This window comes from Pyrus communis, chromosome 12 (genome assembly GCF_041283825.1).
Source record: "Pyrus communis isolate YQ-2024b chromosome 12, ASM4128382v1, whole genome shotgun sequence".
Taxonomy (NCBI): Eukaryota; Viridiplantae; Streptophyta; class Magnoliopsida; order Rosales; family Rosaceae; genus Pyrus; species Pyrus communis.
This window is the reverse complement of record NC_142576.1, coordinates 8,427,424-8,497,102: the sequence shown is the minus strand read 5'-3', so window position 1 is coordinate 8,497,102 and position 69,679 is coordinate 8,427,424. Positions and strand designations below refer to the sequence as shown.

Here is a 69,679-nt window from a genome sequence, read left to right as displayed (position 1 = left end):
GGTTGACCTGAAAAAAATTCTAACTACTATATATGGGTATATCAATGTTAAATTAAAGTCTGATTAGGCTGTACGTCAGACAAGCTTATAAAACTGGTCATAAAGGGACATAAGATACTCCAAGATAACAGCACAATAGGTCATTGCTATTTCGACCACATATGCTTTTTTTTTCTCTCATAAATTACAATTCTGGGCTTGGCTATGGGTCTAAGCCTTCACTAAAAATTCTAGATTTATGCTAATGTTATATAATTTACCAATCTGGAGAGAGATCCAAGGGTAGCACATGAATGGAGATTAAAACACATGCATATATGATAAGACATCCAATCCCTGCAGAAGACAAATGAATACAAAACATATTTGACTATTTAACATGACTATCATCAGACTTTTCTTACGATACTGTAAAACATCCAACTTCAGCCACAATCCTCTTTTCATAAACTTCATATAAAAAAGAAAAACCATGTGCTATTCTTATAAGCATGAATGCAGCAAAGTTCATAAACCCACAAGGTTTTTTAACTTAATCAGATTGAACTTCTTAACCATAAAGTGAAACCTATTGTGTTGAGTAACTTCCATTTTGAAATGGAAGTAAGATGATCCAAAACTGATTAATCTCAAAGGTAAGAGATCATGGAGATAAGGAAATATGAAAAGTGAAGAAACTATGTTACCTAAAATAGAAAAAGGATGACTCAACTGTTTCTCTTCCTTCTTCTTTCGCTGTAGCATTGATATTTTCTAACTTTAATGATACTCAAGCAGCAACTCAACTACATAAAATATTAAGCTAAATTAGCAGAATATAATAATCCGCATTTGGGCATTTTGCTTTAAGCCATACAGTACAAAAAATTATGCTAAAAGTACAAAACAATGAACCACCAAGTAAATCAGAAAGCAAAAAAACCCACATCTGAAAGTACCAAGAAGCTAAAATGATAGAAAGAATGAGAAGGGGTATTTATATGTACTTGTCATTGTTGCAATCCATTTTTTGAGCAGCAGCAGTAGTAGCAGCAGCAGCAACTCAATCGTCGCCGCCCAAATGCCAAACCCTTTTTGCCTTCTCTCTTTACACACAGACTCTCTGTCATGGGTGGAGAATTAAATTGAAAAACCCATCTGCCAAATTAAAGGAGGAGAGAGCAAGGAATTGACTCTTTGGATTCGAGAACATATATACGGAAAAAACTTTGAAAGATAGAGAGATAAACCAAAAAATCAAACATGAGAATTAAATGGCTTACCAACTGGGTAGGTTTTTAATTTCTTATGCAGTTATATGAGTAATCAATATCTGAGCTGTGCATTCAATTGCTCACCTCCACTCGCATTCTTGTCCATATTTTTTATGCAATTGCACATCAGCGCCGCTAACGAGGCAAATATGCTTGCAAAAAAAATCCCAATTCGCATACACAAATACAAAACCCTAGAAATCTAAAAAAATGCAGAAACAGAATTTGGGGTTCGGGTCAGACCTTGAAATATCCATGAACGATGTGAACTGGCTGCAAACAATTCCCTTTGTAGACCCATCCTTTTCAACCATGGATCTGATTTCTTCCATCTACAGCACAATTAATTGCAAAATCAATTAAATAAAATATGCAAATAATGAGATTGAATGTGCGAACCTGAAGAGGACATTGAAATTGATGACGGCGTGAGCTTGGCCGAGATGGAGGCGTGTGAAATTTTTTTTTGGATGAAGGCAGAAATAGAGAGAAATCGAGAGATGGTGTTGGGAATGAAAGACTGAGGGTTTGAGAGAGTGATTGAAGACCAAGAGAGAAAGGAAGCTCAAGGCTCAGGGCTCAGGCTGCTACGGGAGATGTGAAAGACCGAGTGAGAGAGGGAAAAGAGACGAAATTTGTACACTCCCATTTTGTCCAAATTTGAGAAGAAAAAAAAAACGCCTAATTTTTACTAAACTACCACCATATTTTTAACACATTGTGCAATGCATGTATTACGACGTTGCGCAAAGCGATTTTGCCCAACGACCCCATCTAGACGTTGCACAAGTTATATTTAAAAAAATATTATTATATAATTCTAAAAAACTAATTTCAACGATCCAACCGTCAAACTTGTTTGTATATGTTTCAAGATCACACACGCCAAAAATCGTAAAAAAAAAAAAAACATTCAGAGCTTAAGTAACGAGATAAAACATTTCAACAGTTATAAATGAAAAATCATGATTTAACGGTTATTTTAACTCTGATTTTGATGATTTTATACAATTACACTCCTTGACCCTATATGAATACAATGAATGAACTCGATCGTCAATTTAAAATATTACACTTGTAGATACCACAAAATATTATGTTATACATAATGAAAGTACAAAAAAACTCTTAAGTGTTAGTGAATCTATTATTTTGATGGAATACGCATTCCACAAAACTAATTTCAATGATCCAACTATCAAACTTGTTTGTACATAGTTCGAGATCACATACGCCAAAAATCGCAGAAAAAAACATACAAAGATCAAGTAACGAGACAAAACTTTTCGACGGTTATAAACGAAAAAGCACAATTTAATGGTAGTTTTAACTTCGATTTTGATTATTTTTTACAGCTACACTTCTGGATCCTATATGAATATAATGAACTAATTCAATCGTCAATTTAAAATATTTACACAAGTGGATACTACAAAATCTTATGTTATACTTAATAAAGGTATAAATAAACTCTAAGTGTTAGTGAATCTATCGTTTTGATGGGAAACACATTGTACGAAACTAGTTTCAATTAGGGCTGGGCACGGGCCGGGCCCAATTTTGAAGGGACCGGACCGGACCTAAGTTCAAAGGGAACGGGGCGGGCCGGGCCGGGGATTACATTTTTTAATATAAGAACCGGACATTACCCGGCCCGGTTGAAACGGGCCGGGTCCACGGGTCCCTTTTTTTTTTTTTTTTTTTTTTTGATTGTTTGAAAGAAAAAAAAATTGTACAGAACTACAGATTCACCAACACCAAGTGGTAAAGTCAGATCACGATCACGATCAGTAAGATATCCAACTTTAAGATATGGTAAAGGAAGCTGTGAAGATTAGAAATTATCATGTCAGCAAACCAATATAATCTCTCAACCAACGAGATTAAGCAGACATCAAGGTATGACCACTGAAAGAATTAGGAAAATTAAGTCTCTCTCACTGAAGGGATATCCTTTTCTCCATATAAATATCAAATCAAATTGGTTGAGAAAGAAAACTATGGGAACCTTACATTGTAATTTGGTTTCAAAGCATGAGCAGCTGCAATGTAGATAGCCGATTGACTATACAACTCATTAGGTGAAACTTCTTTGGGGTGTCCAGATCCCCCAGTTCTTAGTGTGTCCTCAGCCAATCCGTACTGCAAGTAAGAAAAAGACCAAGGTTTGGTAATTCAAGTTACGGGGGATTATTAGATAAGAGTAGTAATATCGCTTGTAATAACAAAAAGAAAAGAAAAAATATCGTATAACCTTTGACATGGAACATAATTATATGCCGAGAGAGAAGAAAAATAACCATCCAAATAACCAATCGTGTGCAGGCCAGTAACATGCAGCAACATGCATGCACTCACCATTCATGACATTTTACCAAAATGCTTTCTAATTGATAGCAAATAATCTACGCATTAAGTCTAATGCCCCGAGAATTCCACCCTTAAACAAAAAGTACAAGGTAAAATTGGACAGGCAGGCAGCAGCCGCAACACAATTAAACAGAGTGAACAAATATGGCAATGAAAATAATTTGAAACCTCTGTTGTATCAGTATGCTTCTCAGATCCTAATTTGAAACCTTTAACAAATATGGCAATGAAAATAAATTAAATGAGAACCTAAGTTAAGGATTTAAGTGTGAAAACCAATCGACAAGCTACTTATTGATGCTAGAGCACAACAAAGAGGACCAAAGGAGATGACCTAATACGGGAATGAAGTCATTCAAGTACCATTCAATCACGAACAATAACCTAAACAGTTGAACCTCTACGAGAAAATGATGCCACGAAAGGTAACCCTCTACTTGAAACAAAAAATTACAAATACGAGGAGAAATACTATAGCTGCTGATGCAGATCCATGAGTCACATCCTCCTGCCTAGACCGACAACTTACCAGAGACCAAAAATTATGTTACAGATTGACCAGTTTGCACAACATAATCAATAAGCAAAAACTAATCCCATATTCAAAATCAACAACGTGGTTCAAAATCCACGATTTCCTAAATCACGCTTCACCAAAATCAATCATCAAAAGTGATTAACTCGTAACTATACATCAAGAGAACATATATACATATGTCTGTGTGTGTGTATATAATGTATGTATATATAACTTTTGTTTTTACCTGTACATGAAAATGTCCAGTCCATGAAGCTGCTTCTTGCAAAGATAACAACAACTGAGAAAATCGGAAGCCCAAAACTCACTTCCCACTTCACCAATACTCTATGGAGAAGTAGAGAACACCCCAGGGGCCACCACCATACCAGCATTAGGATCATCCACAACCCAACTCAGCTTATCATCGAAATAAACCCGCTTCGATGTCAAATTGTTTCAGAAATGCGAAATCACACACGTATAGCTCTCAGACAATTCATCCACCACAGCCCCAGCCCTCTTCTCGCAAAACCCACCTCTGAAATTAGCTGCAGAGACTATGGGCGGAGAGGTCGAGGTCGAGGTGAGGTCGGACTTCAAAGACGGAGAGGTCGAGGAGAACAATCAAGAAGAAAGACTCTCACATCAGAGACGGACTTCAGAGTTCAGAGTTCAGAGACGGAGAGGTCGAGGTCGATCGAGAGACTGCAAAGACTCTCACATCTCACTGAATCAATTAGGGTAAAACCAACGGTCATGATTGGAAGGTATGTTTATTTTCAATATGGGCCGTCCATTTCAATTACAAACGGGCCGGTTCGGGGCCCCGTTTTTCTATAAATCTGGAACCGGCCCGACCCAATGCCATTACCTAGGCCCGCCCCGCCCCGTTTCCCCTATTTAAAAACAGGACCCGCCCCGTACCCGCCCCGACCCGCCTATACCCGCCCCTACCCGCGGGCCCATGACCCGTTTGCCCAACCCTAGTTTCAATGATCCAACCGTCAAACTTGTTTGTATATGCTTCGAGATCGCATACGCCAAAAATTGCAAAAATTGCAAAAAAAAAAAAAAAAAAAAAAAACATGCAGAGATCACGTAAAGGGACAAAACTTTTCTACGGTTATAAATGAAAATGGATGATTTAACAGTAGTTTTTATTCTGATTTTGATGATTTTTTTACAGCTATACTCTTGGATCCTATATGAATACAATGAACTAATTCGATCTTCAATTTAAAATATTTACATAAGTGGATACCACAAAATCTTATGTTATACTTAATGAAAGTATAAATATACTCTAAGTATTAGTGAATCTATCATTTTGATGGGAAATGCATTGGTATGAAACTAGTTTCAACGATCCAATCGTCAAACTTGTTTGTATATGCTTCGAGATCGCATACGCCAAAAATCGCAAAAAACAAACATGCAAAGATCAAGTACGGGACAAAACTTTTCGACGGTTACGAAAAAAACATGACTTAACGGTTATTTTAACTTCGATTATAATGATTTTTTACAGCTACACTCCTTGATCCTATATGAATACAGTGAACTAATACGATCGTCAATTTAAAACATTTACACAAGTGGATGCCACAAAATCTTATATTATACTTAATGAAAGTATAAATAAACTCCAAATGTTAGTGAATCTATTGTTTTGATGGGACACGCATTGTACAAAACTATTTTCAACGATCCGACCATCAAACTTGATTGTATATGTTTCGAGATCGCACACACCAAAAGTTGCAAAAAGAAAACATTCAGATATCAAGAAACGGGACAAACCTTTTCAACGGTTATAAATGAAAAATCACGATTTAACGGTCATTTTAACTCCGATTTTGATGATTTTTTACAGCTGTACTCCTTAACCCTATATGAATACAATGAACTAATTCGATCGTCAATTTCAAACATTTACACAATTGGATACCACAAACGAAAAAGGCAATGCAAGAACCCCAAAAGAAAAGGAAAAGGAAAAAAAAAAAAAAAACTATTTTGTGTGACGAAGGTTTACATTCGTCACACAAAGTTTTCCCCCCCCCCTTTGCTTATGAACTAATTTGATCATTGATTTAAAACATTTACACAAGTGGATACCACAGAATCTTATGTTATACTTAATGAAAACATAAATAAACTCCAAGTGTTAGTGAATCTATTGTTTTGATGGGATACACATTGTACAAAACTAGTTTCAATGATCCGACCGTCAAACTTGTTTGAATATGCTTCGAGATCGCATATGCCAAAAATCGCAAAAAACAAACATTTAGATATCAAGTAACGGGACAAACCTTTTCGACGGTTATAAATGAAAAATCACAATTTAACGGTTATTTTAACTCCGATTTTCATGATTTTTTACAACTACACTCCTTAACCCTATATGAATACAATTAACTAATTCGAACATCAATTTAAAATATTTACACAAGTGGATACCACAAAAGAAAAAGGCAATGCAAGAACCCCAAAAGAAAAGCAAAAGGAAAAGGAAAAAAAAACACTTTGTGTGACGTAGATGCACCTGCGTCGTGCAAAGCTAGGAAAACATTCTTGTTTTGGTGCCAAAATGTTGCGCGACGAAATTTACTATGTCATGCAAATAGGTTTTTGTACTAGTGATTTATTAAAATTTTGAAAATAAATTTTACAACAGAGAAAATATATAAAATGGTCGTTAAAGTTTTTGATGACGACATTCAAACAATTTTTCATCCCTTATAGGCTAATATATCCATTAAAATTCAACTTGAATACACTCAGAAACAAATTGAAATTTGTCCATGGGACCATGATAATATGGAATCCAAAGAAGTGACTTCACCAAATTCAGGTGCAACATGAAAGAAAAAAGAAATAAACTATTCAAAAAAAGAAAATAATTCAACTAAAAAAAATTATGCAAAGAACTAAACTTTCATTTGTACGAAACATAATAATTTGTTTTTTTCTTCAGTCTCATTATCTTTAGTAGAAGAAGAGAATAACACCTCGAGCACAAAAGAACATAAAATCTTCTTCTTTCTTCTTTTTCCAACTTTAATACGTCAACTTCCCTTTAACCAAGATCTATCTCACCCAACAAAAAAAAAAAAATTAAAACAAAAGAGATGGAGCTGAGAGAGATCAGAATTTAAATTCATTATGTATTATAGGTTACCATGAATAATATGGATGGACGAATATCGAACAATTTAATTAATCACTCTGATCGTCTGGCTTTCTTGATTTTGGCGCGCGCATCCGGGACGAGTAAAAAGTTGGAGAAAATATCATTCAGTTGTGCTTGAGTAAACTGAACCTTTCTGCGAGCAGCCGGCGGCGGAGGCGACGGCGACCGCCTTCTCTTTAGAAAGGGTTTTCGCGGCGCTGGCGGACATTCTGTCATCGGCGGGATTTTGTGCTCCAGAGACGTCGGCGTTTTGAACCCGTCGTCGTCCTCATCCATGACATCCTTGTCGTTCGTCGACGATTCATCTTCCCCCGGCAGCGGCGGCTTCTTGCGGTCTTGTTTTGCCGGGGTGTTAATGTGATCTGGTGTAATGTTCTGGGACTGCTTTGTTTGTTGTTTCTTGGACTGTTCTTGTTGTTGATGATCATGAGGCGCATGATCGTGATCCGACGGCGTGGATCGAAACTCCGACATGGGTTTCTCGCTCCGGTCTTGTTTGAGTGAATTCGAGACGTTGAGGACGGAGATCCGGTGGACTAGGTTTGACTCCATGAACGACGATCATGCAAAGACGAAGAAGACGGAAAGGAGATATCGGAATCAATGGTGGGTGGGAAGAAAGAAAGGAATTTAGAATATACGGGATGTATTGATCGATATATGTGTGACCAACTGATCGAATTCACATTGCTCTGGTATTCCTATTCCCAATCGGGTTGGGTTTTCTGGTATTTCTGTGAGAGCTTTGCTTATTTGGCTATGTGCACTTTTAGAGGTAGAGGAAAGAAGGGAAACTGTTTTAGCTACATAACCCTACGAAAGATTGAGTTTCTCGAAAGTCTTTCGACGATGGAGTAATTTTTCGGTGTAACCGGAAAGGCAGATGAGATGGGAGAGAGTTTGTGTGCATTGGATCCAACGCCGAGAGCGAGAGGGATTGAAATTGTAACTCTCACACTAATAAATCGAAATAACTCTCTCTCTCTAGGTTTTGGATATGGATCGGAAGGTGGAATAATATGACAATTTAGTACTGGAAAGAGAGGGTACAACGTAACATGTTTGTTTGAGTGCGCTAGGCTTTTCTTTTCTGATCTCATATGAACTTTTGATGTATCTATATGCACGTGGCTTGTCATGGGACCACATATATTATAATCTTTTTTTTTGTCAAATAATCTAATTTAACATCCCGTGATATTATGGAAGGTGCCTTGTTTATCATGCAAGCAAAGCATGGTTAAAATATAAATTTTAATAAACTGGGTAAACTTATGTTTAAAAATAAATAAATAAATTGGGTAAACTACATTTTATTTTTTTAGGTTTGCGTGCAACTACAATCTTATTCAACATCATTAAAACATTTCAATTTCATTCATTTAGTTATTATTTCATTTAAGTTTCGTACAACAGTTTGGAAATCTGTTAAGTTAGTAGTTAAGTGATGATGTGGTAACAATGGGTTCCATAATTGTGCTAATGTGGTTCCCAACTTGTGCCACATGGCCAAACAACTAATTAGCATATTTGAGTAAATTACATTTTCTACTCTCATATTTGTGTTTAGTTGTAACATCACACAACATCCTTAAAACATTTCAATCTCATACATTTACTTATTATTTCACTTCAATGTCATACATTGCTTAAGAAGACCCAAAAAAAGCTTGTGATTTACATGAAATGAGGAAAAAATAAATGGAAGAAGAAGAGAGAAGCTAGAAAAGCTTTTGTGTTCTCATCTCAAGAACACCACAACGATCCCAGTAAATTATGTTAATTAAATTTACCGAAATAGACGTCGGTGAAGGACTTGTCGAAAGGTTGCTGGAGAAGGAGAGGGTGGACCATTTATAATTAAAAATTACTTTATTTGTTTTTATTCATGTGACACAAATTATGTGGGGTTCGCGACGTGCACAACGAAGAAACTAACAGAAATTGGGACGATGTATGACATTGAAATGGAATAATAAGTAAGAGTATGATATTGAAATGTTTTAAAAATATTGTATGATGTTCCAATTGAACGCAAACTTAGATTGCAAAACGTAATTTATCCAAATATTTTTTATTAGTTGTTTGGTCATGTGGCACAAGCACAAATGTGGAACTCACTGTTATCACGTCATTACTTAATAGCTAACTTAATATATTTTCTAATGGTTACATGAAATTGAAATGAAATAGTAATTAAATATATGAGATTAAAATATTTAAACTGAACAAGTAAAATGTAATTTACCTCAAATTTTATTTTCTTTTTGGATTTATAAAATTTGTTTTAGTTTGAATGTCATGATTATAATTAATTTGTACCAAATAGTATCAAAGCGAGCTATAAACTGTCCTAATTTAAGACTTTCACGGATTAGTCTGTCCGATTTCGTTAGATAAAGTTGACATGGAAATGTGGATAATCAAACTATAAACAATTATAATTTAACTGGTTTTTAGCATGAAAACCCGTGAAAAAAAAATCTAAAATGCTGAACAATTCTAACTGTTGAATTACACATAAAAATAGAATGTCCATAACTTTAATAAATTTATGAACATCCTTATAGTTAAAAACCTATTCGCGGATACTAAAATTATTACAATTTTAGTCATATAAATATTTCTTATTACTAAAAAAAAAATACGTAAAACGAGCTATAAACTCAAACGTTTAATTAGGTACGTAAGCAAACACACCTAAATTTGACATGTATACTTTTGCATATGATTACACGTGATTTAAATTTGAAATATACAAGATAGTTCAAAAGTATGTTGGAAAATTTCATCATGATCCCAAAAATAAAAAATGTAAGGTAGATGGTAGTTTTCATGTAAAGGAATTCACCACAATAAGGGGGTGGTTGGAACAACCGACTAACAAAGTGGGTAACAATAAATAAACTTACCATCTAATAAAGTCCTACGCTACTACTTCTACCATGCATGCAGTTTCATTTATACTGCGACAAACCCACATAATGAAGAATTGCTACTCCATATCGACATTATGTACAGGCATATATATAACTAACTTTCTCCAATTAAGTCATGCATGGCACTACTGGACCTGGTTAGCATTTCACGAAGTTTGGGAAGGCAAGTATTAACTAACATGGTTGCAGCAATATCTCCCATCTAGCTTGTGATTAACTTGTGTGAAAGAGTTGTTGGCACGAGAAGTTTTTCAATGCGACGTGGTCATGTTACATACAAACCATATTGTTTAAGTGTTCTAAAACTCGTTTGACATTTTGCTTTTTAATAAGCACTTCTAGCTAGTTACAAGTGTTTTTATTAGAAACACGTTGAAGTTTTATTTATAACTTAAGTGCTTATGCAAAAAAAAAAAAAAAAAAAAAAAAAAAAAAAAACAACACTTGGGTGTGCATACTAAATAAGAACTAGAATATGCTTTTTTAGAAAGTGCTTTAAAGATTTAGAAAGACTTTTAAAACTCGTACGCATTTTTAAGTTTTTCTGTCCAACATAGTCAGAATCGTTTTTTGTAGTCATAAAAAACTTCTAGTCATTCCAAAAACAATTAGAAACAGACATTTGAAGCTAATCCCTTGATCTTCTATTTGCTCTACCTAAATTTGAATCAATTAAACTTGTCAACTACTCAAATTATAACGTGTAAATTAAAAGCTAAAGTACAGTTGAAATAGTCCCACCATAAATTATACATATTGGTTCTTAGTTTCTACTATCCATAACCATAAAGGGTAATTAGTATTTCTAAAGGAAAATAAATAGGGAGAGTGGGTCAACTCTCTCCATTGGCCTAACCGAATAAAATTTCAACCAAGTCATTGACTAAATGAGCAAATGGGTGGATCTTATCGACCATCCCGGAGCTAAAAAAATACAAGGTGATGCTGTTGTAGCTTAGGATTCCTTCCCAAAACTCATGAAAAATAGAGAGAGGTTAGGATTTGGTAACCTTCCATTCCAAATCCAATGAGTTGATATAAACGATATGATAAATTACAGGGGACCCTATAAAATTTACAATTCATGTTGCATACAATGTGAACGAGTCATGTGTCGAGTTTGGTCTTTACCTTCTAGATAGATATGCGCAGCCTAATCTCATTAATTAGACGAGTAAGACTTTCACGAAATGAGTTCTACTTATACACCTCCTAATTTACACTTCTTATATACATAAAACACGAGTAAGTCATGTGTCAATGATCATTTGGTTTAATGCATGGCACATACGGTTTGAATTTGAAGAAGATTGAGGTTCTACCATAAAATTAATTGGCAAAATGAGGAGTAGTTCAATTATTTATAACCACATGCAAGGTAACTTTTCTCGATGTGAGATTAATATTCTCAACACACCCCTTACGTGTGATAATTTTTAAGCCTAGCACATGGATAAGACAAATCTGGTGACGTAAAGCACGTGTAACCATTGGACTTTACACATGAGTCAACCTGCTCTTATACTATAGAGAAAGTTAAGGTTTCACCATAAAACCAACTGACAATATAAAGAGTAACCCAATTACTTATAAACATATGCAAACTACACTCTTTTCCCTATGTAAAATTAATACTTTTGACAGTTTTCGCTTTGTTAAAACAGATGCTCAGTTTAATCTCAAAGATGAGTCTTTCTTAGGAGATCTCAAAGATGAGTCTTAATCTCTCATAGAAGTATCGAAACCACCCACATATTATAGCATACTTTTAGGTCTAGTGGTAGAACACTTACTTATTCTACACCTTTGAAAAGATAATTATTCTGTATATAAGGTAGTTTTTTTGTTCATGAAACTGTCTATAGTAGTTTGACGAAGCCGTTATTTATAGTTCAGCTTGCTTAATCCTCTGTTTTATTTTCATTCCAGTTATTTTTCTTTATCTAGTTATTTTGTTTGTTTCATCAATAATAATAATAATATCGATTCTCAAAAAAAAAAAAAAAAAAAAAAAAAACCGCTTTGCAAAGTTAGTAGGAATAAGTACTCTCATTTCATTGGAAGTGTACCTCAAGAATTTGATCAAGTTCTTAAGTCTTAATAAGAATCACAAGTGTTTTTCAATGTTGTAATAATTGATATTCCTCTTTACTTATAGGTGAGAGGTCTTAGATTCGAATTTCATGAATGACGATTTTGATACCAAAATAGGATGTCTATTGTATAGCTTAGCTAAACATTCCGCTTCCCTTAATGTTAAATATATCATTATACAAAACAAAAACAAAAACAAAAAAACAAAAAAAATAAAAAATAAAAAATAAAAAAAAATAAAAAAGAGCCACAAGTGTTTTTTACTGTTGCAATTAATTAAGTAAACGTTACAGAATATGGTAAGAAAGATCATCTGCTTGTTTAGTAACGATGGGAGGTGAAGTCACGTACAAAACAAAATGGAGGCAGATTGTCTCTCCTTCCATCTCTTTTTATTTGTGCGGTTACGGTTAAACCATATTAACATTTTATATTTCTATTGCTTTTTGTCTTATTATTTCTATAAAAAAAATCAATATAAAATATTGACATGGCTTAACCGTGATCGCACAAAATAGAAAAGAATGGAAAGAGCATCCAAACAGAAGGGCAGAAAATTTGCCTCCAAACAAAATATAAACAAAACAGTGTACAGACTGCAGAAGGCACAAACTCGCATGGGGAATATTGTAAAGGGCTTATGCGTATTCTTCATCATGATTTTGGCCCCAATTGCCAGGTTGCCAACCATGATCACCTCTCATGCTCCAGATTGAACACCCTTCTCACTCACTCTCGAGTCTTAACCCCACGAATCTTCATTGGAATTTGGATTATTAATTGATATTTCTTATTAACAAGGCTGCCAATCACAACCCTACCCAGGATCCTAGCCTGGCTTGCTAGCTATATGACCCAACTTTTCTTGTTTTCTATTACAATATGGATGAGTCTCGATTTAGTTTATAAACTATATTTCAGTGAAAATTAGGTTATTGAATTATTTTTTCGGTAAAATAAATTCCTAATTAAAAATTACTAATTTCTTTCTTAATATTATATTCAAAGTTATTTTATCAAATTTTTTGTCAACTTAAGTCACTTGACACACTTTAGAGCGTAATATCGTCATTTTATCGCCTATAAGCCCTTGATCATATAGATTGTGAATCTAACATCTAATTTGCCGTCTAAAGTTAACTCCATACACTAGTTCTTTATAAAAATTTACCAATCTCGCCTACAATGTGTATCATGTACAATTAACGTAACTTAAATTGACAAAAAAAATTAAATATAGTACTTTCGAATCTAATATTAGGGATGTAATTAGGGGTGGGCAAACGGGTCCAGGACCCACGGGTTGGGGCGGTTCTTAAAATATGAGTGAACAGGCCTCCGGCCCGTTTCTAGCATGTATGAATCTGAGTCATTCATAATCATCTATCCATTTATTCAGTTTCCCTTTCCTTCAATCTCTCTTCCTGGCTCCTCTCCTTTCACTCAGACGTCGATATCTCCTCCGTCCGCCACCATCATCATCAGACGTCGATCTCTCCTCCTGACTCGATCCCACCGTTCTAGTTCCGTCCACCGCCATCATCATTAGATCTCGATCCATGGTCATTGAAATCCTCTTTCGTCTTTTTTCTTGTCAATTTATAGCGAATTCCTTCATTTTTTTTTGTGGCTTTAAATTATGAATGCATGCAAGAAATTGGGAATGGGAATGCAAAAGTGGTCAATGATCTGGTGCTCCTTGATTCTGCTGTGTCTCACTCACTCACACTCTCTAAATCAGTCTCTCTTTCTGTCAAACTTGAAGGGATTTTGTTGGGTTCTTGAATCTTGACCTCTGTTATATTCCAATTTCAAATTTATTGTTGAATTAAATTGAATTTGAATATATATGCATGTCTTGTGATAGTTCCAATTTATTTTTGTTTCTGTTCCTGGGGTTTGGCTGGGATTTGTCTTCAACAATTGCAGGGGGCTTGGTTCGTGGTCGGCGGAAAGGCTTTGGTGGCGGCGAACGATTTAGTCGGATAGGTTTCTGTGCATGTGTTTTTGTTTTGGGCTCAACTCTTGGGTTGGGCTCTTCTTTTGTTGGTGTTTTGGAGATTCTTAGTTGTAGTGTGGTTGTTGTAAATTTGGGCCTCCAGTTGTGTTTGTAAGTTTTGTGTTGGTAATAAAAGTTGAACCTTTTGACAAAAAAAAAAAAAAAAAAAAAAAACTATTCTAATTAAAAAAAAAAAAATTGTTATTAGAGCCGTGGACTCGACCCGAACTGACCCGTTTCAAACAGATCGGGTTAGGTCTGGTTCTAGATTCTGAAATTTCATTATTTGGCCCGGCCTGGCTCATTTCTTTTAAACTTGGGTTCGGTCTGGTCCCTTCAAAATTGGGCTCGACCCGACCTGTGCCCAGTCCTAGATGTAATTGGCAGATTTATATAATTCTTGGATTGATTTTTTTGAAAAAATAGTTTAGAGACCTAATTTTCACTTAGGTGATAATTCAAGGACTAAATTGGTAGTTCACCCTTACAATATTATTATGGCATGTACTCGTATTATTGTGAGATTCATAATGATGGTGTTATTCACACGCCCCTTTTTGCCTTCTATACACGTTTTTCAAATTTTGGCCGTTTGATTGAAGAATTGAAGAAGATCAAATGACATAAATTAACAAGGGGTGTATGAGAAGTAAAAATGAGTATATGAACAACACCATCCATTCACTAACATCAGCGGCTAATAGGCATCTATGTATGTGCGTGTGAGCGATTATTATTACAGTTGACAGTATTTGTGGAGCAAAAAATGATCAAGAAAATTACGGAGGTGACACGTGGACTATTGGCTAAAAAGGACAAAATTACCCTCGAAGCACACTGAGATTCCCATGCGCATGCAATGGACAATAACGGCTCAATCAAGGAATAGTCAAAGGTGATCAAAATGGTATTTATTCAAATCCCTTTCATCACTCCTCATCAAATCTTTATTCAAAAGGTAACTCCCAATTTTCCTATTTAATTTAGGATTAATTGTCTTGTTAATTGCAAGATATTATTTCACATAATACCTTGCAATTATTCACACAATTTCATCATATATGGCTGGTCACTATTCTCCAAATAGGGTCGGCCACACCATTATAAATAGCACTATTCTTCCACTAAAAAGCTAAGTCATTTGCTACCCATAAACTCCTAAATATATTATTTTTAGAATTTTAACTTTGGTATCGGAGATTCTTCGGCCAAAGCCCCCTCATTCATCATGGGTGTGTGAGGCTTTTGGCCTTAATCTTAGGTGTTATTATTTTGCAGGTGCATTTTCGTTAAAAGAGAAGACGACGGAAATTTACATCCACATTATTTATGTGTGTGTGTGTGTAAGCAACTAAAATAAATAGCTAACAGTCAATTACATGCATTTAAGTGACTAGCTAGATAGTTGACAATCACCTATATACATGTAACTACTAATTAACATGTGTGTCATATCCTATAACATGGATGGTACCATGTTAACAACCCTACAATTCCGAAGTCATCAAATCAAACAAAGTCTCAATTGGTAGGTAGATTGAATATGTAGATATTTCATTGCGTGTAAGTAACTAACATCAACAGTTGACACTTGCTTAAGTGTATGTAAGCGACAAACATTAACATATGCACACATTCATTTATATGTGCGTGTAAGCGACTTAATACTTATATGCATGTGTGTTGTATAATACTATAACATAATACCAACAACTCTAGAATTCCAAAGTCATCAAATCAAACAAAGTGGTAGGTAGGATATATAGAGATTTGACTGAGAGTTAGGAACATTGAGCTCTATATAAAATTACTTTTCAAGGATTAATCAATAGAAAAACTAACGAAAAGTTTAAAAAAATTTTAGGTTTAATGAAAAATGACAAATAAAGGTGTAGTGAATAGTACAAAGAAAAGGTACAAATGTGGTTTTTCATTCAAAGTGAATAATACTGGGAGTATTTCGTTAAAACTCCCTTATCAATTGATCATGAACCTCACTACTTGTTAATTCTTATCAATAATTAACAAACTACTTTGACAAAAGAATAATAATTAACAAGTTAAACTGCCTAACTGATCCTCCATGAAGGTTCTCACATAGCTCGATCTCTCCATGCTCAATTGCCTATTTTGTGGACGATCAATACATGAAAGCATGCATGCACGTGTTATGTGGCGAATGGAGATTTGGGACCATTGCCCACTATCTTGTGTTGCTCGTTTAGTCATGACTCCTGTCAGGAAATAAGATCCAAGCCAGCCCAACACATCTTCCATAATCATGACTTTATGTACCTTGTTCTCCATATCAAGATCTACTCCAGAAAAACCCTAGCTGTACTTTGCAATTGATATTAGGCCTGGTTTGGTATTGAGGTGATTCTTAAAAAAGCTAATATCAAAAAATGCTGGGAGTTGTTTTTGTGTTTGGTAAATATTCAGCTTCAGCTTTTTTTTTCATAGTTTTGGGTGAAAAAAATCCAAAAACAAGAAGCTGCAAAACTCAGCTTTGAAAAACCGGTTTTTTTCACATCTGTTTTACATAAAAGTTTACCAAATACTATAATACTGTTTTTTTTTTTTTTTTTTTTCAAAAGCACTTTTACCAAAAAGTTTACCAAACACTCTGCTGCTTTATTTCACAGCTGCTTATTCTCACAGCACATCAGAAGCTGCTTTTTTTCAAAGCACAACAATACCAAACCAGCCCTTAGTAGTTCTTGGAATCTTACAACTGGTATTCTAAAGGCTAGTTCTAATCATGACCTCCTAAAAATTTGTATTAGAGTCTAGTTTCATCACGCAATTAAGTTTAGACTCTTCATAATGTGCAACCTATAAACTGGAAGGCGAGTGAAGTAGCTATAGAGGGAAAGAGCTAGCTGCCGCTGAATTAATGTCGATAGAGGGGGCCAACGAAAGGACTTCGGTTACGAAAGCGTGCTTTTGGCACCCTTTCCATACAAGTTCTACATTCATGGCCTCTTAACATTCACTAAGTTGTGATTGAAATTCTTTCTATAAGACTTAACTTATCAAAAACATAACCCAACAGATTAAGCTCATGATCCACAAATCATACAAGTATGAAAACTACAATTTGATAAACACAAGAACCAAACTAACATGTAAAAGCAGTCGAAGAGAAATTATAAAAGACATCAAAATAGCCCATGCCACCAATCTTCTATACCAAACCTTCCCCTCTCTTACAAAACCATAATGCTTGCACTAATGATAGGTCTTAGTCCAAAATCAAGTGTGCGTTTTGCGAGAGTAGAGACCTATGCCAAACCTTCTCCTCTCTTACAAAACCATAATGCTTGCACTAATGATAGGTCTTAGTCCAAAATCAAGTGTGCGTTTAGGGAGAGCAGAGGCCTACTATATACACACGTTCAATTCACTTGTCTCTCCTATTAGAATTCAAGTGGAACACTGATAAGAAATCCTTGTCTAACAATGAGTGCACAAAACTATGATCTTATAACGTCTAGAGCAATTCAACACCAAATATATTGTGGAGTATAACATACGTTCTCATCCTTATATTCTAACAGTTTCGCCATACCAGTATTATAATCAGAGTAGTTGAATTTCTCATTTGATATTTGATTGACATTTTGTGAATAAAGTGAGTAGTTTACTGTGACAATAATTACAATTGGGTGAATAGGAGGTATCCAAATGTGCCCAATTGTCCTAGTGAAAATTTCCAAATGGACCTTAATATGCGCTTTATTAATCTTAACCATCTTTCACATGAGAGGGTCATATTGCAAATTGAAATAAATATGAAACAACCACCACCACTATGTCAAAAATTTGTATCTGGATCCATAACAGGCCCGATGATCCCTCCAAATTTCGCCCTCCATTACTTTCTTGTTTTGGGGGTGGGAGAGATAAGGGCACTTCAGCTGTAACAACATCCTAAAAGGGTAAGAAATATGGAAAATTAGGTCATTACTTGTACCATTTTTTGTATGCAGGTAATCATGTTAATTAACCCTGACGTTAAATGAGTTTAGCACTTTATCCGAACCTTTCTTTGCTCCACCACCAACCATGGGATCTTTTCATATATGATCTAGCAAGGTATACCACGTAAATTGCAGTTGTGTCGTGCCATATGCATTTTTGGGGTGAGCATTTAAATCGAAAAAAACTCGAGAATTAGACTAGAGACTAAACCGATTCAAAGAAATTAGACTCGAGTTGATTCGATTCAAGTCTACCGGTTACCTTATATTTATTTTTCACATGTCTCTCTGAGTGAATGATTCTATGCTTGTTGCACAAAATTAATTTTGAAATTCTTGCACAAGTTCTTTTATCGTTTCCAAGTTTTAACCAAGGTGTTTGCTTTTAGTTGTTTTAATTTTGAGAAAATTTTGACTTTTTAGGATTTTGAATCTGAAACCTCTCTAAATGAGCATGAACCCAAATCGAGATAGCCTAACTAAATCAAACCAAACTAACAAAACTGGATCATTCTTGAAATTCTTTGATTTAGTTTTGTTGATCATCAAAGTAAAAGTAAAATTAAACTATTCATCTTCACTTATAAATAAAAGGTTCTAGGTTCGATTCCTGTCAAAAACAAATTTGAACCACGTTATTGCTAGATTATTGTGAGCCATAATTCATTGTGAACATTAGCTCACTCCTCCACTTTCTTAGATAAATAATATCATTTATTAAAAAAAATTAAAAAAAACAAAAAACAAAACATAACCGAATCAAACCGAAATATGTCAAAAATCCGGGCCTGTAACATATCATTAGAAGAATGCATTTGAGATTCCGTATACAAATCAGGGGTAAAACAGATAATCAACACAAAAGAACGGAAGACAGGGCCACCACTAAAAGCGGATGCCGCAGAACAACTGGATCCACAAGAGGCCCAGATCAGAGTGACGCGTCACGTGGACCGTAGATCCAGTCCCTTCCTACAAAAGAACGAACGGTGGGGATTCGGTCGGGACCGAATTTGCAGTGCATTTGAGTCGCATTTACTTTCAGGGCGGAGTTGAAATTTCATTTCGCTGGGCAAATTTGTGGATTTCCAATTTTTGTTTTATCCGCTCGGGTTTTCGTGTCCGCCAGTCACGTCCGTGCCTTTATTGTTTTTTGTTTCCATTTCGAACCAACACCAAAGGCCCTCAAGGCGGGCACGACCAGCACCAGCAGCAGCTCATCCGAACCTCAAATCCCAAAACTCGCATTTTCTAGGGTTTCAAAGAACAGGTGACTCTCTCTCTCTCTCTCTCTACATTTTGATCCGGTTGTAATCTCAACATTTTCAGGATTTTGGTTCCATTTTGGGTTTTCCCCGTTCGGGTGGTCCATTTTTGCTGCATTTGGTTTTGGGTTGTGATGTTTGTTCGGTCTGTGTACAATTTGGTAGATTTGTGCCTTGATCTGTTTGTTTGTAGGTGATGGGGGGTTTGCATTGCTGATTTTTAATTTATTTTTGAAAAAAATATAAAAAAATTTGCCTAGTTTTCGTAGAGCCGAGAAATGTTTATGAATTATGTTTGGATTATTATTTTTTAAATAAACTGGCATTATATTTATGCTTTTTTTGTTTTGATTTTCTTATTTGGGAATTGGGTTGGAGTCGATTTGGTGTTATCTGTTTATATTTGTTAACTTCAATCTCCGTTGTATGTGCACCAATGGAGATCAATGTTGATTTCTATGCAGCCTTCTGTTTGTCTGAGACAAGTGATAATTCCATTCAATGTGATGCATATTGTTTTAATTTTTGGGTTGTGGATAATTTGGGCTTTTAAATTTTGTGTTGTGGGTAATTTGGGTTTTACAATTCGATGCTGTTTATTTGCTTGCAGAAAGTAGAAGATGGCGGACAGCGAGGACATTCAGCCTCTTGTCTGTGATAATGGAACGGGAATGGTTAAGGTATGCGAAACAGATTTCCATCCCAGCCTTTAGAATGTATAATAGAATATCAATCTGTATGTATTTTAACTGGTATGAATCTAAGATGTTAGAAAGTGGATTTAGTTTGATTGAATCATCGTTGTATAGGCTGGATTTGCTGGAGATGATGCTCCAAGAGCCGTGTTCCCTAGCATTGTTGGCCGCCCACGTCACACTGGTGTTATGGTTGGAATGGGTCAGAAAGATGCATATGTTGGGGATGAGGCTCAGTCCAAGCGTGGTATCTTAACCCTGAAGTACCCAATTGAGCACGGAATTGTGAGCAATTGGGATGATATGGAGAAGATTTGGCATCATACCTTCTATAATGAACTTCGTGTTGCACCCGAAGAGCACCCAATTCTCCTCACTGAAGCACCTCTCAACCCTAAAGCAAATCGTGAGAAGATGACCCAGATCATGTTTGAGACCTTCAATGCTCCAGCTATGTATGTAGCCATCCAGGCCGTGCTTTCCCTCTATGCCAGTGGTCGTACTACTGGTAAGCTATTCAATCAGATTAGATATTGCAATAACTCATTTTACTTTATGAAATTGTTTTTATGTTGCATAAATTGTTTTGGCCTTGTTGATAAACAAGCATTTTACGGTTCAACCTAAAATTATCGAAAGAAAAAAAGGTATGATAGGCAACTACCTTTAAATGGGTTCACAGTAGATAAGATGGGCGTATGCAGTTTGGAATATATTATGAGTGATTTTGAAATATAGTTTTATCCATGAGAATGATATTGGGTAAAAAGATCATTTTGGGTTTGCTTAGATCAGCAAATGCTTATGGTAACATTATTATATTTTGGGTTTGCGTTTGAATGAAAGTCCAGGTTGCTAGTGCAGAAGCCATTTCAACTGTGATTCATGTTTTCTATGTGCTTGTGTGCAGGTATCGTTCTTGACTCTGGAGATGGTGTCAGCCACACGGTCCCTATTTATGAGGGGTATGCTCTTCCACACGCCATCTTGAGGCTTGACCTTGCAGGTCGTGATCTGACTGATGCCTTGATGAAAATCTTGACCGAGCGTGGCTATTCATTCACCACCACAGCAGAGCGTGAAATTGTGAGGGACATGAAGGAAAAGTTGGCATACATTGCTCTTGACTATGAACAGGAATTGGAAACTTCTAAAACCAGCTCTTCTGTTGAGAAGAGCTATGAGCTACCTGATGGTCAGGTGATCACTATTGGGGCAGAGCGTTTCCGATGCCCAGAAGTCCTTTTCCAACCATCCATGATTGGAATGGAGGCTGCTGGTATTCATGAGACCACTTACAATTCCATAATGAAATGCGATGTCGATATCAGGAAGGATTTGTATGGCAACATTGTTCTTAGTGGTGGTTCGACCATGTTCCCTGGAATTGCTGACCGAATGAGCAAGGAAATTACTGCATTGGCCCCAAGCAGCATGAAGATCAAGGTGGTTGCCCCACCAGAGAGAAAGTACAGTGTCTGGATCGGAGGATCTATCTTAGCTTCCCTCAGCACCTTCCAGCAGGTTTGTTTCTTAATACATTCACTTAGTTTTCTTGTGCAAACTACTCGTCAAAGAGATTCTTATCGGAAATCTGCTGTTTGAGTGCAGATGTGGATTGCCAAAGCTGAGTACGATGAATCCGGTCCCTCAATCGTGCACAGGAAATGCTTCTGAGAACAATCAATGATAGGCGGAGTGATGATAATGGAAAGAAAATGCTGCTTGCATTCTTGCTCTCTGGTTTTGTTGTCCGTTTTTATTTCGCTTTATATTACTTAAATGTCTGGACGATGACTTTGTAGGTTTACCGCTGGATTATCTGTAATTTTGCTGAATATGTTTGTATTCACAGTGATCATTGACTAATCCCTCTGCAAGTCTTTTGGTAGAATGTTGGTTCTGTTTCATCTCATTTTTTCTTGCTTATGAAATTTCTCATGTGCTAATGATGGGAATTATTTGTCGACCATTTGGTCCCTTGCTTCTTTCTTTTATTCAAGGAAACTTTAACGAAAAGTTTTCGGTACTGTTCATTTTAACGAAAAATCACATTTTTACATTAAAAAAATCAATCGTGGTACTATTTATTTTACCTTTTATTTTGTCCTTATAGTTAAAACTCAGTTTTAAAACCTTTTTTTATTAGTTTCCTTTTATTCAATTGGGATACTGAAGAAGAATGGCTCACTGATAGCAAACCCGGATTACGTTTGTATAGGGTTCGACTTATTCCGTTGTAACCGGAAAGAGACTGAGGGTAAGAGTTTCCTGGTTGGACGAATGGAAAAAAATTAGGGCCCTATTTGGTATTTTATTTTATTTATTTATTTATTTTTATAAATCTTGAAAACTTGGATGAACTACTCAAAAAACCCATTTTGTATTTAACTTGGAAACTATTTCAAATCTTAAGGGACGTGAGCTAGACAACCCAATAATTTGTTTGTACAAAAGCATCAGGTGGCGGTGGTTGAGGGAGGAGATTGGGATTGGGATGAGAATTTTCATGAAAAGGGTTGGGCTAAGTTTATTTTAGTTAAAGAACATACTATAACTTTATTCAAAGACAAAAACTTAAATTTTAATGAAAAACTCTTAAACTTTAATAAAAATGACAAAAAAAAACTTAAATTTTAATGAAAAAAAACATAATTTTAATATTAAAAAGAATTTTTAAAAAGAAATTAACGCGCCGTACTACATTGTTTATGAAATTTACTAATCGTTTATTAAATTTACTACACCGTTTATGAAACTTACTACATTGTTTATGAAACTTAACGATATTACTTTGTTTATGAAACTTAACGGTACTGCACTATTTATGAAACTTAACGGTAGTACACTGTCTATGAAACTTAACAATACTACACTATGTATATATGTATATTATTTCTTTTGCCTTAAGTAGGTATGCGTGAAATCTACGTATATCACTTATATATATATATATATATATATATATATATATATATTATTTATCATACATATGAAAACACATCTTACGAGATTATAGTATTAGACGTGTGTTTGTGTTATCTTGCTTTGTCAAAGGCCTAAAAATAGGTGTCATCGTTGTTACAATAATACAATACTAATGTGTATTTTCATGTACTTTTTCTGATTTAGTTATATTTGGGAGGGAGGAGGGAAGGGAGGTATATTCTCTGCTCTCCCACTTCTCGTGCCCTCCCGTGCCCTTCTGTTTGTGTGGTCACGGTTAAGCCACGTCAACATTTTACATTACTATTCTTTTTTGTCTAATTATCTCTATAAAAGAAACAATATAAAATATTGACGTGACTTAACCGTGATCACACAAAATAGGAGGGCACGGGAAGTGGGAGGGTAGAGAATCTACCTCTGGAGGGAAGGGGGACAAGCTGGGTACACATGTTTATATTTGATGTGTTTTTTTCCTTATCATTAAATAAAGTTATTAGATGATTTTTAGTTAAAATACAAAATTTTGAAACTATTATTATTATTATTATCATTATTTTTTAATACAAGCAACAGTTTATTCTAAACTCGTCAAATTACGAGAAAAATAATTCGATATATTATTCTAACCAATCTAGTTCAGTTAAGAAAAGTTAGGTTTGTTTAAAAGAAACAAAAACAAATAAAGTTAGGTAAATATGCTCACAATTGTTAGTCAGATTGATTTTTTATTTATTTATCAAATGTCAATATGCCCCAAATTTACAATAAGGGCTTTGGAGGGGAGGACAAATCAAAATTGGAGTCTCAGAACAGGAGTTGCAGTCATAAGCATGTGGTTGAGAGTTTGAAGGAAGGACTCGCCTAACTAGATTTGCTTCCGACGAGCAGCGAAAAGGAAGTTGAAGTTCGAAATTGGTATTCTCAGCTCGAAATGTTGGGTTACATTTTTCACCGCGGAATCCATGGAACCAAACAGACCCTTTGGATTTGATTCTGAACAGCAGAGAAACATGGGTAGGATTGCCGTAGCCGCGATTGTGAGCCTGTGGGTAATTCCCATCTCCATCCTCGTCAGTCACATTGTTCCCGAACCCTACATGGTAAAACCCTAATCCCACCCAAGACACCAACTTCCATCCATTCAATTCAATGTGATTTTTGTTGTATTTTTGATTTTTGGGTTGTATGATTTTTTTTTTTTTTTGTTTTTTTGTTTGAGGAGTTGGTAAATAAATTTATGATATGCAGGATGAGATATTCCATGTGCCTCAAGCACAACAGTACTGCAATGGCAATTTCAGAAGCTGGGATCCCATGATCACCACTCCTCCTGGCCTGTATGTTCTCTACCATTTCTTAATTTTCTACTCTTTTGTTGTTGTTAAGTTCTTTTGAACTTTGTACCCCACCAGCTGATTTGTAATTGCGAAAAACGGGTTTTAATTACTTTTAACAAATTAAATGGCTTTGATATGTTTTGCTGGAGAGCTTAAGAATCATGTTGTATTGCAGTATTTAGTATTTAGCAAAGAATTTAACATGGGCAATGCTTGAATTTTGCAGGTACTATCTTTCACTAGCTCATGTTGCGTATTTGTTTCCAGGCATGTCAGTCGTAAAAGCAGCCACGTCGTTTTCTGAAGGCTGCTCCACAGCCATTCTTCGCTCTTTCAATGGTGTTTTGGCGGTATTTTGCAGCGTTGTTGTGTATGAGATAATCATTCACTTGAGACCCGCTCTTGATGAAAGAAAAGCAACACTTTATGCGGTGGTGCTAACCATTTACCCGCTTCATTGGTTCTTCAGTTTTCTCTATTATACAGATGTTGCGTCACTTGCTGCAGTGCTTGCTATGCATCTTGCGTGTTTGAAGAAGAAGTACTGGTTTAGTGCATTGGTAAAAGCTTAAATCTCTTCCATAAGTCATTGTATGGTTTTGATGCAAGCACACGTATGCTATGCCTAAATGTTTTGTCTGTTCAAGTGGTAACTTGGTTTGATGTTGGTAATGCAGCTTGGTTCCGTGGCAGTTGTTATTCGGCAAACAAATATTATATGGATGCTTTTTGTTTGTTGCAGTGAGGTTATAAATATTACAATGGCTGACCATAAAGATAAGATATATGTAGACAACACAATTAGGATAAAAGGTCAGCCAACTCCTTCAAACAGTGTTACTTTAGGCTCAAACTTGAGAAAGCGGAAGGCAACCACTGTAGTGGATACTGGAAGACATTTAATCTCGACTAGAAAAGTTTCTTTTCAAACTTGCAAATTAGGTTTGTCCTCACGTAGCTTGCCAACTTGGTTGCTCATACCCTGCATTGGATTTTTTATTCTCAATAGCACATGGTATTCTTTTGCAGGTTTTCTTGATGAAATTGAGGCAATCTTTCCAAAATTATGGCACATGAAGTTGGAACTTTTGGTTTCTTTCAGCCCTTTTATTCTAGTATTAGCAGCCTTTATTGCCTTTGTTCGGTGGAATGGGAGTGTGGTTCTAGGTACGACAACTCCTTTTATTGCTTGGGTTTTTTGGCTACAAATTGTGGGCAATGAATTGGCCTTGATCGCTGTTGTCTCATACTGTGTCCAATTGTTGTAGGTGCAAAAGATGCTCATGCAGTTTCTCCACATTTTGCACAGATCATGTATTTTGGTCTGTTTTCTGCCCTTGCTATGGCTCCTATGCTCTTTAGCCCGAGTCAAACTGTAGATTTATTCCAGTCAATGTGGAAGAACAAGTTCCTTACCTTCATTCAGATATCTTTGGCACTTGGTGCTGGCTTCATCGCAGTCCATTTTTTCAGGTGAGGGTTATTTGGCATATGCGCTCAATGCTTTTATAATTATAGTTGCATTCAATTTAGCATATGTCAGCTGATATGAAGGTCAATTTTTAAGTGATATTTGAGAAAAGCAACTTTTCAAGTGTTGTTTTAACGTTTTCTCCAATTTCAAGGACGGTGAATGTTTCCTCTGCTGTTTTCACATCCAAATGCAGCATCGATACTCATTCATAACTTTTATGTAACAAATCATCATGTAGTTTCTTGACTGTTGCAGCATAGCTCATCCCTATCTTCTGGCTGACAATCGGCATTATCCTTTTTATCTTTGGCGGAAGATCATCAAAGCTCATTGGTCAATGAAGTACCTTCTAGTCCCACCTTATGTTTATTCATGGCTTTCCATCGTCACTAGATTGGGTTGGTATACAGATCTATACCTTTCAATTTTCCTCATGTTTCTTCCCTAAGACTTGTTTTTATTTCCCTCTGGCAGGGAAGTTTCAGAGGAAGATCTGGGTGCTGGCATTTTTCTTGGCTACTGCTGCAGTTTTGGTTCCCGCACCGCTGATTGAGTTTAGATATTATACCATTCCATTCTTTTTCTTGATCCTACATTCGCATACTGATGATTATCGAACTTGGCTCGTCATGGGGGTGCTGTACATAACTGTCAACGTCTTCACAATGATGATGTTCTTGTATCGACCATTCCATTGGTCCCATGAACCAGGGACCCAGCGGTTTATATGGTAGCTACTGGCTAGATTCACCGATAGATTCCCAAAAAGTTGTTCAGGCCCATAGAAATTCAAAACTTTCATAGTAATCAGATTCCGGCATGGCGATGTCGATGTAGCGCACATGTGATCCATGCTTTCTTTTCCTTTTTGTCGTTGAAACTGTATTGAGATTCTGTTGCAGCACTGTATTAGGTGAATTCATTTATAGAAATAAATGAAAAGTTTTGTTTTTCCTTACGCATATGAATTTGAATCATATTTTTCATTGCTCCATAGTTTTAAAGTTTGAAACAATAATGATACTTAGACATACAAAACTGATCACATAGCCGACAATCTCTGATAGAGGTGGGTCTTATCATTACATGTAAGACTCTCCAGTACCAACAATGCATCTAAATAGCGTTATTCCATTCAAAACCCAAATTTTATTTTTGAACTCGGTGCAAAAATGAAAATACACTACCTTGGATCAACTGGTCTATTACACGTTCACCTAAAATTGATTTAGCTTGAAGATGAAAAGAGGGTATTATGTGTTTGGTTGACCATGGTCAACACTCAACAGTGATATTCCGTTGTTCACAGGCCACGAGCTAGCAAGGTCTCAAGTTGAAAGCCACGGAAACCGGAGGTAGCTTGATATGCAAGCCATGGAATTCGGTTCTCTCTGCAGCCTCGAACCTCAAACACTGACGAGCCATGGTGGTGAAGAAGTCGGGTCAAATTCTGTGGCGAATGTTTCTGGGCTTTTTTTCTTAAAGCATCCTCTATGCTCTTACTAGTGATCACATAGCTACTTTCTGTTGTACATTTCAGGGAAGATGCTCTCCACAGTACTACCAAGAGATCTTTCTTTCGTGATGTTTGTCAAGCTTCATGTTACGCTCTGATATTTACGATACTAGCTTATATAATCTCTTCCTTGGTGAACCTTATCCTTGTTTTTGGGTATAACTTAGGTTATAGGTGATACTGTTGGGTTATCGGGTTTGACGGATGGAATGAATATGAGGTGTACAACAGGAGTCAATAGAATTTTCAATCTTTAACATGGTACATCTGCTAATTCTTGTTTTAGACTCTGGCATGTCATACTTATTTTTGCATTCACGCTGTATCAGGGGTTAGCGAAAAGTTTGGAGGAGGATTGTGTTGCGAGAATGGAACCAGAAAGGATAGATTTTGTTCATTGCCAGACATGGATGGCTGAGACATGGCATTCGCGGAAATCTTTAAGGATAAACAATAAGGTGAGGAAAGTTGTATCTTTTGTATTCAAATGCTGAGATCATGTGGAGATTTCTTGTTAAGTCGAATAAGGTGACGGAAATTCTATCATCGCAGCCGTATACTTCTCTGTGACAGAGATGAAAGCTTATATACGATAAGCTTAGCTGCTTGGGGTTATCAAATCAAAATCTGTTTTTGTTTCATTTATTTATCGGTTTTCTGTCAGTTTCTTAACTAAGCTCGCTATCTGACTGTTTTGAGCTTTGCTATTCCTGATAGACAATCGCAGAGTCTGGGGAAGCTAACAGATTGCCGTTTCTATGCAATCCGGCCTGCTACCATTTGAACTCGAGGTTGATTGAACTCAAGCGCTTTCTACTTTTTTGGGATACTCGCAACTCGAACCTCACTACCTCAGTATACCTGGTGGAAAATTCACCCTTCTTGTGCAGACTCAGCATTTGATCTGTAGATGTCGAAATGAGGGTGTGTAGAGAAAAAAAAGAACAGTTTATAGTTGCTCTCGCTTCTTTCTACATGGAGGAGTAAAAGGGCCTCAGTTTTCAATGTAACTGTGTAACGTAGACAACAATTTGGTTGGATTGTGCGATCTTTTTTCAAACTGTCAATAACATTTCTCTTGTTTTTTAGAGTCGTTACTTCACTATTTACATGCATTAATGGCTGATAGTCGCTCACGTGTAGATGATGTAGCAATTTTTTATAATTTTGCAAAGCGTTGTTTCCTTCAAAATAATGCTACCTTTCTTTTTGGTCTGAAAATAATGCGTTACCTTCTCTTTTTTGTTTATAAATGATAATAATGCCCTACCTCATTCTATGGATTTATAAAATAAAACATTGTTTCTTGCAAGAAAAGTAAAAAAATAAAAAAATAAAAAATAAAAAACAAAAACAAAATAAAAGCTTCTTGTCATGTTGAAAACTGGCAGTTTACTTTTTCAGTGTCCATTTGACTGGCAGTTAATTTTTCAGTCAGCTAATTGATGGTGGGGTCAATGGCGAATCCCAGGCTTCGCAGCCTGCCATGGTGGCGAAGGTGGACCAAAAAGGACTGGGCAATCGCCGCCGTCGGATTTACCGTTATCGCCTTCGCTCTCACTCTCCTCTCCAGCTCTAGGCGCGACAAGCTAGACTCCGGAATCTCCAGCCCGTTTCTTCCCAACGCCGCCGCCTCCGACTTGGTCGAGTTGACCTTGCTCAAAAACGCCAAGGATAGAGGCGCCCGTACTTAATCCCAACCCTCTGCCTTCCAATCTCTCTCTCTCTCTCTCTCTCTCTTCCCTCAATTGTTTGGATATTGATTTTGCAGTTTGCTTCGATGGGACTGCCCCTGGCTACCATTTCAGGAAGGGTTTCGGATCCGGCGCCAACAATTGGTTGCTTCACATTGAGGTCAAAATTCAATCCCTACGCATTTTTTTTACATGTCTGTCAATTTGTTTCATTTAATTTCAGTGTATTTGCATATGCTAGTAGATTTTTGTGTTTAGAAAGGAGAATTGCGTAATGGGTTTAGGTCAAAAATCGAAAATGTAGGGTGGAGGTTGGTGCAATTCGACTGAATCGTGTTCTTGGCGCAAAGGTACTCCATTAGGGTCTTCTAATTACATGGATCGTCGAGTTTCCTTTTCCGGGATTTTGAGCTCTCATCCATCGCAAAATCCTGGTAAGCTTGATTTTACTCGGCTGCTATTTGTATTCCGTAATGCTTCGTTTTGTAGTTTTAGCTCAATCTTAAGTTGTGGACCATATAATTGATGTGATTCAATTCATTGTTGGAGCATTCTCTAGAGTTCTTTAACTGGAATAAAGTCAGGATCCGATACTGTGATGGGGCGTCCTTGGCTGGCCACCCGGAAAATGAGTCTAAGGTGCATTGTGTTTGGAGATTTGCTGCCTTGTCTAATTTTATAATGGAAGAAAGGAAGTTGTTAGTTTAACAGTGGCTGTTTTTCTATTTCACAGAATGGATCGGAACTTTTCTTTAGGGGCCAACTCATCTGGGAAGCAGTTATCGATGAACTCTTGTCAATTGGCATGTCAAAAGTGAAACAGGTATATTACTTCGGTTAAGCTCTAATTTTGAACAATATGAACTACAGTTCACAGCTTTTAAACATCGGTGAATTTCTATGCATGTATCGATTACTATGACTATTTTTTTTTGAGAAGAAACTATAACAGTTTATTAAAAAAAGAAAAGTGTAATACACAGAAGTGGATAAGAAATCCACCAAGAACAGAACAAGAAAATCTCTCCAGAGGATCAGATTACAAGTAGGACAACCTCAACCAAAATCATTTTACAACTGCTAACATATCCCACAGTATGTGAGAAAGAGAGTAATTCTTAAATTCATTTGAAACTGAAGCCCAGAAGGATTACTATGACTATACAAGTTGTCCTTTTCACTCTCGTTCTAAGAGCTGGTTTTATTAGTATTATAATGATATGATTGGTCCAGCAATTGTAATAACATTGTCCGCAAAAATGTATTGTTTTCCAATTTAAAGCTGCTCATCCAAATTTTAACATTGAGTGGTCTCTTTCTGCTAATATGTATGAGTGGCGCTCCTGCAGGCCCTTCTTTCAGGATGCTCTGCTGGTGGGTTAGCAACTCTTATACATTGTGATGACTTTCGAGGTCTTCTGCCTAAAGATGCAACTGTCAAATGTCTTGCTGATGGAGGTTTTTTCCTTGATGAGTATGTTTTTTGTGTATTAGTGCCTTTGGCACCTACATCTTTCAGTGAACCTGTTCAAGATGAAATCTTTCTAGGATTATACAAGGATTGTATTTTTTTGTGGACGCTTCCAGAATCATATTTTCTTTTCAATCTATTTTCTCCTAAATCATAAATTTCATTTGCCTGATTCTACTATTTGATCTTCATACATCAGGATACGAGACCTATCAAAATGGAATACCAACGTTACCGTATCTTTTCTGACATGACTGAAAGTCTTCCTATCAAGTTACATTAGAATTTTTTTTTTTGATACTTTTCCCTTTTTTCTTCTCTAGTGCATCCTCTGAGCTCAGGATAGTGAATTCATAAAGAAATACGAGAGGAAGATAGAGAAGGAGGGAAAGTTTTAAGCCATTTTCTGTTTCCTACATTTCAGGAAAGATATTCTCCAGCATCGGACTATGAGGTCTTTATATAACGATGTTGCCATCCTTCAGGTTAGCTCTTATGCAATCTTTAGCTTTTTCATCACCCTATTTTTTTTGTAGAAATTGAATTACTACCAGATGCTGATACAGGCACGTTTGACGTTAGTCATTAGATGTAAAAACTAGTGAATATGTTTTTGAATTTTATATAGGTCCATCTGCTTGTTCTTTTTTGGGAGTTTGACGCATCATATATGAGAAAGCGTTTCATTCATCTTGAGTTTATCTATATCAATTATTTGAAAATTAACTGTTTTGTCATTTGAGGCTATTTAAATTACCAAACGGTACCTTCACTGACACTAAGGTCTAGGTCTAGCAGGAAGCTACATGTTTAGGACATTATTAGTCATTAAAAAGTACCTTCATTACTTTCTCTTGCTTATTTTTCTGTCACGCTGTCAGGGTTTAGCAAAAAGTTTGCACAAGGATTGTATTTCGAAGATGGAACCAGCTAAGGTAGTTGTTCTTTTCCTCTATATGATGCCAAATGGTCAGATTTTATAGGTTCTTATTTTTCTGCTCAGTTATGAATTATAACACAAATCCCCCATTATTTGTTGTGAACTTCTACACCAGTGTCTTTTTCCTGAAGAAATTATTAAACACAGTAACACCCCAGTGTTCCTTGTCAACTCAGCTTACGATTTTTGGCAGGCAAGTTTCTTCAGAACCCAAGCTTCATTTACTTGTCATCAGAATTCGATTCGCATTCTTTTCTCAATTCCTAATCGTATAACCATTAGGTACAACATGTCTTGATACCTGAAGCAGCAGATCCACATGGCTACTGGAAAAAGTGCAAACTGAACATTCACAATTGCAATTCCAACCAGCTTGAAATTCTACAAGGTAATTTGACGTGCATCCGGTGACCCAAAAGAGAGTCCATAGATCGGTCCTTGCAATTGGTTCTATAATGAAGTGTAATTGTAAACGGAATATTGTGGCAGATTAACCTATCAACTTATTTCATACAGGTTTCCGTGGTTCTATGCTGAAAGCGCTGAATGAATTCCAAAAAAATACGGAGGGAGGAATGTTCATAAATTCCTGTTATATTCATTGCCAGACGGATATAACTGAGACATGGCATTCACCCACTTCTCCACGAATAAACAATAAGGTGAGGAAAGTTTAATTATCTCATTTATCGGAAAACAAATGGTTTTCTGTCATTTTTTTAAAACTAGTTTGGTTTCTGACTGATTTGAACTTTCATAGACAATTGCGGAGTCTGTGGGTGATTGGTACTTTAGTCGGAATGTGGTAAAGCAAATTGACTGCCCATTTCCATGCAATCCCACCTGCTATGATATGAATCTCACTGCTCTCTCACCGTTTTGATTGAACTCAAGAAAACTTCCAACATTCTAGTGGATTATTCCCAACTTTCGATCTTTACTTCCTGGCGGAAATCTTGCCTTTCTTGTTTAATGTTCAGAGCGTGCTCCTATTCCTGTAGACATTGAGAAGGAAGGTATTGATCAGACCCGGAAAGAAAATAGAGACAAGGTGTCGAGAAACAGGAAAAACAGTTTATACTTGTCATCGTGTTACAAGTTCGATGTTCTCTTGTAAACATGTGGAGTCCATATTAACCTGATGAAAGGCATCGTGCTTTCAAAGTGGTGATTGTTCTTTGTGATGTCAAACTCTACGCTGTGGATATTTTTTGTGCTTAGCTTTCCCGATAAAGAAATTTTAGCAATGAAATATGGAGACTGGAGACCTGTTATATGTGAATTCCTCATGGCTACATTTCAGCAAAAAATTGAACCTCGATGTGCCACGTCATCAAATTTAACGAATATGTTATGAACTTGAAGGTGGAGGGCAAAATGAGACGCAAGAATCGAATTCAAAGAGGTAATTAAGTCGTTTGAAAATGACTTTTAAGGTGCAAATTAGTATTTGGAACATCTCTAGGTAAGCCACGGTACGTATTTTTATCACTCGAAATCATATGTGCCACATCATCAAATTTAATGGATTTTGGGATTTGATGATGGATGGAAAAATGTAATGCAAACATGTATCGGAAAACATAGTAGTAGTTACTTGGTTTTAGGATTGGTGCAATATGACTGAGGGCTGATTTGAGGTTGCTTAAATTTAAAAAAATAAAATAAAAAAAAATCTTCTTAAAAGAGTTAGGGCTTTTATTGCATTTGGTAAAAAAAAAAGTGTTTTTTTTTTTCTTTTCAAAATCACGGGTTCAAAACAGCAGAAAATAGTAGGAGCTCTACAAATGCTTCTCAAAAAGCATTTTTTTCATTGGAGGCAGGTGAACGATACCAATTTCTGAAAGGGTTTTGAAGAGTTTGGGCATCCAACTCTTTATTTTGATCTAACTTTAGAAACACAAACCGGTGCAATATGCGATCTCCATGCTTCACACAATTCCTCAGGGAAACTAGTCTGATCTTGTCCAAAATGTCTTTCCCATGTGACAAAATTGTGTTATCATCAACACCCTTCTCACCTCAAAATTTGTCCGGAAATATCGTTCCTGATGAAAACCCTCAGTATCCTCAAGCACATACGGTCTTGATCATGAGCGTTTTCATTGTTACGATACGCCTTACATCATTTCAAATTCGCCGAGTGCCGATGGCATCATTTTCTCAAATGGGAAAGACATTTGGGAAAAGATCCACACTGGGAGAGAGGACTATATGCATAGAGTAGAAAGGCTAATAGAAAATTGCAGACGGATATTGAGAAGAAAGTACACTGGCTAGATTTTATAGTAGAAACAACATGTTGCTTAGACGTAACGTATATTGAGCAAAAAATGATATGTACGGGAAAATAATAAAATGAGATTTCTTTTTTTTTTTTTTGGGGCAAAATTTGAGATTTCATATGGTTACCAATTATAAAAAATAACAAAAATGTTTGACATCTCACTCTTAATTTATTTTCTTTTTCAAATTGGATTATCTACATAATGTGCGTCCGCATCCAATGTCCCAAATCCAATCAGATAATTTTTTTTCAGTCATCCAAATGTATGGAATAAATCGACAGTATGAATACTAAGTAACATATTCATGATTTTAAAAATTAAATTATATTTAATTTTCAGATAATTTATTTCTCATGATTTTTTAGTATTTTTGTGGTGGTTTGAATTACAAAACTGTTTCTTCTGTTCAATGCTTATTTTGTAGGACCTTTTGTAAATTTATTAGGAACTTACTACTTTTTCATAGGAACTTTTCTGAGTTACTAAGCCTTATAATGAGATTGTCGTAATAATGTTGTTCAATTTTGTCTTTGGCGAAAATCGAACCTAAGACCTCTCACTTACAAATGAAGAAGAATATTACTAAATCGTAATACTAAGTGGCTGAAGGCATACCATGTTGAATGTACATTTCATTCTAGTGATCCACCTTCTTCCACGGTTTCGCGTTATGCGTGCATCTGCATATCTACAGAAGACTCCAAGGGGGAACATATAGAATCTCTACCCTCCTCTCCCATTGTACCGAATACCGTTTGCTATCTCATCAATGTCTCTCCATATATAACTCATATCCAATTATTATTTTTTTATATACAGTCATATCTCAAACTTAGGATAATGCACCGTATATCATATTATAATTTGAACAAACAATGGTGATAAAATAAACAAAGGGCACGAATGGATTGACACCTTATATATCCATGAAAAGGCGAAACCTATTTTTTAGTGTCTTCTTAAGTATATATACAACGAAACGGGAGGGTGATTAGACTAGGCGACATAATAGATCAGCTATTAACTATGTATTGAACTCAAAGTTCATATAAAAATACGTCATCATTATCTATGTGAGATAAACCGGACAAATTTCTTTAATGAATATGATCAACAACTTGCAGAAATGTTATACAATTTTCACCAGCCAGCAAGTTATATACCTTCAACATTCGTGCTTTAAACTTTGAAATTACTGCAATGTTTATTTTGTATTATTTTTATGGGGTTTTAATAACTTTTTATTGTAGTTTATTTATGCAATTTTCACAAACATGAACAACGAGTATACCGAAAAGTAACAAAAGGATGGAGAAAGAATTGACGACTAACTGGTGCGGGTTCGATCCTCACCGATTCTTCTCTTTCTAACAACTAATTATTTAACCGACTAACGCTATCGCTGCACACAAAAGGGGATGGAGAAAGAATTTACAAAGAGCAGATATATTTTGTGTTAAAAGGAGCATATTGCTTTTGGATCTGAATTCATATACAAGTATGTTTGTCTAGTCTGTACAAAATTGGATCCTACTGAATGGCAAGATATTTTTTATGCCTAATGGTTGAATATGTTGAGAAGAGCGACTCTGGCTTTGATTAAACGCCTAAATAGTCCCTCGATTCCTTCTTCGATATCTTGAATTTTTGCCTCCAATTCTTGAAGCAAACATTGAACATTCTCGAGTTCGAGTGCGTAATCAAATTTCCTTGACTTGTCACTAATAAGAGAGTTCAATGCATCATCCACCTTCTCAAGTTCATTTGTACCCACAACTTCCTCGCAAGCTACTCTTTTGGGCTGCACCAGCTTGGAGAACCAATGGTTGGACATTGATTTCAATACAGCAATAAATGACAACAAGGATTCAAACACAGCTATGGAGACTGCATTTGATTCTTTCAACATGTTGACCATTGCTGGAGTAATCTCGTTGTTTTTGTCTGTGGACCTGCTTTCCTTGACCTTCAAGGCCTTGTTCATTGCCTTCTTGACATCCTTTCTAGAGGCAAGGTATTTCTTAACCTCAGTCATGAAGCTCATGTCCTCTCCTCGTCTTCTGCGCATAATCGACTGAAGTTCATGTGTGCGTTCTTTTGTTTGCGACAAAGCATCCTTAATGATTCCACACACATCCAAGAGCCTCAAAGATCCATCTAGCAGTTCATTAATCCATTTGTCTCCACACTCCTGGGCCAATGCTTGCTGACAGAGTGGCAAAAGAAGAAACCTTTTGATGCACTCGAGCAAATCTTGAAGCCCATTAAGTCTGTGGCTTATGGATGATGATGGTGAAGCCTTTAATCTGCATAACTGCTCATTGAATTCTGTAACGAAAGGGTGCGATTGTGAAGGCAAGCTGTTTGAGCGAGAGTGGTGGGCAGCCATTTTGTTATGCTGGAAAAGACAAGGCCTTTTACTTTGGAAGTTTAATGTTCAATTGGGGCTTCAGTTTGCTTTCCTTACCTTTGGCATCTGCTCAATATATATTACAAACTTTAGAAGACAAGCAACGCGTCCTATCCACAGCTGACCTGACTGAGCAGCAATGTGATTTCGATCTGGATCCAAAAACTATATGAGTGATGTTTATCGATGTCTCCCCACCACGAGAGAGTGATGTTTATCGATGTCTCCCCACCACGAGATCAGCAACCTATCACCAACTATACTTGTCCACCGCTTATTTTGTGGATCGCTCTGCAATATAAAATGTGGAAGAACAGATTAAACAAATGGGTGGTGAGTTGGAGATTTGGTTCTAGGGAAACACAGCAAGGACATAACTGAGGTATAATAAGGAAGAGATTCTTCATGTCTCCTACTATGATATTTGAGTAGTCAGTCATCATCCTGTTGTATATATGAAGCAGATGCCATGCAACGAACGTAAATCACTAGCTAGACTGAATTGTACATTCAACTGCAAAACCTTTTCTTCTCCAAATAGAAAAAAATGGCTGCAATGAAACCGAGTTGCCATGCGCGCTCAAACAACTTTCCCTCTACAAAACACGCTTTGGTTTCACAGTTTGATGAGCAGTTGTGTAGACTGATAGGACTTTTGAAACCGCCTCTTCGTCATCCACATCAATAAGCCAGAAACCAAATGGCCTTAAGGGTTTGGATAACTGAGACATGGCATAGCCGAGGATATCTTGATCCAAACAAAAGAATGCACAACAGAGATTTATTAATCATCCGTAGAATACAAGGAGGCAAAATTGAGATTGGAAGTGAGACTAAAAAATTCTTGACAATGAAGAAGGTGATGAAAAAGGCAATAAACCACGAAGCCTTAGGAAATTTGAAATTTGAAGGTTGTTTCTCCCTTAAACAAAGAGCATGAATATGTGGCTATGTTTAGCGTGTTGAAAGAGGTGGAAGCAGTTACTCAGACGGTGTTCAAATCCACTTTCTCTTTTATCTCAGGTCCCAAGACACAATCAAAGCCGAGGGGATGGTCAGCATGCAAAGAAGAAGAAACGAATGCAAATGAATTTGAAAATTGTCTCACACTCATTTGTTTATCATAAGACAAAAGAATCTGATAAATTTATTGACAATGCACAAAACCTACTGAAAAATTTGGAATCCTGCATACAAGATCTAGAAGACTTACACGAACACCTTTCACGGCAATTGATCAAAACCAGAATTTTCTTCTCAACATCTTTGCTAGATTAGAAAATTTGATTAGTACCGGATTGGTCATCCAAAGGTCTTTAGGCTCACACTTGTACATGTATTATATACTTTTGTATATTTTCTTCACAATTTACTTCAGATACAATATTTTTTTCATACATCAAGTTTTCAGAAGAATTCAAATGGATGTCAAACCTAACCCTATCTCTACTTATCTCCAGGAGAATATTAGAAAACGAATTAAAATAACAAATCTATTGGGACTAAATTTTTAATGATCGATGCTTGCATGGCAGACTCCGATTATTGTGCTAGTTTTCGTTCTGCTTAGGGAACACTCTGATTCATCGAGTCTGCGACATAACATTATTTTACAATATGCCAGCATAATGCATGGTCATAAATAATAGCTATTGCAGACTTGCCTGCTCATCCTCTTGCAACCATGAAAATAAGATGAATATTGTAATCATATACATTGATCAGAATATTATAATTTGTTGCCGCTGAGAAGGATGGTGCAAATGCATGGTTTTTGCCTCTCCACGTGTTCGTAGACACATGGACAACGCCAATATTGCAATGGCATGTATTTTAATTTGTAATTATTCAATTATTGTTCAATTTTAATAGTGTAATCTGAGGTTAAATATGAAGTATGATTCAGCTCATGAGTTGGTATGCTGGTGTGGGGAGAGACATTGCTTAGACATTGCCCGGGGAACAGCATATAGATCCAAATCGAAATCATGTTACGTCTCGCTGGTGATTGAGGTGGATGAGATTCCATGTCCCCTTCCCTCAACCAACACTATATATCAAGCGGATGCAGATGGAAAGGAACACATCAATCTCAATTGTTCATTAACCAAAACTTTCTTTGTTCTCACAACAAACAAAGAAGAAATGGCTTTCCACACTCGATCTAACAGCTTCCCCTCTAGGACACACCCCATCATTCAAGAAATTGACGAACATTTGTGTAGATTGAGGTCTTCCGAGAACACCTCCACATCATCCTCATCAATCAGCCACAAACTAAGAGGCCTCCAAGACTTGCATGATAGTGTGGAGAAGTTGCTTCAGTTGCCCCTCACCCAACAAGCCTTGGCACAAGAGCAGAACGAGAAATGCGCTAATGAACTTTTAGATGGCTCTCTCAAACTATTAGATATTTGTGGCACTATCAAGGATGCCCTGTCACAAACCAAGGAATGTGTTCAGGATCTTCAATCGATCATAAGAAGGCGAGGAGGTGAATCTGGAGCACTCACAGGTGAGGTCAGGAAATACTTGAGCTCCAGGAAGATGGTGAAAAAGGCAATCCAAAAGGCGATGAAGAATCTCAAGGGTTCATCCCTCAACAAGGACAATAAGGCCATTGCCATTGTTAGCAAGTTGAGAGATGTCGAGGCGATCACTTTCACATCTTTTGAATCACTGTTGTCCTTCATCGCAGGGCCAAAATCCCAGCCACGAAGCTGGTCATTGGTCCCAAAAATGATGCAGTCAAAAAAAGTTGCATGTGAGGAAGAAACAGAAGCCAATGAATTTGCTATAGTGGATGCTGCACTACACCGAAGTGCAGATAACTCGCAGAGCCAGCTTGAGAAGCTGGAGTCATGCATTCAAGATCAGGAAGAAGGACTTGAGTGCCTATTTAGGCAACTCATCAAAACAAGAGTCTCCCTCCTCAACATCTTGAATCACTAGATGTTTAGGTTTTTTCGATTTTGTACCTGAAAAACATACATACTTGTATACAATCAAAATATACAAAATGATATACTCTTCCGCTCAAATTTCCACTTCTCCTTTTGCCTATCTCAATAGTTCTCTTTTCATAATATCCATTCGAAATTAGTGCAAAAAAGAACTTTTTTGTTCAATTACAAGATAAAAAGAATTAACTGAGAGGTAACTAATTTCACAGGAGTTACGAAAATGAATGATTGAGGGCACTTGGGATTCCACATTATCTCACGGAGGATAATAATTAACAGGTAATGGTTTAGAAATATTTATTTGGAAAATCTTCAAAATACATTTAAGTACTTAACTCATAAGCACCGTCTTGGTTAGGTTAATCTGGATTCACCGCCTCAATTTTGGATTACTTTCCTAGTGGTGCATTACTTTCTGGAAAGTAAACCTAGGTCGGCTTCAAGGAGATACATAAGAAGCATTGAAGGAGCTGAAGAACAAGGGACACTCAAATTATTCAACAACCATACTGCAAGCTTTCAAACAAAAGCTCTGCCTTTACTTGTTTCATCCCTTTTGCCTTACCAAAAGATCACTTAAAACCAAGACCTTAGAACTCTAGGATTATCTCCTTAGACGCTAAGAACAATTAGAATTTGCTTTGCTACCATCCTTTGCGTAGTATCGATTTACCAACCTTAAGATAAGTTAGTCTCTTTGGTTGAAACTCTTTACAAGGAAGCATCTTTAACCCAATCTGACTCCTTTGAAACCAATCTGATAAGAGTTTTATCGATTGTTTTAAGTTCATTTGTATATGTACTTTACTTGTTTTGTGATATTCAATATTATTAATATCAATTTCAGTTTCATACTTACTACTTTTAATTCGTAGTCTCTATACTTTTTTGTTGTGAATGACTAAAGTTGTGTGCTTAATGGTCTTCTTCTTACTTTGCTTGTTTGCTCACTTCCCTTGAGGATTTCGACATATATATATAGTAGTGATAGTTCTTAGACAAGTTTGTGCTGTTACTATGTTTCTATTGCTTTAATTCCAGATTCTCACGCTTGCAATCCTAGTAACTTTCTTTTTCTCGTCCCAATTGTATGATTTTATCCTTGATGTACTCTGTCATAATAATTGTTTTTCTGTGTCTCTGGTGATGGGGAACCAAATGTTTTAATCTGCATTTGCCTGTGAGGAAGATGCCTAACTTTACAAGGGAAATATTGGAGTATCTGTTGATTGAATTCCTTGTGGCTATATTTCACCAAAAAAGTGAACCTCAACGTGCCACGTCATCAAATTTAACGAATCTGTTACGGGCTTGGAGGTCGAGGGTGAAGGGACACAAGAATTGAATTTTAAGGGGTAATTAAGTCATCTCAAAATGACTTTTAAATAGCAAATTGGTATTTAGAACGCTTCTAGGCAAGCATAGCGGTAGGTATTTTGATCTCGCGGAAAGTGAATATCACATGTGCCACGTCATCAAATTTAATAGATTTTAGGATTTGACGTGGTTGGAAAGTGTAATGCAAACATGATCAAAAAACATAATTGTAGTTAAAAAAGCCAACGAATCGGGGATAACATTCTCTCCCTTGGGAGACTTTCTCTCTGCTTGAGGGTGTTTCTCACTGTTTGTGTGAGTGATTACAATTTCCTTCAATTCCAGCGGCAGCGACCTTAGTTTCAACCGGGGTCGGTGGTCGTTCTCTCCTTTCTCTATTAGAGAAATGATACAAATGATGGTACAATTACGTAGTAAGTGTAGCATTACTATGCAATTTTAACAAACATGAACCATGAGTATACTGAAAAAAAAAGGATAGAGAAAGAACTGACGACTAACTAGTGCGGGTTTGATCCCCACCGATTCTCCACCCTCTAACAACTAACTATTTAACCCACTAACGCTATCACTGTACACAAAAGGGATGGAGAAAGAATTGAAAAAGAGCATTTATATTTTGTGTTGCTTTTGGATCTGAATTCATATACAAGTATGTTTAATCTCTACACAATTGGATCCTACTGTACTACACCATATTTTTCATGCCTAATGGTTGAATATGTTGAGAAGAGAGACTCTGGTTTTGATTAAATGCCTAAATAGTCCCTTGATTCCTTCTTCGATATATCTTGAATTTTTGCCTCCAATTCTTCGAGCAAACATTGAACTTTCTCGAGTTCATTTGTATCCGCAACTTCCTTGCAAGCTACTATTTTAGGCTGCACCAGCTTGGAGAACCAATGGCTTGACTTTGATTTCGATCCAGCAATAGACGACAAGAAAGATTCGAACTCAGCTACAGAAACTGCATCTGATTCTTTTAACATGTTGACAGCTACTGGGATATTCTCGTTGCTTTTGTCTCTGGTTTTGCTTTCCAGAGGCAAGGTATTTCCTAACCACAGCCATGAAGCTCATGTCATCTCCTCGTCTTCCATGCATAATCGACTGAAGTTCATGTTTGCGTTCTTTTGTTTGCGACAAGGCATCCTTAATGATTCTACACACATCCAAGAGCCCCAAAAGATGCATCTAGCAGTTCATTAATCTATTTGTCTCCACAATCCTGGGCCAAGCCTTGTTGAGAATGTGGCAAAACAAGAAACCTTTCGACGCACTTGTGCAAATCTTGAAGCCCACTGAGTCTATGGCTTATGGATGATGATGGTGAAGCCTTTAATCTGCATAACTGCTCATTGAATTCTGTAACGAAAGGGAGTGATCATGAAGACAGCGTGAGCAAGTGTGGTAGGCAGCCATTTTGTTATGTAGGAAAAGACAAGGCCTTTAATTTGAAGTTTAACGTTCAATGGGGGCTTTGAGTTCGCTTTCCTTACCTTCGGCTCTACTCAATATATATTACAAAGTTTAGGAGACGGGCAAGGCGTCCTGTCTATAGCTGACCCGACTGAGTAGCAACGTGATTTCGATCTGGATCCTAAAACTATATGACCGATGTTTATGCGATGTCTCCCCATCACCAGATCAGCAACCATACTTGTCCACCGCATATTTTGTGGATCACTCTGCGATATAAAATGTGGAACAACTGATTAAACAAATGGGTGGTGGGTTGGAGAATTGGTTGTAGGGAAACACAGCAAGGACATAACTGAGATCTAATAAGGAAGAGATTCTTCCTGTCTCCTACTATCCACATGATATTTGAATAGTCAGTCATCATCCTCTTTTATATATTAAGCAGATGCTATGCAACAAAGGTAATCACTAGACTGAATTGTACATTCAACAAGAAAAAATGGCTGCGATGAAACCAAGTGGCCATGCGCGCTCAAATAGCTTTCCCTCTACAAAACACGCTTTGGTTTCACAGTTTGATGAGCAGTTGTAGAGACTGATAGGACTTTTGAAACCGCCTCTTCGTCGTCCACATAAATAAGCCAGAAACTAAATGGCCTTAAGGATTTCGATAACTGAGACATGGCATACCCAAGGATACCTTGATCCAAACAAAAGAATGCACAACAAAAATTTTATTGATCATTTGTAGAAGACGAGGAGGCAAAATTCGGTTTCACAGTTTGATGAGCAGTTGTAGAGACTGATAGGACTTTTGAAACCGCCTCTTCGTCGTCCACATAAATAAGCCAGAAACTAAATGGCCTTAAGGATTTCGATAACTGAGACATGGCATACCCAAGGATACCTTGATCCAAACAAAAGAATGCACAACAAAAATTTTATTGATCATTTGTAGAAGACGAGGAGGCAAAATTCAGATCGCAAGTGAGACTAAAAAATTCTTGACAATCAAGAAGGTGATGGAAAAAGGCGATAAACCATGAGGCCTTAGGAAATTTGAAAATTTGAAGGGTGTTTCTCCCTTCAATAAACTGCATAATATGTGGCTATGTTTAGCGTGTTGAAGGAGGTGGAAGCAGTTACTCAGACGGTGTTTGAATCCACTTTTTGTTTTATCTCAGGTTCGAAGACACAATCAAAGCCGACGAGATGGTCAGCATGCAAAGAAGAAGAAACAGATGCAAATGAATTTGAAAATGTCTCATACTCATTTGTTTGTCTCCAAGAATCTGATAAAATTACTGAGAATGGACAACACCAACTGAAAAATTTGGAGTCCTGCATACAAGATCTAGAATATTTAAACAAACACCTTTTGCAGCATTTGATCAAAACCAGAGCTTCCTTCTCAACATGTTGACGAGATAATAAAATTCGATTGGTACCAGATTGGTCATCCATAATTCTTTAGGCTCACACTTGTACATGTATTGTACACGTTTCAGATTTTCTCCACAATTTGCTCCAGATACAATATTTTTCACACATCAAGTTTTCAGAAAATTCAAATGGATGTCAAACCTAACCCTATCTCTACTTATCTCCAGGAGAATATTAGAAAAAGAATTAAAATAAACAAATCTATTAGGACTAAATTTTTAATGATGCTCGCATGGCAGACTCCGATTATTGTGCTGGTTTTCGTTCTGCTTAGGGGACACTCCGATTCATCGAGTCTGCGACATAACATTATTTTACCATATGCAAGCACAATGCATGGTTATAAATTAATCGATATTGCAGATCTAGCCTGCTCCTTCTCCTGCAACCATGAAAAGAATATGAATATGGTAACCACATATATTAATCAGAATACTATAGTTTGTAGCCGATGAGAAGGATGGTGCAGATGCATAGTTTTTGTCTCTCAATGTATTCGCAGACACAGGATCAATGCTAATTGTGCGATGGCATGCATTTTTTAATTTGTAATTATTGAATGATTGTTCGATTTTAATAGCATACTCTTGGATTAAATATGAAAAATGAATCTGCTCATGAGTTGGTATGCTAGTGTGGGGAGATGCATCGCTTGGACATTGCCTGGGGAACAGCATATAGATCCAAATCGAAATCATGTTACGTATGGCTGGTGACTGAAGCGGATGAGATTCCATGTCCCCTTCCCTCAACTAACACTATATATTAAGCAGATGCAAATGGAAAGGAACACATCAATCTTAGTTGTTCATTAACCAAAACTTTCAAGGTCTTCTATTCTCTCTTCTCACAACAAACAAAGAAGAAATGGCTTTCCACACTCGATCTAAAAGCTTCCCCTCTAGGCCACACCCCATCATTCAGGAAATTGATGAACATTTGTGTAGATTGAGGTCTTCTGAGGACACCTCCACATCATCATCATCAATCACCCACAAACTAAGCGGCCTCCAAGACTTGCATGATTGCGTCGAGAAGTTGCTTCAGTTGCCCCTCACCCAACAAGCCTTGGCACAGGAGCAGAATGAGAAATGCGCTAATGAACTTTTAGATGGCTCTCTCAGACTATTAGATATTTGTGGCACTATCAAGGATGCCCTGTCACAAACCAAGGAATGCGTACAGAATCTTCAATCGATCATAAGAAGGCGAGGAGGTGAATCTGGAGCACTCACAATTGAGGTCAGGAAATACTTGAGCACCAGGAAGATGGTGAAAAAGGCTATCCAAAAGGCGATGAAGAATCTCAAAGGCTCTTCCCTCAACAAGGACAATGAGACCGTTGCCATTATTAGCAAGTTGAGAGATGCCAAGGCAATCACTCTCACATCTTTTGAATCACTATTGTCTTTCATGGCAGGGCCAAAATCCCAGCCACGAAGCTGGTCATTGGTCTCGAAGATGATGCAGTCAAGAAAAGTTGCCTGTGAGGAAGAAACAGAAGCTAATGAATTTGCTATAGTGGATGCTGCACTACACCGAAGTGCAGATAACGCGCAGAGCCAGCTTGAGAAGCTGGAGTCATGCATTCAAGATCAGGAAGAAAGGCTTGAGTGCCTATTTAGGCAACTCATCAAAACAAGAGTCTCCCTCCTCAACATCCTGAATCACTAGATGTTCAGGTTTTTTCGATTTTGTACATGAAAAACATATACTTGTATACAATCAAAATATAGAAAATGATATATACTCTTCGTCTCAAATTTCCACTCTCCTTTTGCTTACTTCAATTGCTCTCCTCTTTTCATATTATCCATCGAAATTATGGGCAGAAAAGAACTTTGCTGTTCAATTACAAGATAAATTGAATTCAGTGAGAGATAATTTCACAGGAGTCATTGTCTCGCGGAGGATAACCAATAACTAACAGGTAAAGGTTTAGAAATATTTATTTTGAAATTCTTCAAAATACATTTAAGTACTTAACTCATAAGCAAAATCTCTAATCATAACAAAAGTTTTCACACAACAAAATAGATGAACTTGCCAATTTCTGAACATTTCCAAGGAAATAGTAAACACAAATTAGAGTAGATAAATTAATGGCACTGATTAATGATGCTAACATGTACGTTTACACTAAACACAGTGTACGGCCCAGATTTTTTGCATTTTGGAGGGAAGGAGATCTTTGAATTAGCAAAACCATCATCTTGTTTAGGCTAATCTAGATTCACCGCCCAAGATACATAAGAAGCATTGAAGGAGGATGTGAAAAGCAAAGGACATGAAAAACTTATGGTCGGTGATTGTAATTGCAATGACTGTGCACTCTCGTAAATAAAGATTATTTTGTTGGAAAAAAAATTTCTGACACAATTGTTTAAAAAACATATGTCGTCGTTTGAAAAGTAAATCGACAACTATATAAGTATTTGTGACCACATTTCCATTTCGTAAATAAAACAAGTTTGCCATTTTGATCATTCATTCTTGACATAAATATAACTATTAACGACGAGTCAGGTGCTTTGAAAATGAATTAATTCCAATGATTGGTTGGAACAAAAGTATTTCGAATGGGACAATTTCCGAACTTTTTCCAGTCAGAAATAGGTATTTACGACGGCAAAATGCCTTTTTCAACGGCATTTAACCCTTGCTAATGACACTTTATTTTGTAGTAATAATCCAGCATTCTCTCATTGCAAATTTGCTCAAAAAAGAACCTATCCGTTAAGACTGTAAAACTGTAACTTCGTCTAACAAAGACAATTCACTGACAGACTATAGTAGCTTGACAAGAAAGTAGAATATAAAAGTCCAGCCCAAAAAAAAAAAAATTTAATTCAAAAAAAAAAACCTAACTGATAAAATAATTAGGTTTGTATCTCTGACTTTAGTTCTTCAAAACCAAACTATATCATTTATTTATAAACCTATCCACTGACTTGCTCAAATTCAAAGTGTTAAATTCTAATTTAATTTCACAAAAGTTTTGGTGAATTATCTTAATTCCGTGATCTGGACTATTTGAAAAGGACCAATTTAGAAGTTTGAAAATAAGCAAAGTCAGAATGCAACATAAATAATAAGAGAAAAAACGCGTAAAAGATTATTTTTTTTGTCTGTCATTCACCATCGTTTTCATCTTCACGTGTTCTGCCATTTTCATGCTATTCAAACAAACAACACCAAATGGCCCTAAGGGCGTGAATTGTGGCTCCCAATAAACGAAAAAAAATGGCGATTTCAAGTTTGATGCTTCGAGTTAATGAGTCTGCTTGATTGTGATCACGGATATAATAAAATTCTCCATAACCTCTGGACTTGAAAAAAATGGATAATCATAATTTGTCATCAGTTGTCATCTTTTCTTTTAATTAAAAAAACAACAACAATAACAAGAAAACTAAACACATGACGTCTACTTCTCGCCAGAAGATTTGTATTAATATTTTTTCTTTAAATAGACAATTGGTATACATAATTGAAAGATTTTTTTTTTATAGGAATTAGCTAAAATGATCAAAACTAAAATCTTGAAAGTGAAACCGACAAACAATCTTGTAGACCTATAATTTTTTTTTAAATTGATATTTTTTTTTATTTGACAAACGATAACGTTTTTAGTAAATCTGATTTTTAAGATTGTTTTTCTGGACACTGTCACGTCAAATTATAGAAATTAGCTTAATAGTAGGATGACGAATGAGCCAATATTGCGGTTTAATGTATTTTTTTTTATTTGTTACATTGACGTTGTCCCTCAAGGAATTTTCAAATTTGATGTGTTAAATGGAAGCTTCACTTAATCAACACTTGGTTCAACCTTCTTCATTCAATAACCACGGAACGTTATTTCACCGTATAAATATCATATTCAAAACTATTAGTATCATTTAAAACCATTTAAAAAATCATTTGACTTGGGGACGGTCTAATCATCCATATGAATTAAATAAATTGACATATAGTAATAAAAATGATACTTGTTACCATAACTATCGATTTATTCAACACAAATGAATAACTAAACGGTTTACAAATTGAATGAAATTTTCTAGAGATAAATTGAGATGGTGATAAAGAAAATAAACAATTTTGATTGTACAGTAAAATAAGGGTACATCATCATTAAAAGATGAATGCTCTGAGCCGAGTATGGTCCATTTCATTATCCAGGGATGGTACACCATTGCTATTATATGGGTGGAGGGGAATTTTATGTTTCACGTTGTTAATTTTTTAACACAAGTATCTCACAACTTATGTACTGATACATATTGTAACATCATCTGTTCTAGTAAAAAATCTCTCAACATCACATGCCATAGCATAACAGAGTTTTGAATCTCTGTCTAAAAGGGGGGAAAACCTCATATATCTTTTATATTTATACCTAACCAGAAAAGGCGGGAGATGGAAGAGAGTCATATATTCAGCCAAATACCTAACCCAATACGCTTCTTCTTTTCCAGGTCTTTGGAATAGCTCAGAAAGGTGTTGGTTATGATGTATGTACAAGTTCTAGATTTGGATTTGAACTAAACAAACATGATTAAGAATCTTAATTCACATCAACTGCTCCATCTTTCCTAATCCTAAGATTCTTACTGTGTAGGATGTTGACTTTTCGTGTCCATGAGAGGATCAACATTTTCTTCCAACTTCTTGTCCCCAACAACTCTGTTTTCTTTCCTTTGTCAGGGAATCATGAACAGAAAAAGACCGATGAAATCTATGTTGCTTTTGTTGGCTACTACTATCCCTTGTTATAAAACTCGTAACGGAATTGGATGAAATAATGAAATAAATCTCAATTGTTTAAATGATCATATTTTCAGGTGTTTGTTGATATTTGATCGATAATGTCCTTAATATTTGATTGATATGCCATTATAATTTTGTTTTCAATAGTTCAACTATTAAATGCAAGCCGAACACGAGTATTTTTTGGATTGGCAAGGGTTAGAACATAGAATTGAGTTTACAGCTCGCTCTATAGCCACTCAGACATGTTGAAGAAATCTTACTTCTTTGTTTCTCACATTGCTCTTAGAACTTGGGGGAAGCAAAAGGGATACTATTTTGTATAGACATTATGGGACCAAAACAAAGAACTCTCTTTCAAGACTTTTCTGTTCTCCACAGCATGAAATAAATGGAGGGAAAATGGGTATGCAACAAAGGGATGGGAAAAACTGTTGCAATTAAAACAATGAATGGAAAAATCGACCCAACCCTTCTGTGGATGAATTTCCTATTTGCAGCTTTCATGTTTATTTACACTGATGATCTCCATATTATTCCTTCCAACGAAATCACAATGATGGAAACATCGTCATGGTACCGTCGGCGTTCCCCTTGTGGGATATCTAGCAACTCATGGAATGCCATTCCTGCAAAACCCCAATATACAGATTAAGTTCAAGGTTTCAATAAAAGAGTTGCAGCTTTGAATTGTTGTTTGTCGAGAGAAAAACGCTTTAATCACCAGCTTTCTTTGCTGCTCGAAACAACACTTCTTCGATGAGATGCTGCGCAGGATCTCCATCGGGAAATGAAGAGATGAACAATTCTACTTCAGAGACGGCTTCTTCATTAGTGAAGTACTGGTAGAGTCCATCAGAAGACAATATTAAGAGCCGGTCTCTCGGGCTGAGTTTGTGGTGGTAGAGGGATGGATTGCAGGTGAGGTAGGGGGCAGTCCCAACATATTTGAGTCTAAACCTCTCTAGCAGTGCATCATTCCACTTTGGCTGCAACAGAACAAATAATTAAGTTATGTGACATGACGAATAGTTGCATTTCTGTGACCACAAACAGTTCTCGTACATGTGACATGTATGTCTAAATTACTTCTACTAAACCAAATGTTGCAACACTCTGACTTGCTAAGCAAGTAATGAACCAGTGTCTTGTATTCTTGTGAAGCATAAAGTCAAAATGTACCTGTTTGAGAAAGCCAGCTCCAAACGCTCGAGTGACCTTCAAATAACCTTTCACTCTGTCATTTGTTATCGCAGAAGCATCGTCTGGATGTTCTTTCTTTATTCTTTGTACTTCCTGCAACTTAAGGGACTTTAATTAGTCTCAAAATTAACCATAAAAACAGATAATTAAGCACAAAATGCACTCCAATTAGGTGATGTATTTACCTCTTTCACATGTGTGCTGTGATCCATGGTGAGCTGAAGTGCAGTCAAATATTTTAAACTGGAACTTCCATCAGCATTTGATGAATCAAATGAAGGCTCATCCTCACTAATCCGATCCAAGTTCCGCCGAACATTTTGTTCCGATTTCCGAGCTAAAACCGCCCTACTGTCCCCAACATTCAACAAGTAAACATCATTTCCCTTCATTAGCATTACCAAAACACAAGAACCCATCAAGGCCAACTCAGGATTCTCAGTCACCACCTTATCTGCAGTGTCCAAAAATGCATCCTCTGTCTTCCTCAATGCCTCCGAAAGCGCTTTAAGAACATCAGAAGGGTTAACACCCGCCACACCATTCGACACTGGACGCTTTAAACTCTGCTGTAACTTCCGATCAAGCTCTGGCCTTTCTCTATCCCATTCACACTTCCAGCTCCTCCGAGTCCCCTCCAACTTATTTTCCAACCCATTACTATGTTTTCTTATTGAATTAGCCTTTCCTTCCATTTCGCCATTTTCTAATGCATAATTCCCCCCATCGACACCGTCAGGCATCCGATTCCCCATCTGGTTTCGATCAGTTTCCTTCAAAGAAACCGAACCCACATCCGTATTCAATGAATTTAACTCGGGTTCAATTTCAATTTCGAATTTGTCATTCCAAAGCAACCCTTCGAGTTCCTCGTGCACAGCAGAGTAAAGATTGGAAAGCAAGTAATCAGGAGCATCAGGGCCATTAAACCCATCATAAATCCCCACAAAAACCCAGCTATGTTCCTCCGAAACCACCACATGAACCCGATCCTCGCCGGCTTTCCCTTGAGCCCATTGAAGATTCTGGCTTCCCATCCAGTAATGTCCACTCCCACCATCGTCATTCTCATTACTCAAACTCACACGGCTGCTCAAATTAATACTACTGCTAGTCCCATTCCCCCCCACCTTCTCCGAATCCGAATCTTTCACTGAAATGCTGCCTTTTAATGGCGAAACGCTCGATTTCTGCCCCCGAAGCATGGCACCCGAAACCGCTCTTCTGAAAATCTTCATTAAGCTCCTTATTTTTGGTTTCGTTTCAATCCCAAAAGAAATGCTTCTCGAGAATTTGTCGCACTCTTTCTCGATGGGACCCGAATACATCCCGTGATCAATCGGGCCAGACAAGTAGCCTCGCTCTATAGGACCCGACAAGAACCCTCTCTCGATCGGACCCAACCCGGAAACTCCCTGGTATGACTTCCGAGGAACCGGCATCAGAGGAATGGAGGCGAACGAGTTCGAGCTCTCGAACTTCGCCGCCCGATCGCAGCCGGCGCTGTACGGGTAGAGCTCGCAGAGAGAAGTCGAAAGCGGCGTGAATATGTTGGCGCTGACGGAGGCGCCGGAGATTGACCGGAATGTCGTCGTTGGCGGGTTCGGCTCTTCGGACGAGACTTTGGACGACGTCGTATCGGAGGAGTCGGGCCGGAAGTAGCAGAAGGAATGGCCTAGGCCCTCGTCGAGCGGGTCCGACGAAACGACGGAGTTGTCGTGTCGCTGGGAGATTTCTCCGGCGGTGCAGAAACAACGGCCGGCTTTTACGACTGCGTTACCCATTCGAGATGAGACAAAAAGCAGAAAGAACAGAAAGAAGAATGAATGAAATGAATTGGGTTTTTGATGATTTGATTACTTGCAGGGTTTAAATTTAACTGTTCATGGTTAGAACTCAACTAACAGCTCGAACAGAGGAGGGAATGAGGGAAGTCGCAAATAAATGTCTTTTGTTTAGAGAGAGAGAGAGAGAGAGAGAGAGAGAGAGGAGGAGGAGGGGGGAAAGGGTTGACCTTCTGAAGGTGGTGGGCTTTCAGTTTATTTGTTTACTTTTTTTCTTCTTCTTCCTCTGAAATGGTGTTTAAATAGATAAAATAGGTTTTGTTGTTTTAAATATTTATAGAGGGAGTTGACTCTGAGTTGGGGAGTTGTGTCCTTTAAGTTAAACTGTGGGATTTTGAGTTTTTTTTTTTTTTTTTAAAGTAATAAATTTATTGATTTTCTAAAGTCAACAAGCCGATAACCAGACGTTCGTAATTCATGCAAGCGGTTGTTGAGTTTCTGCATCATTTTGCACAATCAGGTAAAGATGTATAACATGCACGAATGACTTTGTAATCTAAAACTTAAAACAAGGAAAACTTCAGAGATATCACATGCATTGTTCAGCCGTTATGCAATTAATGCTTAAACAATTTTTTTTTAAAACTAATCAGTTGAAGTTCATGCCATTTAACACTTCAATACCTCTATTCACTGTCGTTCACGTTTTCGTCAAATAATAGTCATGTGACAAGCGTGAAAGCCATTTTTAAAAAGTATTCCCTTCAATTTACACTAGTAAACCCTTTTAAAATTAATTTTCATCATTTTCTTAAAGGCCCTAAATCCCTATTTTCTCTTAACAACTCTTATTGTATGATTGCTTAAATGGAATGGTATTGAAATTATTTTCTTTTTTCTTTTATTTGCTAACACATATGCAATAAAAATAGTGTGAGATCCACATTAAAGTAAGTTATTCAATACTTGAAAAATCAAGGTTGGATCAATTAGGATGACTAGTTGATCCAATATCTATGCCTTCATTCTCTTTTTCAATTTATGACTTTTATCATTCCAAGTAAATAAATATCTCATTATTTCAAATCAAATACCAGGTTGAAAAACGAAACAATTGTAATTCATGTAGGTGGTTGTTGAAATTGGGGTTCCCAATGCTTCCCCACGTCCAACGAGACACGCCAACCTTTACTCCTAACTCCACAAGTTTCCGAGACGAAGCTTGATAGGAGCATATTTAGACGACTTAGTTAGCTTGTTTTCGTACATTAAAGTTGTTAGTTCATAGTTATTTTAGTAGTTTAAGCTATTTTCGTGTGTTTTTAGGTTCATATGTCTAAGGAAGCAAAAAGGTGCATTTTGGAGCAAAATTGGGCTTGGAATGGATAGCATATGCTTGGAGCAAAAGGAATGGACAAAATTGAAGACCTAAAGGTGTGAGGATTCCTAATCAAAGTAGGATTCCTAATCAAAGTAGGATTCCTAATCAAAGAAGGATTCCTAGTCAAAGAAACTTTCCTACTTGAAGTAGGAAAGTTAAGCCAAGGTTTCCCATTTTTGTTTGACCTTTCCTAATCCTAATCTTTCCTACTTAATTTCCAGCTATCAAAAGGGGTTCTTAATCAATTTGGGACACTTAAATATATGTCCTAAAAGCTCTAATCCCAGTCCAAGATGGAGCCGCACCTTTCTTACCCTTTTCTTCCAAAATCTGCCACATATCTTCTTTCCCCTTTTCTTCTAGTCAATGCCGCAACTTTCCTTCCCTTTTCCTCTTAGAATTTTGATTTGTTACTCTTTTCTTGGAGGATTTGGAGTCTTAATACATTCCCAAATTAATTACTTATTGCCTTAACCTTTCTTCCTCTATATATACATAATCTGCCGCACTTATGGGAAATTCTAGACATCCATACACATCCATTCAAATTATTCCTCATTCTCCCCATTCATTCAGCCATCATCCACCCCCTACCACCATCCAACCTATCCATCCATCACCATAATTCATACCCAAACACCCTTGTGCCGCAACAAAGAAGGAGAAAGAAGAGAGGAGAAACCTTGGACGTTTTGGTCATTCAAGCTTGGATTGTTGGAGCGTTTCTAGGTGTATTCAATCTTTGTTTTCAATGTTTAATTTATATTCTCTTTGTTTTGTTGTAAACATGAGGAACTAATTTTGTTTTGGCTAGGGGAGACTTTGAAACCATGATTATATTTGCAATATGAATTGATTAATTCCAGTTGTGACTTCATAAATTGTGAAGCAATTTACTTAACCGTTTGATGGATAACTTATTCTTGTTTGTTGATTAAGGGTGCACACTTAATTTGCATGCATGAATTTGGTGCTAGAATATAAGGGAGTTTCACATAATCGTCACAAACTTATATTCACAAGTAGTTAAGGTTGTTTTCACAATCATGTTAAGTAAATTCCTAGCATGAGTATCATGATGTCATAGTTACAAGTGCTTTGTCAATACTTATGATTTTCATATAACGTAATGATCTTTGATTGTATCTCTATTATGATGTCATGTAGGGAACTTTTGAAGAATGCTTTGGGTTGTTGTATGATGTCATCCAATCCAATAACTAAAGGAAAATCTGAGGGTTAATTAGTGATGTCACGGTTAATCTGGGGTGTTGAGGTTCATGGTTTATCGAAAAAACAACTGGAAATCAATTTGTGTTTGAATGTATCATGTGTGGAAAAGAATCCTCTAGCTATCTAATCATCCATAGTTTTTCCTAAATTCGTCCAAATCTCATTTAAGTTTTTTAGTTACTTGTTTTTACATTAATTTCGTCCAAAACCCAATCCCCTTTATTTAGTTGTGTCAAATCTGTCCTAATTAGTGTTTTTGAGTCTTTTGAGTAAAAACTAATTGTATTTTCGTCCTAATTGTATTTTCGTCCAAATTGAGTCTTAGAGTCTAAATTGAGTCTTTTTTATTGTTTTGAGTTGTTTTGAGTCTTTGAAGTTTGTTTTGAGTCATACAAGTTTAGTTAGAGTCTTTTGAGTTTGTTTAAGTGTTTTTTTAAGCATATTTTTGTATCTTTGAGTCAGTTTTCATTAGATTAGCAATCCCTCTTAATCCCTGGCCTAGAACGATCCCTACTTATATCTATACTACAATTGTCAAAAAGAGGGTTTAATTTGAGTGCTATTATATATCACATCAAAGCTTAACCTCAGTCTCAGTTAAGAACGGCGATGATCTACGTTTCACACGGTGCACGATTGCATGGGTAGTTTCATTTGACATTATGATGGAGGTTCTATGTCACTTTACACAATTTAGCAATAAAAAATATACAGTTACAGACATGCATGAACTTTAGTGATTAAAAACTTATAAAATAGATAAAGTTAATAAATATCACGTGAATTGTTCTACCGTTTTGCAACTAGTGCACCAACAAAACAATTGTAAGTCATGCAGTTACTTGTTCAACAACTGTTATTGCAAAATCAAGTAACAATAAGACATGCATGAATGACTTTGTGATTTAAAATATCAAATATTAAAGATTTTAGTAAATATCATATGAATTCTTATACCATTTCCCAATTACCTCATGTACTAACAAAACAATTGCAATTCATGCATGCGGTTATTCAGGTTTTGTCACTTTAAAAAATAAAATAAGGATTATGCAGTGACAGGCATGCATGAATTATTTTGTGATTTAAAACTTCAAAAAGAGAAAAATTTAATAAAGTCACATTAAAAGTTATACTCTTTAACAATTATAACACAAATTGGTGAAACAATTGTAATTCATGGGGATGCTTGTTCAAGTTCTGTAACTCTATAAAATCAGGTAATGACCCTATAGTGGTTAGCATGCGAGAATACTTTTGTAATTTAAAAGTTAATATAAAGAAAAGTATCATAATATCACATGAACTGTTTCACTGTTGTGCAATTACCATTTGAACTAAATTTTCTTATAATTAATCAAGTGAACTTCTTTAACAAAAATGTTGTCACTTAATAATACGGTCTAATGATATTCCTCTTCACTTGTAAGTGAGAGATTTTAAACTAGATTCTCACATAAAGCAAATTTGAACCCAATTATTACTCGTCTATTGTAAGGGGCAACTAACCCTCCTCTTAGTGTAGATAATATCATTTGTTTAAAAAAATGTTAAATTTTTATTAAAAATACAATAATTGCACAAAATGTGAAAATTTCAGGAATTATTTGTGCAATTTTTTCTTTAAGGTATTTGTAATTCATCAATTGTTTAGTGTCTTTTTAATTTTCAGATCGTTTAATTTATGGAAAATAATTCTAAAATAATAATTTTATTCATTTGGTATGATCCAAACTAGGAAATTATGGTGTCCTCTACTGTATTTCTTGTTTGATTTTTAAATCCATATGATGTCGTTATAGTGTAAACGATTAATAAAAATTTCCTAAAAAGAACATATCCGAATCCCTCCAAATTTATATTTTTAAATGAAAAAGTTCAAACTTTTCAGTTGAATTTTTATGTAGCAAGTAGAAACCCCATGCTTCCACTCATGCCGTTTTTATATTACGTTATGTATATTTTCAGGTTCTTACACTTAAAATACGAAGTTGACTTTGTTGCAAGTGGAGTGGGAGTGTGACTTTAGGGTGCTTTTTGTTTAAGGTGAAATTAATTAATTACTTAATTAGCAATGTACCTTGCATCCAAAATATTGACAGCCAGACAAAAAGAATAAAGCAAAGCGACAAGATTTTCCACAACCTACACAACGCAAACACTTCATTCCATGGCCATATAATCATCATCTTACATCATATGTAGTGTGTGTATATAGGGACAGATAAGTGACACTATTTTTTGTACATTATTTTTTACGCATGCTTTTGCGAAGTCTATTTCGTAATGTATTTCAACGATCCGAATCGTCTATATTTTAGGTTTTTCCTCAAAAATCATGTCTACTAAAAATCACTCACATTTGAAACTATATGACCATTAGATTAAAAGTTTAGGCTTTATTTGTGGAACCGCATTCGTCGATTTTCTTCAATACAGATAAATGTCTTACTTGTTTTCGATATGCCCAATTTTTTGCAAAGGATGATCTATGAATGATGTTCTAAAAGATAGATGTTTCAGATCATTAAAATACAATACGGACTAGGCTCCATAATAACGTGTGCCAAAAGTTGCGTTAAAAAAAAATAGTGTCATAGGTCCCCATATATATATATATATATATATATATATATATATATATATATTTTTATGTGTGCAGGAGGGTATGGAAATAGGGAGCAAGGTGTTCGGAAAATATATATGTGAATGTCATTCAAGGACACTTCATGAATAAACTGATTTTTTTTTTTTTTTTTTGCGCACTTCCCGCGTTGTTAATGTCTTATATTTAATATTAGGAAACGCTCAAAGATTCAAATCATGGATTTGTTACTGTATACTTATCAAATTTCTTCAGATGAAATTTTAACATTAGATAATATGCATGTTATTAGACTAGTCGATCATGCATCCAGTTCAAACAAGTGATTTCAATTAAATTTAATAAGTATTGGACAGTCAACATCACTTATGTAAACGATTCATCCCAGATCTATCTATTCTCAAAATCATTTTCGATACAACATATCTGGGGGTGGAAATTTTTACCAAATTATCATATCAACCGTCCTACCAACCATGCCATATTATTACCAAAAATTTGTACCAATTGGTAATAGTATGGTATTTGTACCGTACCATACTGTTTCGGTATGGTACTACTACCCAATACCAGTACCGGTGGTATACCGTACCTACCAATATTATTAATATTATATTATGTATTTATTCATATAATTATTTGAGGGCAAAATTAATAATAATTATTGTAGAAGTGTAAAAAATGTAAAAACAAGAATATACAATCACTCATAGTGACAATATAGTGACAAGCTTTACAACTTTCATGAAGATGTTAGCTTCAAAATCCAACACTATAATCCTTAAACCTTAAATTTATATTTAACCGTCGATTGTCATTTACGCTTTATTCTTCTTACTGAATTTCATTTTTTAAATTTTCGTTTTTGAAAACATGATCATCTGGCAGATGTAAGAAGATGAACAGTTCAGATCTTTGATATCACGTTTCGATATTTATGATTAACTGAAATATGAGTTGATGTCGTATAATTTGTAGAAACTTTATAAACATCAAGCAATATTTTCACTAACCGTAAAACTCTGAACATAACATCAACGATCCAAACCATTCACCTTCATGCATCCTCTAATAGATCATGTTTTCAAAAAAGAAAATCCGAAAAAATAAAATAAAATTTGATGAGAAAAATGAAGCGTAAATATAAACAACAATCAACGGTTAAATTTTGATATGTGATTTATATGATTATAATGACGAATTTCAAAGTTAAGCTCGTCACAAAAGTTGTAAAATTTGTCATTACGAGCGTTTATATATTTTTTCTATATTTTTTACACTTCTACAATAATTAAAAAATATTAGATTTTGGGCAAACTAAGCGGCGTAAAACAAAACGGCAATTACTATTGGCATACCATACCAACCAAACTATTCGGTATACCAAAAATTCGGTACGATAACGGTAATAGATTTTACCGTACCAAATATTTGGTATGGTAATTGGTACAAAGATTTTGGTACGGTAATGTACCAAAACCACCCCTAAGCATATCTTGTTATTAATTTCAAATGTACTCTTAATCTTATTGTCAAATTGAATTTTTTTTTTTATATAATTCAATCCAAATGGATTGTTACTATTTTTTTTCCCGGCGATAGGATTTTATTGATGATTAAAGAGCAAGACAATTTTCGAGAAGAATATCCTGGATAATGTTATTAGATTCGTTAAGGCTTTAAACACTTGCTGATGTGGAGTAGTTGAGGCCATTGGACCCCAAGTCCCAAACCTAAAGGCTAAAACACAGGAGGATTTACTTAATTAATTGTCTCATCGCATGGCATGCACTTTTCAAGTTTCAACCTACGGACAGACAAACACGAACACGAGCTTGTTTAGTTCTTGTTTCTTAAACGTTCGTATGGATGGCTGCTGCGAAGAGGAGCATAGATTTCGTTTTAGCCCTCGATCATGAATCATCCATTCGATCAATGGTACGAAATACGATTAACTATATAAAATTATGCGTATTCTTTTTGGTTTTTTCTCTTGATTGATATCAATTTCGACGTCATTCATATGAATCAGAGTCCCATATATTTCAAGGAAAATTATTTTAATCAGAAAACTGATTTGGATGCATGTTTTGTTTCCCATATATTTCAGGGAGCATCAATCAAATTTAAACTTAGATTAGGAAATGCCTTCTGAAACAATTAAAGGAAATGCTGCTGCTAGCTTTAATTTGTTCTTCGGGGTAGATTAGGGGCATGTTTGAGATACGATTGCATTTGGTAGAAAAACATATAAATTTAGGTCTTTCTCTTTCAAGTGCTTTTCCAGGAAGCACAGTTGAAGTGCTGCTTCTAATAAAAGCGCTTATGAGTAGAATTGCTTCTTTAATGGTTGAATAATGTATGTCAAGTATTCTGAATTTGATGTGTAGGTGTTCGATATCTGATACATGTTATGTTGCCAATACAGTGGAATTCCATTTCCTTGTCCGTGATGATTCATTTTTGCTTGTAATTTGGATATAGGTTTTACGAGCTTGTAGCTGAAGCCGTCACTGGTCGTTCAAGTAGATTTGGGAGGTGAATTTTACCATGGGAAAGAATTTGAGAGACAAAAACCCTAACAATCCATCAGGGAATGAGCATTCATCAGGGTGCGTTTGGGGATTACTTCACATCATGAAGTATCACCACTGGCATTATGTCAAGAAAAGACAAGTGCACAAGAGGCGCCGCGGTAATAAACACACTGTCGGTAAGTAGAATGACTCCAGTCTATACTATATGAAAGTTTTTCTTCCTGCTTTCTTTTTCATCAAAGTTTAATCTTAGCCACTTTGACCATACACGCAAATTTTGTGCATAAAATCGATCTATGTGCATAAGAATCGGTCTTGTTTACTGCACTGGTAGCCTAAATTTCGTTCACTTTTGTAAGTAGTTCAATAGACTGGCTGGAACTTATGACTATGCCATGATATGTGATGTAAAATAATATTACAGTTTATTTATGTTGGGACTTTTTTTTCTTTCGGTCTGCTTCGCCACAGGAGTTGGGATTCTGGGAAGCTGTACTGCAAATACCCGTATGCCAGAAGACACTGATGCTAAGATTGACGAATCTACTGTAAGTTTCAGAAAAAGAATTTCTGATAGCATGCATTTTAGTCCACTATTGGATATTAATTTCTTTTCGTTTTCAAAAATTATACTTGAAAGAGTGATAGACAAAAGCAACATTTGATTTGATTTTATCAGGCTAAAGGAAAGACGATGCAGTCCATTCCAGCAGGCATACATTCTGTCAAGGCCCGAATAAGGGCACGGATTTCTGGAGAAATATCAAAGAAGAAGGGTAGGCATAACCGGAGTTCGAGCTACCCTGTACGATCACAATTGAAACAGCATCATTTCGAAGCACCAACTAACCTGCACCCGATTGCTGAAATGGTATTGAATGAGAATAGTCCTACAATTGTTCACCACGGCAATGAAAAATCTTGTGCTACAAGCAATCTGGCATCACCGCCCGCGACATCATATGAAGGACCAATTAGTGGCAACAATGATTGTTGTGGAGATAGTTTCCCACCAATCACTAGAGATCGCACCGTGCATGACCAGGTTAATGAGAATCAAAGGGATCACACATTTATCGAAGAAAAGCTGGATAATGACAGAATGCAAGATATGTTCAAGAAGAAGTTGATAAACCTAAAAGAACTCGATGCAGATGCTTCCTCGCACCATCCGAAGGAGTATTTGGAGGCTTTGGATATAATCAATGTGAACAAGGAGTTATTAGTAAAGATTTTACATGACCCCGGCTCTCCTTTGGCTGCGCACTTCAATAATCAGCAAGCCGTCAGTGCAAAAATGGGTTTAACTAGGTCAGACTCATTCCCTGTCAAGCTCAAGCACAAGCATGAGTTGACAGGGTCTCTTTTAAAAGAAGAAAGCAAGTCGAAAAACATCAGTAAAACAAAGAAGTTAGTAGGGTCGTCTTCTTTGAAATATGCTGGTGAACACTCAATTCCATCGATCAGTGAGCACACTGCAGATGGGATTCTAGAGCTAAACCAAACAATTGCTGATAATTCTAGTTCTGCCAAAAATTTGAGGAGCCGAGGTGAGAATCAAGTGTCAATTAAGCGGTTCAAGGATATTAGACAGAAAATAAAGCATGTAATCAAGGAGAGCAGACAAGAGAGAAATATGATTGCCATGGATGCCATCCTCCACAAGGTTCCTCATGGCCAAAAGCTTGCTAAAGAAATGGAGAAAGAGATCATTAACCATTCGAAGGACCTTGCAATGAATAGAGAAGGTAAAGACAGTTCAGCAAACAGTTTTGATAGCGAATATTCGATTTCTACCTTCAAGAAAAAGCAACAGCGCCACATGAGAAGAGCATCATCGCTCAATGCATCGCTAGATAAGTACTGTGAGTTTTACGAGTCTAGTTGCAACAGAGAAGCCAAATGCTATACAACATCCGAGAGATTGAAGTTGAGAAATGAAGGGGTAGGCTCACCTTTACGCTCTGTCCCAAAAACATTGGGGAGGATTTTTTCCTTGCCTGAAATGAAATCATATAACTATCAGAGTGAGGAATCTTCAGATGTGTTCTCTTCTGGAGCTCCAATTAGGGTTGTTGTGGATGACAGTGCAAGCAGAAGAAGTATTTCTGATGAACAAAATACTCTAGACTTTAGTATAGGTTCAGAATATCATATGCAGCTCGATGCGCCAGTAGAAAGTGAGATTAAAAAATTGGCCGATGTTGGTGAATTCAATGCAGCTTCCGGGAATAAGATGGCATCAACATCAGTTGCAGACAGTGAGAAAAGTGCTCCAGTGTATTCAGTTGTTGACGATATTGAAAACTTGACAGAACCGTTTCCTATCTCTGTGCCCGAGTTCAATGTTTCCCTCTCCGAAGGTATGTCTTAATTTTTATTAATAGGTTTTACCTTAAATTACATCATCTCAAACCAATTGCATGCATTCTTCAAAACTTTAATTTCTTGTTTGCTCTGAGAAACTTTATGTTCAATGAATCTATAAGTCCAGAAATTATCAGGTTTTTTAGTTTCAAGTTTTGGCACTTAATGATCAAACCAACTTTTGACTGAAAAAAAAAAAAAAAAAAAAAAAAAAAGATCAAACCAACTTTTTTCAGTGTAGAAAATGTGTTTCAAATATAAGTCGTTCTTCGTATTCTCCTGCATCAATCACCAATTGTTGAGATTTTAAGGCTGAAACGACTATGCTTATAGATATCAATTTTATAGGAGAAGAAACGGAAATAAAACCTAGAGATGAACAAGACAACTTGGCCAAGCTAGGGCATGATTTTGTTATTGGTACGCCTAAGGCGGTTCACATAGATACAGAGAAGATTGAAAGTCCAAGGAAGCACTTGAGGTATGACATGACTCATCTCCGTGTTGATGACAGAGACATGGCTGAATTCAATTACGTACGAAATGTGTTGAAGCAATCTGGATTCAATGGGAATGAGTCCCTTGGGACATGGCATTCTGATGACCAGCCAGTTGATCCTTTGATGTATGGAGACGCGGAGGGCTGCTTGGTGCATGGTCCTGATTGTTCAGGAAACGAAGAAGGCAAGAAATGCGATCACAATCTTTTGTTTGATATGATCAATGAGGTGCTGATGGAGATATATGGTAGGTCATACAACTACTGTCCAATGGCGTTGTCTTCACTATGTCACATTCCTCTAATGCCGGCAGGGCACCATGTTCTAAAGGAAGTTTGGGCCCTTGTGAGTTGGTACTTGTGCTTGAGACCTGAGGTTGATCAATCACTGGATTATGTTGTGAGCAGGGATCTTGCGAAGAACGACGGATGGATGAACCTCCAGTTTGATTCTGAGTGCATAGGGATTGAGCTGGAGGACTTAATTTTTGATGAAATTTTAGAGGAAGTTCTCTGTGTTTGAGCTTGTGGATGGATCGGCTTTCAGTTATCTGATATGTTGCCAAATCTGACAAGACAATATATGTTCTAAACTAGTTCAACCTGCAGGGAAGGAGAATCCGAAAGTGGGTGCAAATGATCAAGCACTCGGCCCTAGTCGATTGGCCTAACCCACATCTTTATGTAATATCATTACTTTGAACTTCACCAAGAACATAGAGAAAAGCATTAGGAACAGAGAGAATTATTTTGTTTATGTTCATATATCCAGTAACTAGTGAAATATGAAATTTGAAGTGTATATTTAAAATTGGAGTTCATGCGTCCAGCAGTGTGAATTTGTGAGGAGATTTGCTTGTAACGGTTTACATTCTACAGTAATTAAACATAAAGTATTACATCAATAAAAAGAAATTGTGCCATGTGTCCCTCTCGAGTGAAGAGTCTTTCTCTCTTTTTGAGAGTATTTCTAATCTCTTTGTGTGAGGCTTCCAAATTTGAGCAAATCTGGTGGTGCCGACCATAGCTTAGGCTAGGGTCGGTCACTATTCTCTCCTTTCTTTCCTTGTTTTCTTTTTTACTTACTTCTACGGTTTTTCCACCTTGGTTGTTATACTAATCTGTTATGTTTCTCTTTCCTTAACAGTTTCCCTCCTCTTTGTTCATCCATATTCCAATTTTCAGCCATTACAATCTGCTGAGATTGTGTGTAGAGCTCCGATATTTTCACCGGCTCAGGTGTTTCCAACACCACCACTTTCTCTTTGTTATTTGCGTTATCAGAAGTGTCATTCGTGAATTTCCTTGGACTTCATCTTGATAGCTGGCTTCTCTTGTTTAGTTGCTAGCTATCCTTACTTTATGGTGTGCTTGGGAAGCAAATTGGAGTTGGATGTGGCGTTTGGTGAGGCGTTGCTTGGCTGTGGAAGAGGATTTGGATGGATTGGGAAGATCTATGGTGGTGGCGGAAGCAGTAGAAGTTTCCGGGTTATGTTACTGTGTTTTGGTTTATGGGCCTAACTCTTTCTTGGCTCTTTTTGTGTTTTATGTAGTTTTGGCCCATTTTTTGTTGTTTATATATTAGTTTTGGGTCATGCTTGTATGTAAGATTTGTGTTTATAATAAAAAGTTATATTTTACCAAAAAAAAAAATTATAATAAAAGAAATTGGATCACTTATTGTATTAAGTATATACATATATGTATGTATAGGTTAAGAGGCCAATGAAAACATGATCTTTTTTTAATGAAAAACTGAACTTCAGTAAGCACATATCTACGATAAGGATGCAACGGTTCGGTTGGGGACGGAAATACTATATTCATCTTCATAACCACGAAAATTACTTAAATCCATAACCGCAAATTAACCATCGAAGATTATCTATAACCACATACACTGAGAAACGGATTCTCCATCGATTAACGATTATATCCATCTTCGTCAATATAAAAAATATATTTATTCAATTGACACATTATATATAATAGATACTAATTTCACCATTAAATATCCACGTCCAACCAATAAGCTAAATATGACAAATTAGTCTAATGAAAAAAAAACAAAAAAAAAAAAGGATGACATAAGCAAATACAACAACCACTAAAGAAGAAACACAAAACAAATCGTCAAATAATTCTGATTGTGACAACAAAATCAGAGCATTGAATTTAAAATATTGATAATGTTAGCTAATCTTTGAACTCTCCCATAAGCATTATTGAATTCTCATTGGTTTTGATTCAAAATTTTGAACTTTCCCACAAAATGCAACTTTTGTAATACTCAAGGTAAAGGGTTCGGTGAATGTACATATATATATATATATATATATATATATATATATATTATACAATACTATATTATATTATGTACAAGTTATATTATATCCTTAATAAGTATTATTCGGCATGGATTTGGGGATAGATACTGATCAGGGACCTTTATATCCAAATCTGAAATCATAGCCTAATAATATTTTCAGTTTTTCCCCATATCCAAAATATTTTCGAATTTCATCCCCAAATCCAATTCTTTTTGGACGGACTATCCATGGTTAATCGGATTTAACGGTTTGAATTGTCATCCCTAATCTACGAGGACACATACGAAACAAAGAGAAGCCAAGATGACAATGTATCAAACTAAATATCTACATAATGTGAAAAGGTTAAAACACATAATAACGCATGATAAGTTTGAAAAGTTACTGTGACACTTTTGAATATTTTTTCCATTAAATTTTCTCTAGTGAGCATCAAAAGTGCACAGTTACAAGATCAAAGATACTGTCATTCAGGAGAGCTTTTTTAATGTGCCTAGAACACGAGGAAGTACGCCATATGTCATTATACGTAGAGGAAAACTATTTTTTTCAAGTGTTACTCCACTTACATGATGACATATGACGTAAGCATACTGGGAATTCTCTCCACAGTAGACTGCCCATTACTGTGAAAAGGTGTGGCCCCAAATCTTGTCCAGTCTTGTTTGATGGGCCTTCCCAATGTAAGAAAAGAAGACGCATGTGGCATTAACAATGACAGATCTTTTAGCCTATGTGGTGCACTTTTCACCTTAAATCATGAGTTTGTTCTTTCATACGCATAGGATATGAGTAGGAGATCCGAAGTCGAAACCTCTCTCATATTTTGATAAGCGAAGTATTGCTAGACTAAGAGTTAGTTGATAAAATCCAATCGATTTGGAATCAAGTTATATTAAATGAGGGTGACACAAGTACAATCGCAAAAGCCAACCATCCTTTTTAAGATCAGAGTGATTGAGAGAATATTTGGTTCTTTCACTTTATGACTCCTTAATCACATAACTTAAATTAATCCAACTTAAACAAACTTAAAAGAATGATGGTTACATAAGATACTTCCTTGTCCACTAATTTTTAATCAATTTAATTTAAGGGAATTGTTATTGACACTTTAAAAATCTCATTCTACACTCAAAACTTTATATATTTGGAAAGAAAAATGCACTTATGAGGAGTGTAGAATGAGATTTTTGAAGTGTCAATAATACTTCCCTAATTTAATTATAATTATACTATACAACAAATATCTAGGATTCTGTAACTTCTTCTTTCCACAACATGAACGGCTGACAATTGAGAGCATTTACTTGCCCATATCTATTACAACTAGACAAGATATTGGTGTAATCATTTTAAATGTTCCCCATGGATGTAGATGTTGGAGTTGAAGAACCCACCACTTTCGCAATCCCTCATGAGAGAAAAAATTCCAGGCATCCGTTTGCATGAAATTTGTGTTTAAAAATTGTTACATCATTTTTAAGTGTCATAATCACAATTGAATTCTACATCATACGTTTTTTTTAGTACAATAATATATTTTACACTATTAGGAGAGAGAAGTTTGGTTGAGCCACACAATGGACAACCTAATTCGATATCGAATTCGCCATCCATGAGATTTTGAAACTAAAATTTCTCACTTACAAATGAAGGAAAATATCACCAGACCATAATATTGAATGGTCTACTTACTATGTTTGATTTGATGACTGGTGAAGTGAGATTAGGTTAGGTAACAAGTCTTTCTCAGTAGGCTTAAGAGTCAACATACAATGTCACAATCACCTTAATTAATAAAAATTAATTTGACTATTATCTTATCAACTCTCGTTTACAGAAAGGGATCCTCTTCAGATCCCTTTCCACCTAGTCTAAAATCCGGACTGTTGAAATTTGATCAAACAACTACAAACAGGGAGCTCCTTTAAAAGAAATAATAAATGTAGCTGTTGGATCAAATTTCAACAGCTCGGATCCCGGACTAGGTGGATTAAGTGGAAAGGGATCCGGAGATCCCCTTCCATCGTTTACCATCATAATCCAAATTCGGATCCCTTTCCCTCGTTTAGCATCATAATCCAAATTAAGGTTACTATTTAATTTGGATCTCCAATCATTGTGGCTTGGCTAATATAGAATTCCTGCCGGTGGTGGTGGTGGTTGTTATTGGTAAAAAAAAAAAAGCACAGATATTTCAAGTATATACTATTTATATCTTTGCTAGGTTGTTTGTGACTACATTTCAACACTCAATAATGTATGGCATGTTCCAATCTTTGTATCTGATTTACAGCCACATAGTGTTGTTATTTTGTTGTATATTTTGGACTTACCCGAAGTAAGGATCTTGTGCCTACAAGCACACTTTGCCAAAGCCCGCTCATTTGGGAAATTTCATTTTTATATCATCCCTCGCAGAGATACGAAACGGCCCTTTTTTCACAGTGGATTCAAGGGAATATATGTGGACTAATCCAACCAAAATGCGGATCATAAAAATACTTATGGTTTTGGTTGATGAATTGACAAACTGGTCACATGTTTGTCCACACACATTGTTGCTAAACCTCATCGCGGATTAAGGGCTCACCACCCTACTTATCAGGGAGACTGGATAATGCCGAACAGTTTATATCGACAGTTTTCGATTAAGTATTGCATGTCTTTTGGGTTTATAATTGAACTTCGAATTCTCATGTTCACCCTAAATAGCCTCGCCTAGTGGTCATAAAGCGCAATTTAAATGATTGCCCAGATTTTGGTAAACGTACCAAGTTTTCGGTTTCTGCCTAGGGCTATGCAATCTTGTACGCAGTTATGTTGGTCCATCTTGAGGCCCATTGCCACCCAACCATTTTGACGTTACAGTTGGTTACTGGTTACGAACCTGACGTTTTTCGTATTTACACATTTAGGTGTGCATTATATGTGCCAAGTTGCACCGCCACAACGTACCAATATGGGTCCTCAAAGAAGGATGTGAATCTTTGTCAATTATGATTCTCCTTCACACTAGCTTTTTTCGAGCCCTTGCACGCTATCTCTTTACTGCTCATTTGCGGGTTGTCACTTTAATGAGGCAATCTTCCCTCCGTTAAAGGGAGATAAGAACGTCAACGTTCCTGTAGAATGGCACGAATTTGCGTAGACGATGCCCACTATGTTTCATCTTGATCCCTGTACCGCACAAGTGTGATAAGTAAGTGCAATGACTTATAACTTTCAAAATGTTGCTCCAGACGCATTCCTCTAATCTAACTAAAGTGATGAGATCATATACCAGCTGCAAACATGCCTGCAAGGATAGATGTACTTTACGGACGTCAAGTCAACAGCTGCAAACATGCCTGTTGGACGGTTTGGACACCCCTGTTGGACGGTCTGGTACACCGGCGGATAGCAAATCAATCTGTCTTGGCCTGGAGCACGATATATTACTCGTAGGATTCACTTCCTTAGAAAAGGAAGACACGACACAACAATGAATCTAAACTCGATCGCAATCTCAAATCATTTCCATTTTATGAGATTAATCCAGATTACTCTCGAGACATGAAGTTCTTGGTCCAGTATACTAGTTTCGATGAGCTAAATGGAATTGAAATGAGATTACCATCGATGATGTTTTCACTTATATGGTAACTATCAACATAAATGAAAAGTGACGATATTGAACTGTGTTCCGTTGATTAAATGACAACATAGAACTGATTGGACAACCGAAATACAATTCAGGTCAAATTCCATACCAAAGTGTGTTTTGGACCTATCATTCCTACACTGCCCAAGGTAACCATGTTGTGTTACAAGTGGGAAAGAAAGCGTTATAAGATGAATGAAATAGTGCGAGATAATGCACGCCTTACAGTGCAAGGTTTCTCTCAAAACATCATGTGATTGATAGCAACATTATGAAATGTGGTTAGTGTTTTCTCCATAGGGATATAGATACGGAGATTTATATGTAAGTTCCCGAAGAATTACATAGACTGGTTCAAATAGTTCCAAACCATAGACTGGTTCAAATAGTTCCAAACCACATAACACATTCTTAACTTGTTTGAGATGTTCACTTACAATCTGACGGAAGTGGCATAACCATCTAAGTGATTATTTGATCAGTCAGGGATGAATTATGCCCTTGCGTGTTAAACTATGAAGTCTTATTCTGAATTACTAGAGTAACAGTTTATGTCATTGACACAAATCTCACTAAGACTCCGGAATAGCTTGAGAAAGCTGCCTCGCACCTGAAGATGGAATTTGAGATGAAGGATCTTAGGAAAACTCGTTTATACATTGACTTAAAGTTCAAAGCATTGTTCTAACGGTATTTTGGTCTACCAGTGGAACGACACCCTGAAAGTGTCACTTTTGAGTATACCTTTGATCGTCCATACGTTATATGCAAATGGGACCCTTAAAGAGGTTATGGAATCCAAAATTCCATATCTAAGTTCAACTTTGAGCTTCGTTGTACTTAGCTCATTGTATTTAGACAAGACATCTCTTTCATTGTTGATCTATTGGTAAAGATCCAGCACCGCACCTACACACAACCACTGAATTGGTATTAAAGACGTACCTTGAAGGTACTACGAATTTGGGCAAATCAAATCCCGACGCATCTCGAGCGAAACTAACCCCCTAATCCTCAGAATGATGATTGCCTTATTTGTTATGCTGACGCTAGTTACTTATCAAACCCGCACAAGACAAAATCCCCAAATGGTTATGTCTTTACCGTTAGGGATATCGCAATATCTTGGAGGTCCACAATATGACCTTAGTTGCGAAATCTTTGAATTGTTCCAAGACTCACCTCACTTCACTACACCACAAGTGAGACATGGTTAGGAGTTCTTGTTGAGCAAATTTAAAGTACTTGCTGTTTTCATCCATCGTTGAGTCTCAATGACGATTCATGAAGACTATGCCGTATGTATCCACCCAACCAATACATGATACAACAACAAAGTCAATGCCAAGACATATTGCGTCTACATGGATACATTAGCAAAGCATCAAGAGATTGAAGTCATGCAAACCGATCCCTGACAACCTTGCCGACCTCTAAACGTCGTCACTGCCGAAGTTAACCTTCCAAAAGCTTGTCCGAGGAATTGGTATGCCTAACTATCATATGCAATGCTTGTACTTCTCATTTGGAAGTTATGTCAAACTTAGGGGGAGTATCCAAAAGTATACTCACTTGATCTTAATGTACTCTTTTTCCCTATGATTAAGAGCATTTTTCCCACTGGATTTTTGCTACCTAACTAGGTTTTAACGAGGTACCTATCCTGGATTGATCATACCCTTGTGAGCTCTTCTACTTGCATCCAAAAGACGTATAGTTTTGACTTAATGCAACTTCTCACTTTTCTCTTTAGTCTATGAGT

General features: G+C 36.3%; 10 protein-coding genes and 1 long non-coding RNA gene across 13 annotated transcripts in view; 7 read left to right on the top strand and 4 right to left on the bottom strand.

Annotated features, from left to right (window-relative positions):
• Positions 1-1,907, bottom strand: part of LOC148692278 (uncharacterized) — a 3,826-nt gene extending 1,919 nt beyond the window's left edge. The window contains exons 1-4 of the mRNA XM_088680700.1: positions 1,497-1,907; position 1,447; positions 1,338-1,405; positions 987-1,137 (exon numbers count right to left, since the gene is read on the bottom strand). Coding sequence (XP_088536826.1) covers positions 990-1,137; positions 1,338-1,405; position 1,447; positions 1,497-1,585 — 306 coding nt within the window. The 5' untranslated portion in view covers positions 1,586-1,907 and the 3' untranslated portion in view covers positions 987-989. The remainder of the gene's footprint in view (positions 1-986; positions 1,138-1,337; positions 1,406-1,446; positions 1,448-1,496) is intronic.
• A 5,157-nt stretch (positions 1,908-7,064) lies between these two features.
• On the bottom strand, positions 7,065-8,390 carry LOC148692277 (uncharacterized). Its single transcript, XM_088681050.1, has 2 exons — positions 7,328-8,390; positions 7,065-7,236 (listed from the first exon to the last, which is right to left on the bottom strand). Exon 1 carries the CDS (start codon positions 7,889-7,891, stop codon positions 7,370-7,372), a length of 522 nt encoding a protein of 173 aa, XP_088537176.1. The 5' UTR covers positions 7,892-8,390; the 3' UTR covers positions 7,065-7,236; positions 7,328-7,369.
• A 5,349-nt stretch (positions 8,391-13,739) lies between these two features.
• On the top strand, positions 13,740-14,728 carry LOC148692276 (uncharacterized). The gene is made up of 2 exons (XR_015954074.1): positions 13,740-13,934; positions 14,302-14,728. It is a non-coding gene; the product is annotated as an uncharacterized LOC148692276 (long non-coding RNA).
• Positions 14,729-19,357: 4,629 nt separating this feature from the next.
• LOC137744705 (actin) lies at positions 19,358-22,229 on the top strand. Its single transcript, XM_068484489.2, has 5 exons — positions 19,358-19,624; positions 20,230-20,299; positions 20,429-20,822; positions 21,225-21,838; positions 21,926-22,229. The coding sequence occupies exons 2-5, from the start codon at positions 20,240-20,242 to the stop codon at positions 21,989-21,991; spliced, it is 1,134 nt and encodes a 377-aa protein (XP_068340590.1). The 5' UTR covers positions 19,358-19,624; positions 20,230-20,239; the 3' UTR covers positions 21,992-22,229.
• Positions 22,230-23,977: 1,748 nt separating this feature from the next.
• On the top strand, positions 23,978-27,032 carry LOC137745750 (dol-P-Glc:Glc(2)Man(9)GlcNAc(2)-PP-Dol alpha-1,2-glucosyltransferase). 2 transcript variants are annotated; one of them, XM_068485753.2, is made up of 8 exons: positions 23,978-24,363; positions 24,512-24,600; positions 24,827-25,160; positions 25,278-25,542; positions 25,630-25,767; positions 25,869-26,073; positions 26,330-26,472; positions 26,549-27,032. In XM_068485753.2, exons 1-8 carry the CDS (start codon positions 24,226-24,228, stop codon positions 26,806-26,808), a joined length of 1,572 nt encoding a protein of 523 aa, XP_068341854.2. In that variant the 5' UTR covers positions 23,978-24,225; the 3' UTR covers positions 26,809-27,032. The 2 variants fall into 2 exon arrangements, with proteins under 2 accessions (XP_068341854.2, XP_088537485.1); XM_088681359.1 differs by having other exon boundaries at positions 24,021-24,363; positions 25,278-25,767.
• Positions 27,033-28,820: 1,788 nt separating this feature from the next.
• LOC137745108 (pectin acetylesterase 5) lies at positions 28,821-32,977 on the top strand. 2 transcript variants are annotated; one of them, XM_068484989.2, is made up of 12 exons: positions 28,821-29,276; positions 29,362-29,444; positions 29,589-29,718; positions 29,844-29,923; positions 30,018-30,107; positions 30,634-30,758; positions 31,180-31,240; positions 31,637-31,690; positions 31,811-31,888; positions 31,978-32,083; positions 32,212-32,357; positions 32,456-32,977. In XM_068484989.2, the coding sequence occupies exons 1-12, from the start codon at positions 29,036-29,038 to the stop codon at positions 32,576-32,578; spliced, it is 1,317 nt and encodes a 438-aa protein (XP_068341090.2). In that variant the 5' UTR covers positions 28,821-29,035; the 3' UTR covers positions 32,579-32,977. The 2 variants fall into 2 exon arrangements, with proteins under 2 accessions (XP_068341090.2, XP_088537487.1); XM_088681361.1 differs by lacking the exon at positions 32,456-32,977 and having other exon boundaries at positions 28,972-29,276; positions 32,212-32,372.
• A 2,551-nt stretch (positions 32,978-35,528) lies between these two features.
• Positions 35,529-36,592, bottom strand: LOC137744332 (uncharacterized). The gene has a single exon (XM_068484171.2). The coding sequence runs from the start codon at positions 36,370-36,372 to the stop codon at positions 35,542-35,544; it is 831 nt and encodes a 276-aa protein (XP_068340272.2). The 5' UTR covers positions 36,373-36,592; the 3' UTR covers positions 35,529-35,541.
• Positions 36,593-38,514: 1,922 nt separating this feature from the next.
• LOC137744331 (uncharacterized) lies at positions 38,515-39,422 on the top strand. The gene has a single exon (XM_068484170.2). The coding sequence runs from the start codon at positions 38,539-38,541 to the stop codon at positions 39,343-39,345; it is 807 nt and encodes a 268-aa protein (XP_068340271.2). The 5' UTR covers positions 38,515-38,538; the 3' UTR covers positions 39,346-39,422.
• Positions 39,423-44,395: 4,973 nt separating this feature from the next.
• On the top strand, positions 44,396-45,233 carry LOC137744330 (uncharacterized). Its single transcript, XM_068484169.2, has one exon. The coding sequence runs from the start codon at positions 44,427-44,429 to the stop codon at positions 45,231-45,233; it is 807 nt and encodes a 268-aa protein (XP_068340270.1). The 5' UTR covers positions 44,396-44,426.
• Positions 45,234-48,755: 3,522 nt separating this feature from the next.
• Positions 48,756-51,445, bottom strand: LOC137744126 (putative protein phosphatase 2C 4). The gene is made up of 4 exons (XM_068483989.2): positions 49,721-51,445; positions 49,515-49,628; positions 49,057-49,321; positions 48,756-48,961 (listed from the first exon to the last, which is right to left on the bottom strand). Exons 1-4 carry the CDS (start codon positions 51,317-51,319, stop codon positions 48,846-48,848), a joined length of 2,094 nt encoding a protein of 697 aa, XP_068340090.1. The 5' UTR covers positions 51,320-51,445; the 3' UTR covers positions 48,756-48,845.
• A 6,796-nt stretch (positions 51,446-58,241) lies between these two features.
• On the top strand, positions 58,242-62,864 carry LOC137744329 (uncharacterized). Its single transcript, XM_068484168.2, has 5 exons — positions 58,242-58,476; positions 59,023-59,251; positions 59,547-59,623; positions 59,755-61,438; positions 61,791-62,864. The coding sequence occupies exons 2-5, from the start codon at positions 59,089-59,091 to the stop codon at positions 62,462-62,464; spliced, it is 2,598 nt and encodes an 865-aa protein (XP_068340269.1). The 5' UTR covers positions 58,242-58,476; positions 59,023-59,088; the 3' UTR covers positions 62,465-62,864.
• The last annotated feature ends 6,815 nt before the right edge of the window (positions 62,865-69,679 follow it).

What these genes read in the sequence shown, in the direction of transcription:
- LOC148692277 (XM_088681050.1), bottom strand. Translation starts at nt 7,891, where the DNA reads ATGGAGTCAAACCTAGTCCACCGGATCTCCGTCCTCAACGTCTCGAAT.
- LOC137744705 (XM_068484489.2), top strand. Translation starts at nt 20,240, where the DNA reads ATGGCGGACAGCGAGGACATTCAGCCTCTTGTCTGTGATAATGGAACG. An exon ending in ATGGAACGGGAATGGTTAAG is followed by an intron (nt 20,300 to 20,428) that starts GTATGCGAAACA and finishes ATCGTTGTATAG; the next exon opens with GCTGGATTTGCTGGAGATGA. An exon ending in CCCTCAGCACCTTCCAGCAG is followed by an intron (nt 21,839 to 21,925) that starts GTTTGTTTCTTA and finishes GTTTGAGTGCAG; the next exon opens with ATGTGGATTGCCAAAGCTGA.
- LOC137745750 (XM_088681359.1), top strand. Translation starts at nt 24,226, where the DNA reads ATGGAACCAAACAGACCCTTTGGATTTGATTCTGAACAGCAGAGAAAC. An exon ending in TTGTTCCCGAACCCTACATG is followed by an intron (nt 24,364 to 24,511) that starts GTAAAACCCTAA and finishes TATGATATGCAG; the next exon opens with GATGAGATATTCCATGTGCC. An exon ending in TTCCATCGTCACTAGATTGG is followed by an intron (nt 26,473 to 26,548) that starts GTTGGTATACAG and finishes TCCCTCTGGCAG; the next exon opens with GGAAGTTTCAGAGGAAGATC.
- LOC137745108 (XM_068484989.2), top strand. Translation starts at nt 29,036, where the DNA reads ATGGTGGGGTCAATGGCGAATCCCAGGCTTCGCAGCCTGCCATGGTGG. An exon ending in ATTGGTTGCTTCACATTGAG is followed by an intron (nt 29,445 to 29,588) that starts GTCAAAATTCAA and finishes TCGAAAATGTAG; the next exon opens with GGTGGAGGTTGGTGCAATTC. An exon ending in ACGATGTTGCCATCCTTCAG is followed by an intron (nt 31,241 to 31,636) that starts GTTAGCTCTTAT and finishes TCACGCTGTCAG; the next exon opens with GGTTTAGCAAAAAGTTTGCA.
- LOC137744332 (XM_068484171.2), bottom strand. Translation starts at nt 36,372, where the DNA reads ATGGCTGCCCACCACTCTCGCTCAAACAGCTTGCCTTCACAATCGCAC.
- LOC137744331 (XM_068484170.2), top strand. Translation starts at nt 38,539, where the DNA reads ATGGCTTTCCACACTCGATCTAACAGCTTCCCCTCTAGGACACACCCC.
- LOC137744330 (XM_068484169.2), top strand. Translation starts at nt 44,427, where the DNA reads ATGGCTTTCCACACTCGATCTAAAAGCTTCCCCTCTAGGCCACACCCC.
- LOC137744126 (XM_068483989.2), bottom strand. Translation starts at nt 51,319, where the DNA reads ATGGGTAACGCAGTCGTAAAAGCCGGCCGTTGTTTCTGCACCGCCGGA. An exon ending in ACAGCACACATGTGAAAGAG is followed by an intron (nt 49,629 to 49,720) that starts GTAAATACATCA and finishes CTTAAGTTGCAG; the next exon opens with GAAGTACAAAGAATAAAGAA. An exon ending in TCGAGCAGCAAAGAAAGCTG is followed by an intron (nt 48,962 to 49,056) that starts GTGATTAAAGCG and finishes GGGGTTTTGCAG; the next exon opens with GAATGGCATTCCATGAGTTG.
- LOC137744329 (XM_068484168.2), top strand. Translation starts at nt 59,089, where the DNA reads ATGGGAAAGAATTTGAGAGACAAAAACCCTAACAATCCATCAGGGAAT. An exon ending in CGGTAATAAACACACTGTCG is followed by an intron (nt 59,252 to 59,546) that starts GTAAGTAGAATG and finishes GCTTCGCCACAG; the next exon opens with GAGTTGGGATTCTGGGAAGC. An exon ending in CAATGTTTCCCTCTCCGAAG is followed by an intron (nt 61,439 to 61,790) that starts GTATGTCTTAAT and finishes TCAATTTTATAG; the next exon opens with GAGAAGAAACGGAAATAAAA.